The sequence below is a fragment of the Hyalella azteca genome, unplaced genomic scaffold, assembly GCF_000764305.2.
Source record: "Hyalella azteca isolate HAZT.00-mixed unplaced genomic scaffold, Hazt_2.0.2 contig63, whole genome shotgun sequence".
Taxonomy (NCBI): domain Eukaryota; kingdom Metazoa; phylum Arthropoda; class Malacostraca; order Amphipoda; family Hyalellidae; genus Hyalella; species Hyalella azteca.
Genome location: NW_025930424.1, coordinates 1 through 54627, shown reverse-complemented (window position 1 = coordinate 54627; position 54627 = coordinate 1). Strand labels below are relative to the sequence as shown.

The 54627-nt window shown below is 38.3% G+C and overlaps 4 protein-coding genes across 9 annotated transcripts; 2 read left to right on the top strand and 2 right to left on the bottom strand.

Annotated features, from left to right (window-relative positions):
• Positions 1-505: 505 nt before the first annotated feature.
• LOC125177915 lies at positions 506-5290 on the bottom strand (the record flags this gene model as incomplete). The annotated part of the gene is made up of 4 exons (XM_047880589.1): positions 5185-5290; positions 4445-4474; positions 1375-1551; positions 506-607 (listed from the first exon to the last, which is right to left on the bottom strand). Coding segments are annotated over exons 1-4 (358 nt in total), but the record flags the coding sequence as incomplete, so codon positions are not given.
• Positions 5291-11376: 6086 nt separating this feature from the next.
• LOC108670172 (glucose-induced degradation protein 8 homolog) lies at positions 11377-25842 on the top strand. 6 transcript variants are annotated; one of them, XM_047880431.1, is made up of 6 exons: positions 11377-11525; positions 19374-19593; positions 20816-20997; positions 21504-21700; positions 22716-22913; positions 23954-25842. In XM_047880431.1, the coding sequence occupies exons 2-6, from the start codon at positions 19574-19576 to the stop codon at positions 24149-24151; spliced, it is 795 nt and encodes a 264-aa protein (XP_047736387.1). In that variant the 5' UTR covers positions 11377-11525; positions 19374-19573; the 3' UTR covers positions 24152-25842. The 6 variants fall into 6 exon arrangements, with proteins under 6 accessions (XP_047736387.1, XP_018013120.1, XP_018013118.1 ...); XM_018157629.2 differs by lacking the exon at positions 11377-11525 and adding an exon at positions 18707-18848; XM_047880454.1 differs by lacking the exon at positions 11377-11525 and adding an exon at positions 18856-18893.
• Positions 25843-27061: 1219 nt separating this feature from the next.
• On the top strand, positions 27062-35925 carry LOC108670170 (S-adenosylmethionine sensor upstream of mTORC1-like). Its single transcript, XM_047880551.1, has 6 exons — positions 27062-27447; positions 28358-28455; positions 30285-30430; positions 30844-30900; positions 34151-34265; positions 34706-35925. The coding sequence occupies exons 1-6, from the start codon at positions 27360-27362 to the stop codon at positions 35837-35839; spliced, it is 1638 nt and encodes a 545-aa protein (XP_047736507.1). The 5' UTR covers positions 27062-27359; the 3' UTR covers positions 35840-35925.
• A 2284-nt stretch (positions 35926-38209) lies between these two features.
• Positions 38210-40802, bottom strand: LOC108670171 (bcl-2-like protein 1). The gene is made up of 2 exons (XM_018157628.1): positions 39672-40802; positions 38210-39374 (listed from the first exon to the last, which is right to left on the bottom strand). The coding sequence occupies exons 1-2, from the start codon at positions 40575-40577 to the stop codon at positions 39249-39251; spliced, it is 1032 nt and encodes a 343-aa protein (XP_018013117.1). The 5' UTR covers positions 40578-40802; the 3' UTR covers positions 38210-39248.
• Positions 40803-54627: the final 13825 nt, after the last annotated feature.

The window sequence follows — 54627 nt, the reverse complement described above, 5'->3', positions numbered from 1 at the left end:
CAACCACATTCACAACCGGCCATCTGCAACCACATACGCAACGGGCCATCTGCAACCACATACACAACCGGCCATCTGCAACCACATACACAACCAGCCATCTGCAACCACATTCACAACCGGCCATCTGCAACCACATACATAACCGGCCATCTGCAACCACATACATAACCGGCCATCTGCAACCACATACATAACTGGCCATCTGCAACCACATACATAACCGGCCATCTGCAACCACATACATAACCGGCCATCTGCAACCACATACATAACCGGCCATCTGCAACCACATACACAACCGGCCATCTGCAACCACATACATAACCGGCCATCTGCAACCACATACATAACCGGCCATCTGCAACCACATACACAACGGGCCATCTGCAACCACATTCACAACCGGCCATCTGCAACCACATACACAACCGGCCATCTGCAACCACATTCACAACCGGCCATCTGCAACCACATACGCAACGGGCCATCTGCAACCACATACACAACCGGCCATCTGCAACCACATTGTTCAAGAACTCGTAGCTGCCTGAGAGTCCACCGCCCCTAATGCGAGGCTTAGTTTTGTATGCAGCTGTCACTGACACTGGAAAATTGTTATTAACTGTATCAATTATTTAAGATGCCACCTAATCCTTCATTTTAGGTTTCCTTTTGAACGCTAGCGTCTTAAACTTGTAAGAATTCAGTAAATATTCTTAAAAAATCCTCCTAGTCCTGCCTAAAAATTTCGCTCGCATTTATGATGGAAATAAGAAACCAATCAGAAAATTTTGCGCTGACTTAGTTTATTTTCAATCAAATTTCAATTTCCCATTTCGACATCGTTAATATTTCCCCCTATTATCATCATATTTAATAAAAAAAATTATGTAAGAAGCAGAGGAAATAAGAAATATATGGGCGCGATATGGAAGAAATAAAATATTAACCTGAAAATCTTTACTGTGAATCATAAAAAAATTCGAATAATTTCTTAACTGAAAGCATTCGTGAAAAAAGCAATGCCGAGTGTTAATTTAAGACAAGTTGGAAGGTCAACATCAAGGGAAATGAATTTGTAGTTTAAAGAATATTACCTATATCTGAAATTGAATTGAGCAATAATAGAGATGGTCGCTGTAAAATTAGTCAGAAGAAGGTATTAGCTATTCATACAAATGATTAATAAATTCGTTTGTTCTGCAAATGAAAAATTGACAAAATGGTCAAACGTCCATTATAAGTTTCTACTATACTAGACTTGAACTCTGTTTCGAGCTTGGATTCTTTGTTTCCTTCTTAATAAATGACTACAACTATAAATTTATATATTTACCACAGCTTAAAATTACCAACATTAAGTGTTCTCACGCGTGTGGTGGTTGTTAACTGCAGTCATGGATGTGGGTACCGTCAGGTAGTCTGTAAATTTGAAGGGCGTGAAGATGGTCCACCAGGCCATGGTGGTTTCCCGCGTAATGATGCTGATGGGCGATTGTTGTCGCCCAGCGCAGTGCAGGGGAAACTCCATCGGCCACGAGTCCTTAGCTATTGAGGGAAATTTCTTCACACATTGAAAATTTAACAAAATTTCCGATTGATTCTGCCCCTATCCAAGGCCGCAGCGCGACTTGCATGTTCTTCGCAATAATTAGATTGCGATAAAAATTTTCAACTGTCATATTCATCAAGTACTATCAATGAGACATAAGTCGAAACTCAGCACATACTTCACTTACCTCTCCGCTCATCACTAAATCCAAGAGTCACTAGAGTGTTTGCAAAAGACATGGTGACTAAAAAGTTGTTATGATCGCGTTAGAAAGATGTGGCTCAGTTTTGTTTTTAAAAAAGATCATTTCTATTGAAGTCTGGCGACTTAATTTCTGTTGCGACGTTATCAGCATTGACAGTCGATTTGTTCGAGACATACTTGTGCCAGATCATTAAGAGTTTTGATCTCTCAGCGACGATCTTCCCATGTGCCTTGTTTACAGGAGAGGTAACCTTCTTTGAGTGGTGCCATCTATCGGTTTGGCTCCGTTTGATTTTTTACTAGGTTATCTTGATTCAATTGTTTACAATGGCTGTCCAAGGACACTGCCTCATGTAAAGAACAACATTCGCCAAGCAACATACACCGCCAATATGCCTCAGCGAGTTGAACGGAACTTCAAAAATCGACTTGACTGAATGCGTTTACAATGCGGCAGTCATTTGTCGAATGTCATCTTTAAAACTAAGTGATAGAGAAATAAATTCGGTAATATGATTTTCAATAAAATTTATATTTTAATGATATAGTTACTAGCTCTTTTTTATTGAGCTGTCAAATCAGGAAGTGAATCACCCTGTATAATTGATCTAAGTAGCTCGTATGACCTATGACTGAAATCCGTCATTACTTGTTCATATCTTCAGCTAGACGTGACAGCTTCCAAAAGCTCGGTTATATAATAATTATTCGTTTATAATGGTATCTATGCAATTCAAATGAAGTCCTAGGTTCATATAGTTAGATCTGTTGTTTTTTATTAGAAATTAATAATTTCCCATGCAGTGTTCGATTTTAAGTGCGGATGCGTCTAAACCTCGTGAGATATTCTTTCCTTCTCACTTTAAATACTAAAATTCCGAAGACAATATAAATTAAAATCACATTTGATCAAACCAAGTTCGATAAACGGCACTAGAGATTTTTCGTCTTAGATTAGAATTATTTTCAAAGGCGATTCGAAATTTGAGTTGTTCCATGAATCAAGCAAACATCAGTATTTCTGATATCAGGCTTAAAGTATTTCTGATATCAGGCTTTAAGTATTTCTGATATCAGGCTTTAAGTATTTCTGATATCAGGCTTTAAGTATTTCTAATATCAGGCTTTAAGTATTTCTGATATTAGGCTTTAAGTAATCCTGATATCAGGCTTTAAGTAATCCTGATATCAGGCTTTAAGTAATCCTGATTTGTGCTATAAAGTGTTGTTTCTCCGTTAATTTGTCTGATTTGTCTTCCGTTTATAGTTTTTTATTGTGGTATTTACTTGCGCTATAGAGTTTTTCGTTTCATCCGAGAAAGGTGGACCTAAATTTGTAACAAATGATTCGATTCAGTTATGATCATCAATATGTAACAAAAATATTTAATTAAATATGTTGACGCGTTTCCAGTCTAAACTTGGTTTATTGATATTTTCGCTCCAATATTGCGGTATTCCTTTACCGTAACGTTATGGCGAAATATATAGGCTGATAATTCCTAAACCTAGACCATTTTATTTTGTTTTTAATTTAATTGTTATTATTTATTAATGCATTGGTGGATTCATGTTGCTTCTTGAATTATTCCACACATTCAAATTATTATTATTCTACACATTTCAAGCTATAAATTGGTTTGCTGCACAGTAATCACGTTCACATCCAATAATCATGTTCGTAAGACTGTCTGCATCTTATAATTCTATTAACTACGTGACTAATGCGATATATTACCGACCCAAGACCTTGGCAGTGAATCAATTTGTGGTTAAGCATTAATATGAACTGAACCTTCTAATTTAAATAAAATCTACATTTTAAGCTAAATGCAAAATAAATCGAACGTCTGTCAACAAAGAGGAATTTGAATGAAATTGAAAATTTAGCAATTAAATTCCGTGAAGTTCCAAAACGAAACTCAAGTTATTGTAACCCAACAACACTCAAATATCTTACAGTAACTGAATGTCCCATTTAACTTGTATTGATACACATAAAAATGCTTCTTCTTAGTCGGCAAATAATGTTCCTACTTTAATCACCCAGAAACATCGAGCGTTTCGATGACAATTTTAACGCCAAACAGTAACATATAAATCACAAGTTCATTTTCATCCGTGTCATTCTCATCTGGCGACATTGACATGGATTTGATCTCGTGTGTTGGAACGAAGAGTTTTTACCACAGTCTGTGCACCACGTCAACATATGTACACATAAAGCAGCAGGTACTTAGACCCATGGTTGAACTATAGTATATATAAGGTTGACCCAAGAGAAGCTCATTTTTGCGTATGTAGTTTGTTGTTCGCTTGTGACGTCACTGATCTCAATGACGTCACTGGCATTAACCAATCACCTAAATGGGTTCAAACCAGTCAACCAATCCGTTATGGGAATGACGGCATTGTTTACGTTTCTCGGCCTCAGTGACGTAACAAGAAAGCTGAACTGAAAGACGGAAATCCTCGTGGGTCAACCTTATATAGTTCAACCATGCTTGGACTGACATTACGTTGTAGGTTCAATAAGTCACGAGGTCATTCCAAATGCATGAGTTTTCAGGAAAGCACGATGACATGTGATCTAGTAAAGAAATAAATTTCCTTTACATGTTTAAATAGCACATTGAACAATAGCTATAATAATAAGACTTAACTCGACATTTTAGCCATACTCACTGTGATAGCTCCAATCCTTCGCTATCACTCCTGAGTGGAATAAAAATACGGACGAGTTAAATTACAATGAAAACGAGAACAAATGAGATTATATGATTTTACCATCAGGATAAAACTACTATTTTACAGTTTCAAATCATTAGCTTAGCAAAACTGTCTATATATGTATCAACGTATCACTTCGGAATTACAATCGAAAAAGTGTTGCCTACTGCGAAACGAAAAATTTAACATTTACACTAACGAAATAAAGAACAATAAAACAATAAAATTATTGCGTATGAAAGCCAATTCAATTAATTTATTTAACTTCATAAAGATATTATTAAACATTTTTCCCCACAATAGTAATTCAGAAAGGTTGGTAGTAGTTTTATCATTATTCGTTTTGTCTGTTACCTAGCAATCAAAGACTGCTTATAAAAATTTTCAAAATTGTTCAAATCTTGAAAGAAAAATTTTCACCATTCACCATTCAAATTATTTTATTAGGCGTTAACGAATTAGGTCGACACGGACACCAAGTGATAACTTCCACTGAGTGATGAAAATATTTACAGCTCGCCGATTAAAACAATTGTACTTCATTTATTGTATGCAAGAATTCATGTTTTGAAACTGTTTCCACCTACGTCAATTCTCAAGAACCGATAAACTATATCGTTCGAGATTAGCAACGATTTAATTACTATATAAAACATGCAATTCTGCTTTCTGTTGGCAGCTACAAAGCAACTTACCATTCAGAAAACATAATACAAAAACACATTGGAGAGCAAGAGCAGCCATCTCGGTGTCCTTATACAACACGACTGGCAGGCTTTGACTGAGCTGCCGCAGGCACCGCAGTTTCAGGGCAAGTGGAAACCGAGAGTTCAGGCGTCTTTTATTATTAGTTGCTTCAGAGGATGTGTTGGACCTAATCAAATAAATTTTTTTCTTTCAGTAGCGACTCAATAAAATCTTGCATTTGCCTCTACATATAAGAATTCCTTTAAACTGCTCCAACAGATCCCAGCTAGTGTATTTTCCTTTTTGATTGAAATTTACATTTTTAGGCTAAGAATCGGAAATCATATAGGTAATTCAACAATGCAACATTGTTTTTTGGAATATTTATATTCTATAGTAGTTGTAAATTATGCGAGATAAGTTGTTAATTAACCTGAACTAACAATAAAACTTTAATCATTCTGAATATCCAGAAAACAAAAAAAAAGGCCCTGAATGGTCAAAGAAGCTTTTCACTGTTAAGGCGAAAATCGATGGGATATAGGAATTAGATTTGAGCAAAGGTTATTATTTCTAAATGATAACAGACAAAGAATATATAGAAGAATTTTAACACTTTTTTATTACACTAGACTGTCTAACTAATAAATATGATAAGAATTTTTCGGATCTTAATGATACACAGAAGTTAGATTACTCGTATATTGTATTATATTGTGTCTAATTTCGAATGATTCATAAAATGCGATAAAAATCTGTACAGACAGATTATAAATAAAGTCCGTCAAACATGCTGATTAACCACGTTGAAGTTACTTATGTTGCTCTTCCTTACTTACTTACCAGATCATAAGGCGTGACGAGTATTGAAAATAAATCATTGACATGATCATTGACATTACTTCGTAGCTTCAATTTCATTGAATTTATTTTTCNAGAAGCGTAAAGCTCGTGCATGGCACTCAAGAAAAAAAACATTCGGGAAATGTTTTTTTTATCGAAACGGGCAATTTGCAATTCACCATTGTGAGAAAATCTGCGATGTATGCCAAATAAAAGAAGAAATCAAATATAAAAGTTAAATTTTCGTAGTCGGACAGGATGGATGAATTGCCTGGTGGATGCGTATATGAATCTTTTGAGTGTAAGTGATCATGACCAATCTCATGCAAGTTCATTCGTGACCATATTGCGCCCGTCCGAGACTAGTTTGTGGATACAAATCCTCATGCGTTTAGCAGCAAACCCAGTTAGCTTTGAGTCCACTGTGTCACTGAGAGCTTGCCTTATTAGACGCTGAATCGACAGCTCATACAGCAAATGTGTCAAGAGGACAAGAACCCGGTGAACGAAAATACGAATTCTATATATAAATGGGCAGAGAACCTTAGTAAAGCCCCCCAGTCAATTAGAAGCACGCCTTATTGTAACTCGAGTTAGAGCTACTGCGACCTAACGGTCGACGTCTTAGCCTTTGTATCATTAGCATAACTCTCACTTATAGCCACCCCGTATCAAGACAGATGGCGTCTTACTTATCCCTCACGCATTTAGCATAGCATAGTGAAGTCGGTGCTGAAGAATAGGCCTGATGTGGCCTGTCACCGATTCTTGTACTTTTAGTGACTTGTCCATGGGAGATCTAAAAACAGGTTCTTCTACCGGATCTTTTCCAAACTGTCCATAGTTTGAAATATTTACTTGACTTTCACCGGGTTCGATATGGTGCTATGCATTTCAAGTTAGAAGATATATTTATCCCTAGTTTTATCTAGTCAGTTCTTGAGCGCGTTTATGCTCGGAGCGTCAACGATGTAATCGGTGAGGCTGTTCCACATGACGTCAACGAATCCCTGTCTTCAGGTTCAAGTAGAAACATAATCAGTCAGGTTACGCTTAATATTGCTGCCTGACACGCTGAATTTTTCGAATTCAAGAAATGGCTTCCTTCTGCATGATTAGTTTTATTAGGCTCTCTAAGTTGATTTAGATAGAGGTTTTGAAACCACCGAATTTTAATTTTTTTGAAGCACGAAATATTTTCATTCTCATTCGTGAGCTATTGTAACTACATTTGAATTTTTTTTCAAACATCAATATATTTGATTTTCAAGATTCCTATGCATCATTTATAGTCATGACCTCTTGATGCAAACTCTCAATAAACAATAACTGTCATTAGTAAACGGAAATCGATTATTAATAAATATTATTTATGCTAGAGACTTGGAACTCGAAAATTCAGTAGTTAAACAAATTTAAAGAGAAAAGTTCATTTGGACTCTTGCTTACAGAAGAAATCCGAAATTGTCAGTGAAATATTTTCAATTTATGACGCTTTTGCATCATCTGCTCACACTTGATGCTGGGTGGCCCAGTGGTTAAAGTTCAGAGTATCACAATTGGCGCAGAGAGGCGCGGGTTCGATCCCAGCTCTGCGCGCCAGTTTCTGGTCAGAATCGGCGAGGAGGCCGGGCGGTTAAACAGCAGAATTGTAGCAGTGAGATGCGAGTTCGAAACCACAGCGAGCTGTGAATGTTCTGCGATGTTAAAAATCGGCGACAGGCCTACGGCCTGATAAACGCTGAAACAGCTAGTATTATTATATCATATATTGATCAATTATCTCGTTGATGATTTTTTGAAGTTGAAAGATATTTGATCGAGTCGTCTTGATACATCAGCGCCAGCCAACCGATCGTTATAAACCGATCGCTGTGAATATATGTGCGTATCATAATACGAAATGTGCGATCAGTTAAATTTTTGTTATTTATGCTGTCAAACGGCTCTGAATCAGATTTCAAGCTCACTCAGTCTCGAGGCATTATAAAATAGAATGAGGGGGATATGAATACAAATTTTTATTAATTTTGTCTGAATGAATAGTCTTCATTTTGTTTACTTATATAGATTCATATTGTTTACTCAGATTTCAGAAAATTATTAGCTAGTGGTAGCAGTCAGGATCGAAGAGCCGTGGTCGGTCCCTCAGAATTAATCAAGCCTGTTTTTGAAGGCGTTCAGAGATGGTGTAGTTAAGACATTGTCTGGAAGTCCATTTCATGTACACGAACCTATGTTAAAAAAAACTGATCTTAAGTTTCTTCTGAAAATGCAATGCTAGCTTAGTCGTGTCGTTCTCCTATTAACATTATTTTAGATACTAAATTAGCAACGGTATTCAAAATAACAGGATTCTGAACGCTACAAACTGAACACACACCGATACAAAGCTTTCAATAACCTCCCGGCTACATCAGAGTGAAAAAATTCGAAAACTCTCAATAATGAAGGCAAACATTGAGCCGGTAAGACAAGTTAAAGCGGGTGGTAGAACACTCAGCGTTCGCTATGCAGTAGCCTATGTAGCGAGCGGGATATACTGCATGCGCTGCTGGTAAAATATTAGAATGTCAGCCTCACAGTAGCCGTGGAGGCAAGAATATGCACAAAAATATCCTCTGATGCTTTAACAGAAAGGGAAACCAAATTACATTGCCTAGTTAGATCGCCAGTACACCGAAAGAATGAGAGTAAACACCCAGCGTCACACCATAAGAATCAGCTACAGGCAAACTCGGCCAATGCTATGCTATGCTATGCTATGCATATACCAGTTCAACTGCAAATAAGGCGTTGAGGAGGAAAAGTTCCAAGACTGAATATCCTCATGACTTCGAACTGCCACAGTGTGACTATGAGCTGGAAGTCACAGACATAAATTCCCTTCATGCTGGTGAAGCAGCTGACATAAGGGTCAACACAGCTGATATAAGGGTTGGCACAACGTCAACAAGCTATGTTGGCTCAACGTCAACAAGCAATGTTGACTCAACGTCAACAACAATAAGGTTATTCAATGTTGTAAAAAAATAAATAAATAAGAGAATGAAGGAATACGGGTTGAAGTTTAGAAGCACAACGGAATTAAAAGCAAAGATACTCTTAAACTACACTAAAAGGAAGCGATGACAGAGTGTGAATGCATGTATGATGACTTGTGGAGTTACGGTCTTGTGTGAGAGCTGATACACTAGTAGTTAGGACATACGTCCACCTGTATACTGTGTAACGTGCACAGGGGATGTGAGAGGAGATGAGTGATTTATAAATGACGGGGTAAAAAAGAAACTATATGACACGCTCCATGTATGTGTGACGCGCTATGATGAAGGTGATTCTGAAAGAGGTGTGAGAGTGAAAAAGTGAGGTATGAGAGAACAAGGTCACATTAGTCAGCCGCCTTATGAAGTGCAAATTTTTTCAGTGACGAAATGTTTGTTCGCCGATTTATAGGTTTGAACGAAGGTTGATGCACGGCCACACACCAATTCCTGTCCTCCAGAGCCCTTCAAACTTTTAGCTCGTAATATTTAAGATAAGCAGTCAAATTCCAAAAAGCCACCACTTCACAGCTTCTGATTAAACCTGACCAGGCGCTTTACGAACAATACGGTACTGCCTTCACGGGCCTATGCGATATTATGTGATAAAGTGAAGTGAACTAAAACATAAAAAATAACTTTTCCTCGCTCATCCTAACCACATGTTTTAAAAGAGTGATCATTGAACAGTTACAATAGCATAGCAGGAACTCAATATATGTATATTCTGTCTCCTGGCGTGTCAAAACCAACTGCCAACACTATTCCATGATATTTTTATGCGATATGTTGCTCTTAATTTAGAGCATTGAAATAAGTTATCTCTTGAGGCAGGGTTGCCCAGTGGTAGGGGCAAGGTGGCCGAGTAGTAGGGGCAGGGTGGCCGAGTAGTAGAGGCAGGGTGGCCGAGTAGTAGAGGCAGGGGGGCCGAGTAGTAGAGGCAGGGTGGCCGAGTAGTAGAGGCAGGGTGGCCTGCCGAGCAGTAGAGGCAGGGTGGCCGAGTAGTAGAGGCAGGGTGGCCCAGTGGTTATAGTTCACGAGACAGAGTACCAGGAGTGGAGCAGAGAGGTGCCGGTTCCATCCCAGCTCTGGGCGAGGATCGGCGAGGAGGCCGGGCGGTTAAGCACAACAGAATTAGAGCAGTGAAATGTGAGTTCCAGACCGCAACAAACTGTCGATGTTCTGTGATGTTAAGAATCGGCGACAGGCCAACAGCCTAATAAACGCTGAAACCGCTTTATTAGTATTAAATATTTGATGCATTTTATTAGTAAAAACAAAAGTAATTCCCGTACCCGAGATATTTGGCCGAATTTAAGTGTAATACCAGGGACGCCGCAATAATACTTCAGTGTATTTTTACTACATAGAATCCTCAAATTTAACAAGACTTTAGTATATGCATGTTCTTCTTCTACGCACGCACTATCGCACACAATTTTTCCTGTTCAAGCTTAATTTCTTCTCTGTTACCACTAAAAAAAGTGGTCTTTGCTCGCTAGCAGATGTGTACCTGGATATGCACTTGTGCATTAGTGAATATTTTCTGTCGGGCGTACATTCATCTACATGCGCGAAGCGTCAACTTTAGATATGAATACGTTGTACATGATTGCTGGCCGAACATCGAATTTTTCCTGGTCACTACGCTCAGTATATAATTTCGAAATGAACCGTGTTAAAATAAGAAAATATTGGCTAATTTTCAAATGGATTGTTGCATAGCGAAGATTTCAATGAAGCCTCAATCATTTTCCAACAAAAATTCTTTTGGAATGCCCAGTTTAATGAAATCACCTGATTTTACGCAGTCTCTAACATGGGCGAGGTAATTTGACAGTTGACCTAACTTTACATCTTCAATCGATGTTTTCCTTCTTTTTGCGCTCAAGTATTTCCGTATGGACCTGGAAATCTGGAATAACTACCGGCAATCAACGTAAGTTACATCATAACATAACATAGTGATGTCTGCGCTGAAGTGTAGGCCTAATGTGGCCTGTCGCCGATTCTTCTACTTTTCGTGCCTTGTCCACAGAAGATCTGAAATCGTGTCATTAGACCGGATCTTTTCAGGACTGACGATAGTTTGAAATAGCTACTAGACTTACACCGGGTTCGATATGGTGCTAGGCATTTCAAATCTGAACATATATTTTTCCATGGCTTGATCTAGTCTGTTCTTGAACGCGTTCATGACTGAACTAACACATGCATCAGTTCAAACATGAGTTACCTAACAAGGTTATGTCTGGGTATCCTTCATAATAGTTGCCGGACCTCCTCTAGCTGGTTCTGCCGTCTGAGGTGTTTTCGGCTATTCCGTTGTCTGAGAATCAGACTCATTCTAATCGACTCGTCCGACAATTTAAAGGACCCGACATTCGCTAGTTGCTTGTCTAACTTCTTTCAACCCAGGTTCGAGTTAGGACGATTGTTCGTCAAGACTCAACTCTCAAGAGGTGAGCTCCTATTTGCAGTGCAGTATAAATGTCTCCTTCAACTTTCAAGTCTCCTTCTGCTAACCCGGTTCTCTCCCTACACGAGCTCCTCCTTCCAATCTTCCATGCCGCCATCCCTCGGAGGCTCGGAATTACTCTCATCCTAATTCTCTCATGATCTCATCCATTTTCTGAATTACCTTATTCATTTTCTGAATCACCGCATTGTGTATATGTTTTTTTTATCACGTCCGATGACAGTTATTACAACAATTTACTTTATTGAACGAACTTTACATAATTACATTAGCCGTAGCCGGCGTAGCGGGCAGCGGCGAAATCATAAAATGAATAGAAGTCAGAACTAAGAAGACCCTTCATCACTTCATCATGTTCAGTGTTCACAGTTCATGTACCGTTATACTGTGTGACTTGGACAATATTCAGCAATCACTTTTTTTGTGATACAAATAGAAATACTAGTCACATAGCCTAGTACAGTTATGGCTGAAACTTTTGTGGCATATGGCATAATGCATAGTGGCAAAGCAGAGAGTTTTTTAGACTCTCTTTCAAGTTCATTTTTGAGTTCTATATACTATATGTAGACCAGTAAAGTATCCTCGATACCTGCATTATCATACATAAGAAATTGGTATAAATCTTGAGTTATTGAGGAAATTAAAAATGAACTGATTCTAAAAAAATCACTGGTTTGCCACTATGGCATAATGGCATTGTGTTTTTGGGTTTTGGCAAGTGATTTTTCAACATTACTGGCATTCAATAATGAAGTCTAAAAGAAAATTAGGAAACTTGAATTATTTAGGTATTTTTCTGGCAAAGACGGGGTGTGAGAGTGAGAAGATGAAAAGCAAGTGGCCGAGTGCTTTGAGCCAGAATGTCTTGCCACTGTGCAGAGAGTGAACGAAGATTTAAACTTTTAAAGACCTACAGCGACGCATTATCGGCAAAATTTTCGCCTTCAGAAGATCTTGCCAACACATTTAGATTGAAATTCTTGCATTTAATATATTTCTCAGTCTTCAGCCAACTATTTACAAAAAAAGTAAGGTTTCCGGCTGTCTCTTATACACATCTAGATGTGTATAAGAGACAGGTATAATCCTCGCTTTGCTTTTCATGTTGCATTCAGCGGTCTTAGTATATCTCAGTATTTGTGGAAATGGAAAATTAATATCAGTTTGAATATCAGGCTTCGCAAACATTTTGGTCCCGATTTCGTTAGTCGCAGAGCTTAGTTCCAAACTATATTTTAATGTTCTACAACGGAAATGAAGTTTTGCCCACTACCTAATTGATGTTACCCACAAACTTTACGTATGGTGTTAAAGAAACTGTGCTTCATAGTAGTATTTTCCATATCGTGGCTGTTTCGGATCTCTATTTATCGCCATAACACAGGTTTAAATATTCAAACCTAACTACTAGAGCGATTGCAGTCTAAGCAGGAACTCGCCTAATCATACGACTACCTAATCTTCGTAATGCAGTCATGTCGATGATTCTGTAAGTCTGTAACTATCGCAGCAAGTCCAGTGCCTGTCTCTTATACACATCTAGATGTGTATAAGAGACAGCATTAGAGCGGTCAGACTGCTTTATTACATGTTCAGTTGACACTTGCTGTACAATCGGACTGTTTTTAGGGTAAAATTAGTTATTTGGGGTAACACGTGCATGCAACCTTGTAAATAAGTTCGTGGCTTGTAAATAGTTTGTCATTACTCAGCGTAAATGGCTTTTTATTAAAAATTACCCGGCGACGCATCTTTAAAATGGCCGGCGACGCTTTGGGCTTATAAATTCATATATTGGCGACGCTGCATCCACCCTCTGCACAGTGGTGTGAATGGTCCAATAATAGATCCATTGTGATAGACATGGACGAAGTAGGCAGGAAGTGGGAACTGGGAAGTTCCAGGAAGCATAGTGGCACTGGCAAAGCAGAAAGTTTTTTAGACTCTCTTTCAAGTTCATTTTTGAGTTCTATATGTAGACCAGTAAAGTATTCTCGATACCTGCATTATCATACATAAGAAATTGGTATAAATCTTGAGTTATTGAGGAAATTAAAAATGAACTGATTCCCAAAAAGCTCTGGTTTGTCACTATGCCAGGAAGTGGGCAGTCATTTAGCTAGAACAGGATGACCAGAGCACTCCTCACAATCACATCACACATGACTGATGACTGACATGAGGATGGGGAGCCAAGGTGCACGGTGCAGAGCTTGCAACTTGCAAGCAGCATCGCCAAGATATGAATTTTCTGCCCTAAACGTTGCCAGCTGTCTTCTATAGTTGTTGCTTTTGCTGCCAGAACAGGCATGGATTCCATGGAATATATCTACTTGGCAAGCTGCGACTGAATTTTTGGAGCCTTAGTTTTATGGATTTGCCAGCCATGATTCCATTTCTTCGAGCCGTGATTCTAATTTTTTGAGCTGTGATTTCCATATCTCGGCCATGAAAAGCCATTTATGAGGCATAAATTGATTCACAAAGTCCATGCACGTGTTACCCCAAATCTATAATTTTACCCTAAAACAGTCAAACAGCAACAATAACATTTGTCTTAGCTGTACATGGTGGTTTTTGAGTAAACCCTTGGGCATTTAGCCCCAGCACTCCAGCAGGCACACTGTGGCACTCCGGAGCAAAAAAAACCTAGATTAGTAATGGATGAGTACACTCTGCATGCTTCAAACGTTTTTAAATCAAGTTTTATTGTAAGTGTCCCAGATTACCCCGTTCCCAGTGGTAATTCAGGATGCTTTTATTTTGTGTCTGGCGCCTCATGTATAGCATATGGATATTTTTTTGATACCGGTATGTCATTCGATAGCCCTTGCAAAGAGCTTTAAAATGAGCCTAAACTCGTTTCTGAAATGTTTCATGGGTAAGAAGTTATTAACAAAAAAAAAAAAACGCTCAAAACCGTCCCTTATTACCCCGTATGAAGGTAGTCAGTTAGATTTTAAATTCTTTTCAACAACAAATCCACTTGAATCAAATAGTTCTTAGAAAAGTCTGAATGCAATGCATCGTAACACAAAATATATAGAAGCTACTTTTTGTACTGCTAAATCCAGACAAGTTTAGTTCAATGGCCAAGTGTCTACAAGCACTTCAGTTATCAATCTATTTTGCAATGTAAATAAAAGCTTAACATTACAAATGAGGTGAAAAGTTGCCAAATCCTGAGTGAATCAAATCCAAAGCAAATCGAATTCTAATATAAAGTAAGTTTTAGCTCTCGGCCAGTCCATGATATATCTCCCAAACCAATGAAGAAGTACGAGAGGTGCAAGTCATAATAAAAATCCCAGCTGACTAATAAGTATAATTTGGATGACAATAATCAGTAGGATCACAAGCAATTATTGAGCTTCAAACTAAAGTAACACTCCTAGAGCATAAAACTGGCCACTATAAAATACTGGCTTCAACTTGGCATGCACAATTAATGTTACTCCAATAGATCAATGCATGTAAATTACTTTATTTAAACTAGGAACTACCTACACAAAGAAACGAATTGTAGTGGAGAAAAGTGTCATTACTAACCAAATATGTCTTTGAGTGTTAATTAAAATTGTCTAATTTCCTTGTATTCTTATTGTATCCAAAAACGGGAATTGTTACAAATCTTATATTTTATCCAGTTTAGCGATTAATTTTGGTTTAAAAAATTAACCTAGCAATTAATTATTAGCAAATACCAAACACTAAATACAGGATAATTTTCAGAATTTCCCGATGAATAGTGATAATTCTACGATGATAAATACGTACTTGAATGACTATTATTTAAGACTAGGGTCTACGGTATCTTAAGTATATAAAAAAGCTTAGCCATTTTCTGATCTCATTGTGTAGCTGTGAAATAATTGCATCTAACGAGGCAAACTGTATGTATGTGCATACATATGTACAAATTTTTCAATTCAATCAAATTACGGCAAGCCCATCTCCGCCAATGTGTGTCTATCTATAACTCTGCTGGCGATGTGTTTTTTAGACACATGTTCCAATTGATCATGGAAGATTGGTAATCAATGCTTAGAGATTTGGCTCGATGCTTTACCATTTGCATTTGCAGTCTTTCATATTTTCAATTATTTTCTAAATACCATACATCCTATACAATCAAAGCATTCTTTGAAACTTCTTAACGTAATACATCTTGAAAAAAATATTTACAAACTACTGCTATTATTCATACCTCACAATTGAGATAATAATTAATTATCTTGATTATAGTTTCTTGATTATAGTTTCTTGATTATAGTTTCTTGATTATTACACCATAAATCAGTATTTCATTCTAATTACCTAGTAACAAATATTTAAAACTTTTGTTTAATATTCTTACAAATTCTTACAAGCAGTGTGGAATTCTAGAGGGATAATAAATTTAATGTACACATTAGGCTTACAAGAAAATATACTCTTAACAACAAAGCCATGACATCATGCAGATGTATCTGTAAAATGTATATATTTTTATATCAAACAAACAGCATAGAAAGAAATTAATGCTGAAGGGACTGCAACGGCTGGGACAAAAATATGCACGTTATCGTAAGCAAGCAGCTGTCAAAATTTTGGAACAATTGAAGGTTTAGAATACCATCATAACATCATACCATCAGTGGTGTATACATACCATACCATATAAGAATACGACTGTGATATGCATACCATTGGCCTGGTGTGGTACGACTGACTGATGTGATTGGCTTGATCACAAAAGGGCAGGAAACAAGCAGAGGTCATGCAGTGCTATGTAACGTCTCCTGCATATGTCTGTATGTACATACACACATCACTGGTCATTTATATATGTATGTATTGTATGTATGTCTGTCTGTATCTATCTATATATAGGGTCATCAATATTTAGCGTTACATTGTTTTTTCAAAATCAATACACTCGCAGAACAGTCAAATGTGTTGTATGGAACCATGTGGACTGTTCTCTGGAAGGACCTAAAGTTGTCCCCATTCAAGCATGTCAAAAAACACCAACTGTCTGCTCAAGTTGTTGACAAATGCCTCCAACAATCCAAGATTCTTCTTTCCCGCATTCATGATGGCACGCTGCCAAACCTTGTTTTCAGTGATGAGAAGATATGCAATGTTGAACACCACTTCAACTCCCAAAATGATCAAATTTGGTCGAAGAATGGGACGAAGGATCCCGTGTGGTGATAGGAAGCAATGCCCGACCTCAGTGATGGTCTGGGCAGCCGTAACAGAGTCCTCAAGGAGTCGCTTCTTTTTTGTTGACAAAGGGGTGAAATTGAATCAGAAGAACTATTGAGATGCCATCCTTGTTGGTGCATTGTTGCCCTGGGCACAAAAGCACTTCAAAAAACGCCCCTGGTCATTCCAGCAGGACTCTGCACCATCCCATGGGGCCAAATCAACTCAGGAGTGGCTGTCCGAGAATGTTCCCCACTTTATTACCAAAGATGAATGGCCCCCATCATCACCCAATCTGAATCCTCTGGATTTTGGGATCTGGTCATACCTTGAGAGCAAGGTCTCGACCATTCACCATGGCAGTTTGGACGCCCTAGAGGTCAAACTGCTGAAGGAGNTTGGTTGCCACGCTCCTATTTTGGTTGCCACGCTCCTATTTTGGTTGCCACGCTCCTATTTTGGTTGCCACGCTCCTATTTTGGTTGCCACGCTCCTATTTTGGTTGCCACGCTCCTATTTTGGTTGCCACGCTCCTATTTTGGTTGCCACGCTCCTATTTTGGTTGCCACGCTCCTATTTTGGTTGCCACGCTCCTATTTTGGTAGCTGCGCTCCTATAGTATTTGGTCGCCGTGCTCCTAAATTACATAGATACCTACATGGTCATTTAGAAGGTATTAAGAATTAGAATGTCACTATGGTCACTGATGGAAAATTCAGTTTTGGTCAGGAAACTGATTGTCAATTGAGGGAATCAACTCATCAGTCAGAATTTTTTTGTGCCAAAAAGCATTCATTCATCATTGCTGTGTTTGTGGGAAGGAGATGAAGTGCTCTTGTAAGCTGAACTGAGAAAAGCAACCCAAAACATGATGAATGGAGCTCCTTAGCACAGAACCAATGCTATCAAAATGCTTCCTTTAGATTTTAGCATTGAAGAATTGACATCATGGCCTGGAAATTTGATTTCAGAATTTGATTTCTAGCATGCATAAGAGTAGAGAAGAGGTTCTTTGTAATAGGGGTGAGCAAGCATGAAATATATCTACTTGGTGTGCTGCAACTTTATTTTTTGGGCCATGGTTTATGGATTTGCCAGCCGTGATTCCATTTCTTCAAGCCTAAACTGATTGAAATATTGCAAACTAAAAATAGTTCTGTAAAGTTCAACATTTTTCCTATCTATGTAGAATGAAGCAAGGCAAGAAATCATACATTTACCACCTCTAAAAAATCCATGGAAAAAAGTGTAAAAAGTTAGATTTTGGAAAAGTACCTCTGCTAAGGTCTGTAGCAAAAAAATATTTGCCTTATTAAAAAATTTTACTTACATGAAAGTAGTAAACAGGTGTTGGCTTAAAAACTTGATTGACAGAATTTGTGTAGCTCATTCAAAAAAAAAAATTGGTGGCCATTTCCATGCGATGGGGTAATAAGAAACACCCCCCCAGGGTAATAAGGGACACCCCTAAAAATGCATTTACAGTATAACTTTGGTTAGCAAAGGCTCCAGTTAACAAAAAATCAATTAACAAAGAATTTTGATTACATTTACCTTGCTAAGCGAAAAAAATTTCACCTGACAAAATATTAATGCATCATCGGTCATCACGAAATTGTGCATAGAATGTCATAGATAGAATTGTGCTCTGGGCAACATAGAATGAAAAGTAATTAACCTAAACTATGATTTTTCCTCGAAAAAATATGATGGTTGTCACTAAAATATTCCTTTCTGTTTCAGGTATGTTTTTACAATTTTTTTGTTATAGTGAATTCACTTAATTCAATTAAAGTGGAGCAACATTACAAGCTGTCCTGTAAGCTTAGTTACAGAAGAAATGCTACATTGCTGCTGATAAGAAGCTTGCAGTGGACAATGTAGCCAGGTGGTTATTTCAGTATTTTTCATCGCAAACCAAATCTGTTATTCATTTGTTCACTCAATGTATACGTTCTAATTCAATACCAAACATTTTTCTTTATTTTTTCAGCCATGGGTAAAAATTCTAGTAATTATATTATTCATGCATGTGCTTGATCAGTGACATTGTAAAGTTCTAATAGAAGCAGGCAGATTGATGTCCAATGCTCTGACAACTGCAATTGCCTTGGTGAGTGCTTGTTAGAATCCATATTGTATAAAGTTTTAAAACCAGGTATGTTAGTGTTCATTCAGCTTAATAATCTACAGTATTTATTTCATTCTTGCTTATGTTTATACTTTGCACATACATTTATCCACTTCTTGCAATGCTTGCTTTTAATCTCAAGAACATAAATTGCACAATAGCGAGCTGTTTATATGATTCACTTCAATAACTTTACTGTTTAAATCCTTCAATTTCAATGCTTACTTTTTTATTAGTGAATACCAAACTGTTGTTCATTATGTGTTTCACCCAATAAGTCGCAGTTATTACCACAGTTACAATAGTGTCCATTTACCTTGGTTTACCTTTAATGTCTTGAAATACTCTTGTGTGTTGATCTTATCAATTATATTCTGATCTGAAACTACCGCTTGCTGCTTGATTGTTATGTCAATGCTAAAGGTTTTTGGTTTTGATTAACTGCTGTGAGTGAGGTTCTTTTTATTTGATTTCACTTTTATTGATTATATGTTTTATCTTTTACAGCTCAAATACCTCATTCATGCTCCCAATGTCTGGTTACATTTCATTCCATTTGTGACTGCATCTGTAATTGCGGCCCATACTCTAACAATACATCAATATCCAGAAGAAACTTTCATTCACCTAAATTGTTGCCAGAGACTAAAGAACCCAACATAAGCATTCCATAGTGCCGGCAACAACAAGATTGTTGTCAATGCTCAATGGCATCTGTTGCGATAAGGTAATATCACATCAATAATATGGTAATGTATGGATAAGTTAATATCATATCAATAGAAGAAAAACAAGTAAAAATCACAGAAAATGTCATTTATTCTACATCTACATTATCTGAACAGGAAGAGGAGAACTTCAGAGCACTGTTAGTAATGGATGAGTACACTCTGCATGCTTCAAACGTTTTAAATTAAGTTTTACTTCAAGTGTCCCTTTTTACCCCGTTCCCAGGGTTAGTTCAGGAGGCTATTAATTTGCGTCTGGCACCTTACGAATAGCATGGAATTTTTTCAGAGATGCCATATGATAGCCCTTGCAAATACCTTTAAAATGATACTAAACTTGTTTATGAAATGTTTCATGGTAAGAAGTTATTGAGGAAAAACGCTCAAAACCATCCCTTATTACCCTGTTTGACAGTAGTATAAGACAATATTCAAACTGTTATATGTAATGGGTTTGGCTCGAACTGACGATGGAGCTGGTCTCCGAAACGTTTTCTATAAAGATATGAATTTTTGTGGACTTTTCTTTGCTTTTAAATTCTTAGCATGGAATTTTTTCAGAGATGCCATATGATAGCCCTTGCAAATACCTTTAAAATGATACTAAACTGGTTTATGAAATGTTTCATGGTAAGAAATTATTGAGGAAAAACGCTCAAAACCATCCCTTATTACCCTGTTTGACAGTAATATAAGACAATATTCAAACTGTTATATGTAATGGGTTTGGCGTCATATCTCTAATTTTGCAAGATTATGAACGACTGAATTTTGCTGCACTGCAAACAAATTTCAACTTGTGTGAGTGTATTTGTTTTGTTTTATCAAATATTCATAATTTCATTGCTGTTTGTGATAGCTTGCTGTCTGACAACTAACATGACTGTAACTGTCAGACTTTTGAGTAATGCATTTTATGTTAGAAATACCTAGGAATTGGATTCTTCATAACATGAGAGGAGTATGAATTTCATGGGGCTTATTTACAGCATTATCTTTTGATATTAAATTAGAATAATCATTGAACTAGCACTATTTCATGGCATGCTCAGCGTTGTACATGTCCTGAAATTAAGCACCTGGTAACAAACCCTGGTTACTGAATTATATTCAATTAAGTCCTCATGCATTCAATTAACACTTATGCTGGCTGCTAGAGTTGTGAAGTTCAAAAATTCAAAATCATGACTTATGATTGACCTGATTAATTTTGTTCCCCAGGTATTTAAGAAGATTGTTAAACAACTACGACATGCGGGGCAATTCAGATTCATCAGAAGACATGAACGTCTCCTTGGATGGAGCTCAAGCTGCTGACATCAAACAATGGACGGAAGAGAATAGTCAGACCACACTTCAAAGAACATACATGAATAATTTGGTCATGAACTATCTAGTAACAGGTGATGAAACTAACCTTTATTTTTTTAATATCTTTAAATATTTTAATTAATTTTTTATTTTATTTTTTTAATATTTTCGTCTTCAACTGGTGATAGTTGTACCCTTGCCCTAGCTAGTTGATTTTCATAGTCCTAAACATGCCATTTTTTTAATCATCCAAAATATTGGATGATCTCACCACTTATAAAAGAAAGAATACTATTATACTAGGTATGACAATACTATATTGTCAGATATTTGTTTTATTTCTGCTTCAAAATTTTCACTTTGTCAGTGGAATTTGTTCATTGGCTTTGGCTGCTAAGCTAAGAAGGTTTCTAAATAGTTTTGTTTGATTTGACTATAAAGAAAAATGTTTGTTTTGGAAGCCTGAGACAAAGAGTTCATTCTATTTTACAGCTTCTTCTATGAGGCAGAAATGTTTTGAAGCATTTTGTTTAATTGGTTTTAAAATCATGATTTTTACAATACAACTTATTTGTCATCAAATTCTCTTTCGCTGCAGAGGGATTCAAAGAAGCGGCAGAGAAATTTGCAGTGGAAGCAGGAGTCACTGCGCCTATGGACCTCAGTCTCATGGATGAGCGTATCCGCATCCGCTCTGCCATCCAAGCTGGCAGCATACAAGAGGCCATGAGGATGGTCACTACCTTGCATCCAGAAATTCTGGACGATAATTCTGAGCTTTATTTCCATCTGCAGGTGAAAGTTTACTTATTTTCCTATCTCTTTAGAAGGCTGAGTGTTCAAGAATTAGAATGTTTTGGGCAATCCAAGCTTCATTCAACTGGGGTCCAGTCTCATGAAATTGAAGCAGGAGTGCTTGACACAAAAACTGCTAAGTAGGAGTGCTTGAATAGGAACTGATATATAAGGCTATTACAATATAAGCCTTGCATATACCGTAATGCTAAATAACGGAAGCTTATATATATTGATATGAAAATAACTGAGAGATGTAGTAGCTGTCCGTTATCTTTGCAACTGGATTTTTGCTACTTATACAGCTGGAAATAAGTAGCTATAACAAAGGGAATGAGAGGTAAAAATAGGTGTTTGTGAAAGAAATAGCTTGAAGGCTTTCCATTTTCAAATGTGTTCAAAGGAAGAATGTATTTTGGAGTTTGCTTGAATACAAAATAGTCGAGGTGGCACGAATCCTAATGAAACTAATTTCTCTTCTCCATTACAAAATAAATATTTCACAGGTAACAAATTCTCTGTTTTGGTGATTTTTTATTTGTACCAATGAAAATATTAGGATAAGACTGAAGAAGTCTTCAGCATTGCTGAATTATTACATCAGTAGGACTAAAATACATGGTTATGAATTATTCATGACAAATTTAGTTTGACAAAAAACCCCAAAAGGCTTTTTATTTGAATCTGAATTAGTTTTGCCATAGCAAAATTTTCTATTTATATTCATTAACCAGCAATAAAACACATACCACGATTGCAGTCCAATGAGATAAAAGTGGAAAGTAAAGCGCCTCCTTCTTATTTATTTTAATCACTCAGCAGCTAAAGTAAGATCAATAAACTCAATATTTGTGTACACAACAGCAACTGATGCTGCTGCAGCTGATCCTAAGAAAAGAATCGGCGACAGGCCACATCAGGCCTACACTTCAGCGCCGACATCACTATGTTATGTTATGCTATGTTATGCTATGTTATGTTATGTTAATAAACGGAATATTTGTGCATACAACAGCAACTGGTGCTGCTGGAGCTGATCCGTGAAGGGCGTGTGGAGGAAGCCGTTATATACGCGCAGGAGCACCTGGCTGAGAGAGGAGCGTCTGACCCCAACGTGCGGCAGCAGCTCGAGCGAACTCTTGCCTTGCTGGCCTTCCCGCAGCCTCTGTCTTCCCCTTTTGCTGACCTCCTTCATCCGTCGCACAGACAAAAAGTGAGACAAATTTGTGTTATATTCTTCTAATTGTAATTTCTATGAATTTGCTAACTTTTGCTGACATCCTTCATCCATCGCACAGACAGAAAGTGAGACAAATTTATTATACTCAACTAGTTTTTTTGTTAGTTTTTGCCATTTTTATTATTTCGCTAATAAATTTGAACCAGGATGTTGGTGAATAAATTTATTTATTATTATTGGACGAAAAGTGAGACCAATTTCTCATACTCTTCACATTTTTTGTTCAGTTTTTGCGATTTCTATGAATTTCCTAATAACTTATTCATATAAATTTGCTAATAATAGGTAACTAATTTAACTATTTGCTGAAGTTATTTATTATTATTGGCTTGTGACTGACTGCATGCAAAGTTATTCATGCAATGCTGCAAAAATGTTGTGAGCAATATAATACTGTGTCTCAAAGACCTACTCTCACGCAGATGGCAGGTGATCTGCGGTATTTCTTGATAATCTGTTCATTGCAGTGCCTTAGGAAACTTTTGTGTGATGGCCACGACATTGATAGATCCTATACCGGTACTTACTTATAAGGGTGGCCCAGTGGTTACAGTTCAGAGTACCAAGATTGGCGCAGAGAGGCGCGGGTTCGATCCCAGCTCTGTGTGCCAGTTTCTTGTTAGAATCGGCGAAGAGGCCGGGCGGTTAAGCACAGCTGAATTGTAGCAGTGAGTTGCGAGTTCGAGAACACATCAAGCTGTAAACGTTCTGTGATGTTACGAATCGGCGACAGGCCGCTATTATTATATATAATTCAACTCTGGCGAATTACCGTAATATAGTTGAACTATCCGGTATATTCCTTGTAGCATTACACAGTTGACATCAATAAATGTGTTAAGTCCTGGGTTGTGACTCTCATTAAGTGCTGGGTTGTGACTCTCATTAAGTGCTGGGTTGTGACTCTCATTAAGTGCTGGGTTGTGACTCTCATTAAGTGCTGGGTTGTGACTCTCGTTAAGTGCTGGGTTGGTACTCTCATTAAGTGCTGGGTTGTTGTATTATTGTAACAGGTCGCGTCTGAACTTAACGCCGCTATCCTAAAAGCTGAGAACTTCGAGGAGACGTCGCCGCTGCTGAGCGAGCTGCTGAAGCTGCTGCTGTGGGCGCAGCAGAAGCTCCTGGACGTCGACGTGACGTTCCCTGTCATGACGGACCTCGTCTCCGCGACGCTGGCCTTGCCTGCTCTGCCCTCGGCTAATAATAAATAAATCTCTCTTTGTCGCTTCTAAAATGTTAAGAGTTAGGGTACTTTGTATTGAGCGATTCTTAAATAAATTTGTCTTTGTCGCTTTTAAAATGTCAGGAGTTAAGTCCTTTGTATTGAGCGATTCCTAAATAAATCTGTCTTTTTCGCTTCTAAAATGTCAAGAATTAGGTACTTAGTTTAGGGTATTGAGCGATTCCTAAATAAATTTGTCTTTGTCCCATTTGAAATGTCAACAGTTAGGCCCTACATTTCAGGTACCTATTGAGCGATTTATTTGTATGAGATGTAAAGCAATTTCTAAAGCTCTATTTATTTAATGTGCAAAATTACTTTCAATGCTGAAAGGAAAATGCTCTGCCCTCTGCTAATCCTTAATAAATCTGTCTTTTTTTCTTTTTTGAATTGTCAAGCGTTAGGTATTTTGTCTAGGGTATTGAGCGATCCCTAAATAAATCTGTCTTTGTTGCATTTAAAATGTCGAGAGTTAGATACTTTGTTTAGGGTATTGAGCGATTCCTAAATAAATTTGCCTTTGCTCCATTTGAATTGTCAAGAGTTAAGTCCTTTGTATTGAGCGATTTTTTATGAGGTGCAAAGCAATTACCAAAGCTCTACCTACTGAAGCTCTACCGTATTTATTTTATGTGCAAAATTACTTTCAATGCTGAAAGGAAATATAACTTGCGAAAATATTTGTCGAAGATGGTGTTGCATGTTATTGACAGCCCTCAACATCGTACGTAAGATGTACGTCATTTTGATGGTCCCAATCTTCCTCCTATCAGTATATTTTCTACCATCATTTTGTATTTTTATCGATCAACCAGCAAATAATTGTGATATATTATTTCATTTCATATTATTTAGATAGAATTCGTTATTTAACGTATTTTAATAATAATCTCACAGGGATATTGTGCTCTTTTGAATGACCTCGAACTTCGTTTCTCTGCCGAGGTTTCAGGATTCTATTACAGCAACATTAAAGTTCCGAGATTTAAATCTTACTTCCAGAGGGAAATGTAATCGGGAGCTTTGAAGAAAGATTTAAATTAGATTTCGTCGCACCAACTTACATGCATTGATGCAAGAAGCCAGAGTAGAGCGTTGTTTCCATTGATGGATTAAAGTTTTCATTTGAGGCTATCGCGTTTAATATTCGTGTAATATTTGTAGCTATGATTACTTGTACGGTATTTATAATGCACTTTTGATATATAGCTCGTTATTCTCCATCAGTTATCTTTGTATCCGGCGTCGAGTGAAGGCGCTTTTAAGCGATAAACAATTATTTTTGAGTTGAAATGAAAGAAAAACAAAGAAAACACAAGTTAATGCACCATATCTTTATATTGATATACTGAACAACTTCGAGCGGATAGGAACTGTGAGCATTATTGAGAAAAGTTTTGAAATAATTTAGTAGGTTTTTACATCAATGCGCGCGTCTTTATGCTTTTTAGGTTTTTGCAATCTCTTGTCTGTAAAATTGATCATACAAATGATTAGACTTAAATTCGTAAATTTTTAGTTTGTAACTCATATTCGTACTAATTTTCGGGAAAAAAAATCAACGAAGATATGGGTAGTTACTTGGGGTTTTCTTTGCTTTTAAATTATGGTAAATCTGAAATTTGTCAACTAACGGTACAAATATTATTAAGGCGTTAAACGTGAGTAATCATCGTAATCTCTATTTGTTTATATCCATGATAATTGACGCGGGAAGAGCTACACGAGAAATATGTTTAATACAGCAGGACTCGACCTCAGGGAGACGCTACTGCGTCTAAGGGAATGACAGCTTTCCCTGGGCACCCCTGCGGCACGTTGCTGTCTGCTATATTTTAGTTATTATTTCTATCATTATTATTATTTTTATTATTATTATCAATATTATTATTATTTGCCCTCATATGTCGCTTAATTTGCCTAGGTGGTCGCAAAGTTATCTCAAACCTGGTCGGCTATTGTTTGAAGAAGAATACCTCACTAAATTCGGGTGAATGCAGAAATGGTTTCCCCCACAAATATTTTTCTATCCTATTTTTTTTACTAATATACACTTATTGCCAACTGAATCAGAATTTAGTTCATATAAAGTTTTCTGTACTTGATAATAGAGAATTTTGCAATGTTGAGAGCCTTATGCTGCCGTGGAATTAGCCAGTATTTTGGCACGGTCGTTCTTTGTTGTGGTGACGTGATACAGAACAGTCCACGCGCAGTTACTAGGTGACGAAGTGTTTATTTAAAGCCCATAGGATATATAAGGATCCCATATGGTCTATAAACCCTACAGGGTCTATAACGACCCCAGAGGGTCTATAAAAATCCCAGAATATCTATAGAGATCCTTTAAAGTGTGGTGTCGTTCATTTTATTGAACTTAATTCTTTCGTTGTTCACACCTAATGCGTTGTTATTGCATCTATTGGCCACATTCTCCAGGTAATCAGACCTGGGCATGCTGTATTGATGTCATTATTACGATACAGTCGTCTCACGATGATTAAAATCGTGTTGCCAAAAGTCAATTCGTATCTTCCAACGCAAAATTCACTATCAGTTCCGTTCTAATCAAACGAATGCTAAACTAACCCGATCACTTCAGTAGTTAGGGATGCATTACCAGTTAGTAATTGGAAGAGAATGAAGCATTTCAGATGTCTGAAACATCATTACAGGACATCTGAATCCTCTTCGACGAGCCGGGTGCGCAGCCGTAGACCAGCAAATTAACGCTCAAATCAGCCCTGGAGCCAATATCAACCATCTAAATGCTATAGGTATTGTCATCCTGGCACCTAAGCAGCTGTAGTCAATTGACCTATCTCACCACACTAACTTTAAACCAACACTGCTTCAGCACACAAGTTGCTACTCCACATAGTTAACGGTCAATACGTTGTTCTCCAATGCTTTATAACCCATACCATCACTTCTTGCACATGCTGTTTTCCTAAGGGCATCCCGACGAGCCCACTCTCCTCGTGACCAGTGACTTTTTATGTGAAAAAGACAGTCACTGAAATTAACCTCGCATTCATTCATTCTTGACGCGACAAAATGTAATGAACCTCGCGTCTTACGAACTTTCCTTCGCGTAAATTCGTTAATCAAAATCGAATTGTTCGTTCCCCAAATAGCGAATGTAACTGTTGCTTCAGAATTTTATTTATTTAAAAATATTTGATAGCTAAGCTGAAATGGAAGACTTGCAAAGCAAATCTGCTAAAGAACTTGCAGAGATCATCAAGACTACTCACCGGACACTGCGGCACAATTCCATACACGGTGAGTGAGAACACTTCTGTGTTGCTTGTGTACCAGCTTTTGTTTGACTGTGTTGAAGAATGAGTGCTCACAGCGTCATGCATTACTTACACGAGCTGTGAATTAATCGGACCTTTCATGATGTACGTCGGTTAAAGTATTTATAGTTTCGATTCTTGGTATTCTTGAAGGATATTTGTCAAATTTGTTAGTCTTAAGTTTGTGATCTCATGTTAGACTGTTAACTTTTAACGGAAAAAGTGTGTGTTATTTTAAATATATGTAATCTGAGGTTGATAATCCGCTTTTTGTCGTTATCTCGGGCGTAAAAATTCCTCATGACCACGATCATTGCATATTAAAAGTTGCGTTAACTTCAGAGATGCTGATATTTGCGCTGATATTCCGTTATTTTCGCTACCTCTTTCATCAAAAATTCCTCATGACCACGATCATTTCATATTACAAGTTGCGTTTAGCTCCAGGAACAAGACCAGGGGCCTTGCTCTCAAAACTCGCTACGTGAACGTAAGTACGTGCGCTCTATTTTCTTGTCTATGATTGATGGATTTTGCTTGAAAGGCCGTCAATGATTGGCTGATGAACTTACCATCTCTTGACTTTTTTGGGGGTATGGGCTGAAAAGTCTATGATTGGTGGATTTTGCTTGAAAGGTCGTCAATGATTGGCTGATGAACTTACGATCTCTTAACTTTTTAGCGCATTTTCTCTCATTTATGTTAAAAATGCACTATTGTGCTCGCCATGTCCGTCTGTCTGCCTGTCCGTCCGTCTGTCTGTCCGTCCGTCTGTCCGTGACCTCAAGTTTTCGTCGACGAGAAAATGCGCTCCCTGTCACTCACTGCAGTGAGTACTGAGTTATATATTTTTTGAAAGTATAGGCCCAGTCATTTAAAGGCGCGTGTTGCAGGAGACGCTGACGCGGTGTGGGCGACCCACACGCGCGACGCGGCGCTGCTGGGGCGCTACGCTGCCGCCATGCACGGCCTCGCTACGCGCCACTGGCAAGTAAGGCTTTTATTTGATGTAAGGAGAAGCTTTTTAAATAAGACTCGTGGTGACAGAAGCACCTAAAAGCATAGGGCCGTATTACTAAAACTAGCTTAAGTGTACGTAGTATAGCCGATTATTAAATTGTCTGTGTTTGGTTGGTTAAGCTTGGAAAGACATCAGTGATTAGCTGGCGGAGTTAAGAACTATTAAATATTTTTACTAGTAGAGATCAGGGGCTGTACTCTTGAATATGCGTTTAAAAAGTACATTTTAAAGACTACGTACACTTGTAAACAGGCCGGTGTCTCAGATGTTACACATGTACAATAAATCTATAATTTTATTTTTAACTTATTTTTTTAATATTAAAAAAGTATTATTTTTTATTCTGTCAATTGATTCATGCCTTGTCTCCGACTTAAGCGAGTGTGCTAAGTTTCAAATCGAATGAACAGGTAGAAGTGTATTAAATATATTAAAAGATTTGTACCGTAGCAGACAGACAAAAAATAAAGCTGATTGAGAAGTGTAGTAAAAAATAGTTAGCAGTTAGTTATTCCGTCAGCCAGTTACTGACGGGTTTTCAAAGTATATTGAACTAAATTCAATTGCGCCCCTGGTCAATTTTACATGGCGAAATCGAGATGTTGACATTCTTGAGTCGACTTACTCGTTGTGACTGCGAAATCGTGATGTTGGTGCTCTTACATTGATGTGTTGTTACATAGATTTTTAATAGTGTTGATGTGCTTACGCAATGTGTTATTGTCGAGAGCACTCCTGTTATTTCTCACATGAAGATGTTCTACTTGATCTTTACCTTTATTCTCTCATGCCGATATATCACGCATCATTTCCCGCCAAAAAAACGGTATTGTTATTTTTCTGCCTAATTTTTCTACATAGAGTTCTCTTCAAAGAGCAACGAAGTCTCATAAGCCCTTAGACCGACAGATTTTTTAAAAATGAGCTCTCTTTTTAGATCAATTAGCTGCACAATATTGCTCATTAATCACTTCAATTACCGTAACCGTATTTAATTACCGTATTCACCCTACGTTGTTCTAGAAGTAACGATGGGTATTCATTCATATGGCCATTTCTTTTCACTTGCACCTAGCTCAGTCTTGGAGGTGGGCGACTAGCACCGCAATGTTGTTAACTATTATCTATAAATTCCTAATACCAGTGCCATAATATAAACTTTTATTAACAAGAAATTTTATTTCAAATAGTTTGCATGCTCTACAATGTATTTCTGGCGCAGCTTTGGTGTTCAGTAATACCTACGCTTGTTCTCTTGACTGTCGATGTTGATGTGATGAAGAGCAATAAATCTTGTATATGTTGCCCGAGAGTTGCTTGTTAACCGCATTTCTTTACCGTTTCTACTAATATTATTTAAAAGAGGTAAATTTAAGATTGGCCTACGCTTGTTTCTGTTGTTTCCGTTAGAAGCACAAACTTTCAGAGGAATTTTAAGGAGTAAAAATCCAATTTAAATGCATATAAGTAACGTAAAAATCGGCATGTTTTTCATAAATGAATTGATGCATCGGCATGTTATTCATGTATGAATTAATGCACCGGCATGTTATTCATGTATGAATTAATGCACCGGCATGTTATTCATGTATGTATTAATGCACCGGCATGTTATTCATGTATGAATTAACACATCAGCATGTTATTCATGTATGAATTAACACATCAGCATGTTATTCATGTATGAATTAACACATCAGCATGTTATTCATGTATGAATTAACACATCGGCATGTTATTCATGTATGAATTAACGCATCGGCACGTTATTCATGTATGAATTAACACATAACGTGCAGGAAGACACAGCGAACTGTCGCATGAGGTGGACGTACGAGGCCGTGCAGGAGTACTTCAGCGGCGGCGGCCTGGCGAGGGCGCGGCAGAAGGAGGCGCGTAAACTCCTGTACCTACTGCCTGGGCACGTGATCCTGCCTTGTGAGGGGTGAGTGTCTTGTGAGGGGTGAGTGTCTTGTGAGGGGTGAGTGTTTCCTGCCTTGTGAGGGGTGAGTGTCTTGTGAGGGGTGAGTGTCTTGTGAGGGGTGAGCGTAAACTCCTGTACCTGCTGCCTGGGCACGTGGTCCTGCCTTGTGAGGGGTGAGTGTCTTGTGAGGGATGAGTGTCTTGTGAGGAGTGAGGGTCTTGTGAGGGGTGATGGTCTTGTGAGGGGTGTCTTGTGAGGGATGAGCATAAACTCCTGTACCTGCTGCCTGGGCACGTGGTCCTGCCTTGTGAGGGGTGAGTGTATTGTGAGGGCTGTACTGTCTTGTGAGGGATGAGTGTCTTGTGAGGGGCGAGTGTCTTGTGAGGGGTGAGTGTCTTGTGAGGGGTGAGGGTCTTGTGAGGGTGTCTTGTGAGGGGTGAGCGTAAACTCCTGTACCTGCTGCCTGGGCACGTGATCCTGCCTTGTGAGGGGTGGGTGTCTTGTGAGGGGTGAGTGTCTTGTGAGGGGTGAGCGTAAACTCCTGTACCTGATGCCTGGGCACGTGATCCTGCCTTGTTGCATGAGGGGTGAGTGTCTTGTGAGGGGTGTAGTGTGAGGGCTGTACTGTCTTGTGAGGGGTGAGGGCTGTACTGTCGGGTTACATCTCAAGTGAGAGTTGTAGTTTTTTTATGTGCACAGAACGCGTCTGGTAACTCTTTCGTTCTCAGACTATCGCATAGTTCTGTAGATTAAATTGATATTCTGTTACGAGGAATCCGCCCTTGTTGTCAATAACATCTTAAGTGTCACCTTTATTCCTATGTCAGACCTCTATAATAATAATATAGCGGGCGGTTTCAGTGTTTATTGGGCCGGAGGCCTGTCGCTGATTCTTAACATCTTAGCACATTCACAGCTTGCTGCGGTCTCGAACTCGCAACTCTGCTACAATTCTGCTGTGCTTAGCCGCCCGGCCTCCTCGCCGTTTCTGACCAGAAACTGGCGCACAGAGCTGGGATCGATCCTCTCTTCTTCAATTTTGGTACTCTGAACTGTAATCACTGGGCCACTTGCTCTTGCTTCCTCTGAAATACCGTCCAACGAGCCTTTGACCCGACCTCTCAAGTCGGCCTTCTTCTTTTATGATGTACGTTAAGTCACACGTTCAGCTGTGGTCCATCTTCTTGGTCCACTGGGCTCTCGAGACCATTAGGCTGGGCGAGTTGAGATTACCCTATCTTGAAGAATTAAGTTGGAAATAATGAGTCATTTATAGATTTGCTGGCGATTACCCTTAGTTCGAAGCCCTGTTGCCAGCTTGTGACGCGTTCAGCTGATCTTCCGGCATGTGTTTCCTTACCGCTCTACTGAACGAACTCTAGCTCTATATATCTGTGAGGTCCATGGAATGGCAGTTTGACGTAAAGAAATGATAGCCTGTGTGGTGGGCGAAGTTTTGGTAGTACCGCATTCTCTGGCAAGTGCATGTGCTGCTGACATTCATCAGCAAGTGTGTCAAGCATTGCTGCCCTAGAACTAGACATTGTTCCATCATCACCATTTTGTCTGATGTTCTATCGTGACCAACTTGCTGCCGTCAGATTTTGCATTCTTCTATGAAAAACTTGGATTCAAATGCTACAGACAGCCTGCAATAATAATGCTATGGGGATAAAGCAAGTTTTTCAGCGATTTTCATGCTTCAAAAATGGCAAAAATGTCAATTGATGACCAACGTCTCTCAGGTCGTCCTTTCACTCAACGCATTGAAGAAAATGTTGCAAAAATTAAATCACCGAATCCTTGAAGTCCGATGTAACTTGACGAACTTACGAAACTGTGCCAAGTGACTTGGAGTTCGCTCCAGCAAATTTCAAAGATTTTGGTTTAATGGATAAATAAAAAAAAACAGTTCAGTTTTTTCATCACATACTACTTCATGTGCTTGGGATGCACTTCTACGTAGGCAGGCATTTGTCTGTTTTCTTCACCGTAACCCAAATGTTGTTTTACAGCCTCTTTTCATCGTAATTTACTAAAATTTGAAGCAAGATAGCTCAGTACATCCAAGAGCTCTGAATCATTGAGTAACAGCATTATGATTCTGTATAGATCGGTCGACTTTTCTTCACTATAAGAATGGTCTCTGCCTTGTCAGTGATGAGATGCGCGGCTGATAATGTTGATGTTGAGCTCAACGTACAGCCTCCTAGTTTACGTATCAGGTTATGACGAGAGATAAACTGTATGGAACCATCATCGGAATTGTACGGAACTTGGTGGGCGTGAAGTATACGGAATCATTAATTGAGCAGCTAAAAGTGCGCTAACGGATCCCTATGCATATGTTCAGTCTTAAAATGCCTGGCAAATTACGGACCAGGCAATAAGTCCTGCAGCTATCACAATTAATCATCAGTTATGGAAAGATCGGGTTCCAAAGGCCGGATCCCTTGTGAATCAAGTCACGAAAAGTTCAAGAATCGGCAACAGGCCATATGCCTATTTCTTCAGTGCCGACACTTCTATTCTATTCTATATTCATTATTAATACGTCAAGTCGCTTAAATTTTTGCGCAAAAAATCATCAAATACTTTAATAGATTCACGTAACAATTTTTCGATTTTAAGGAACGAATTAATTTTAAGTTTAGCAGACATATCAACATGTGTTCTGTGCGCAGGCCATCACCGTGCAGTGAGCGGCTGCGCGTGCTGGACGTGGGCAGCTGCTACGACCCCTTCTCCCGCTACCCTGACCTCGACGTACGCTTCCAAAATGGGAAAACTGTCAATTAACTACCAACGTCTCTCAGGTCGTCCTTCCACTGACCACTGCACCGAAGAAAATGATGCAAAAATTGGATGACCAAATCCTTGAAGATCGCCGTATTTTAACGAACGTGCGGAACTGTGCCAAGTGACTTGAAGTTCGCTCGAGCAAATTTTAAAAGAAAATCATGGATAAATTAATAAAATAAAAATCATTCGGTTTTTTATAACATAGGTACCACTTTATATGCTTGGTATGCACTTTTTCGTAGGCAGGCACTTGTCTGTTTTCTTCACCCTAGCCGAAATGTTGTTTTATAGCCTCTTTTCATCGTAATTTACTAAAATTTGAAGCAAGATGGCTCAGTACATCCAAGAGCTCTGAATCATTGAGTTAGTTAGTTCAGTGGCCGTAGTTGCTAGCGCTTCAGGTCGAGCTATCTCGCGCCGAAAGTCACATTGGGCATTATTGGCTAGGGGTAGATTATATCACTGGTGTTTGGTGTTGTGCGGATCATATGTAGTCGAATGCATTGATTGCCCTCAAGTACTCCACGAGTCGGTCAACATTATAGTTCCCTCGCTCTGGTTCCGAATCATCGAGGAACAGCATTCTGCTTCTATATAGATCGGTCGACTTTTCTTCATTATAAGAATACATAGTCTTTGCCTTGTCAAAGATAAGATGCGCGGCTGCTAATGTTGCAGCTGAGCTCAACGTACAGCCACCGAGTTTACGTATCAGGTTGTGACGAAAGATGAACTGTACGGAATCATCAATTGAGCAGCTATGAAAAGTGCGCTAACGGATCCCTATAAATTGTCATTATTAATACGTCAAGTCGCTCGAATTTTCGCGCGATAAATCATCAAATATTTTAATAGATTCACGTAACAATTTCTTAATTTTCTGGAACGAATTAATGTTGAGTTTAGCAGACATATCAACATAATGTTTTCTGTGCGCAGGCCATCACCGTGCAGCGAGCGGCTACGCGTGCTGGACGTGGGCAGCTGCTACGACCCCTTCTCCCGCTACCCTGACCTCGACGTCACCGCCCTAGACCTGCACCCTGCCACCGAGGTTTGTACTATTTTATTGTTCACTCGTAATAACATCCAAATGTTTGGATTTATTCTATTGATATTATCGTGATTTATTCAATGAACGTTTATTGTACCCAAATCCTGCCATAGAGGCTTGTACTATTTTCTTATTCACTCGTAATAACAATCATATGTTTTGATTTATTCTATTGATATTATGGTGATTCATTCAATGAATATTTATTGTGCCCTTTCGATATATCCAACTGATATTATGGTGATTTATTCAATGAGCATTTATTGTACCCAAACACGAGATATTTTCGTAAAATGAGACCGTGTTTAAGTCACATTTCCAGGTTTCATGTTCTGCGAACTCGAGTTGAGCTCTCAAGTTTAGAAGGAATATTAATTTGGATAGTAAAATTACCAGAAAGGTAGACAAATGTAAATTTCTTCGTCACTTTTCATCCACAGACTGTGCATCAATGCGACTTCTTGAACCTCAAAGTGGAAACCAACGAGAGTTCATCCCAGCTGTCGGCCAGCAATACGGTGGCCATGACAAATGAGGCGTCTGATAATACCGTACTTCAGGACATCACACCTCAGACGCCGCAAATTGATCAAGATAGCTTGGATGAGCCTAATAAAGTTGAAAGACACGAAGCTCGCGTCGGAGCGATCACAAGTCTGCCAGCCATGAGCTTCAATGTCGTAATTTTCTGCTTATTCTTGGAATACATTCCAGTGGCGGAGCAAAGGCTGCGATGTTGCAAGATAGCAACGGAGCTCCTGAAGCCTGAAGGCATCCTCGTCATCATCACGCCAGACTCCAAGTACGAAGGCCATAACAATTTTCTGTACAAGGCCTGGCAGGTGGCGCTGGCCGAGCTTGGCTTAGCCCGGATCAAGTACCAGAAGAAGGAGCATTTCCATGGCATGGTCTTCAGAAAAGGTTTGTGCCGGCAAGTTTGGCAGCAAGACTCGCAAAGAATGCTAAACGAGATTCAAGAGAAAATGACAGCCGTGCGGCAAGAAAAAAGTCAAAATAGAAGTCGTCGCGCCAAGCAAATGATGTTTCTAGAAGCGGCGAGCATTTGTAATGGTTTGGTAATTCCCCAAGACTTGAAAATGAATTCGTCAGAACGTTCTCCAGCACACCGCATTGAACAGCATGAAATTTCAAGATCTTTTGAAGGCAAAAGAACAGAAATGACGACAATAGAGAATGAAAGCGAATCTGAATTGATTTCTGGACTGAACGGAAACAACGAAAAAATAATTACCGTCAATATTGAAGAGAATGAGGGTGAAATCCCACCCATATTGAAGAAAATCATCACGGACCATCAAGTAGCTGAACCTGAAATGACAACGAGCGCACCAGACACTGTAACTCGGGAGGCAACACTTACTTCAGGTGTTGCGGGAACAGAGAAAATAGAACTTTTCAACGTTAATATTTCTGAAGAAGCAGATAATTTAAGAAATGCTAGCGTGAAGCGCTGCGAGAATACATGTACTTCAATTAAAAACTCGAGCTTCTCCACTCCTGATAACGCCAAGAAAAGAAAGACTGATACTGACGATGGACTACAAAGACCGTGATCATTTGGTATCTATTAGCGGATTTATATACTCCAAATAACTGCATCAGCTCCTGAAAATTTTCGAATAAAATCTCCCTTTTACAATGAACTTTTTGTGCGGCAATCCATTGATGATAGTTGTAAATGCCGGGCAGCAAGGCAAACCAAGCATTACAAGCCATAAAGGAACAAAAATATTCGAAGGCGTTCTCAAATAACACAATAAAATTCCAGCTCGTCTTTCAAGTGTAGGAAATCAGATTAGTTAGAAGTTTGATCCAACTTTTCAACCCTGCCTCTATATATCTATTGAATTATCTCTATTTATTTGATCCAGTCGTAACACGAACTTGCTAATGATAATCAGGGGCAACAACCAACATCATGCTGTGTTAATAGATATTTTCTCGCATATTGAAATTGTTTCTTTGGATCTTGGCTAATTTCGGTTCTTTTGCTGCTTTTCTGCTTCTGTTGATGGTAAAGAGCTATGTTTTGTAGTCATCATTGAGGTGCAATTAAACTAAATAATCCAGTGAGAATACTTTAAGACATTTTCCGTATCCCTTACACTATGACATGCTACAAAAATAGAGCACCTAAGCGACATGGAGTAAGATGTTAAACTTTACTGACTAGATATGAATGTAACAAATAAGATGCATTTCACCTTCTTTATAACCCAACAATCTGGGTGCACTCAATTAGCAGGACAACGTGTATCAAATAGATAGGATTAGCAAAGCAGGATATACCTATATACCTACCGTAATATACAAGACTTATTAGAGCAGAGTTCGGTCACGACGTACATGTACAGTGCTGTTTCTTACTCTACTTTAGTGCTTATATCTGATATTATAGCTTATTGTGTAACTTAATGGAAAATACAGCTTTGCCTGACGAGCCAGCAAACGAAGTATTACCTTAAGTCAGGTAAGACGTATCATTATCAACAGCAGTGTTGCCTGAGGAGCTCTGAAATAAAAGCTTGGTTACTACATAACGCGAGTCGCTCGCCTCATGATGCAATGCCTTTTGTTCCGAGGCATCAGATATGATACGAGAATAATCATAAATTAAATAATTCCAAACTATAGGAACAAAGTGATATTGGCCATTTAAAGGTAGTATTCAAAATAATTCAATTAAATTCTCTTCTTTAGAATATTACAGAAGTCAATAAGGCCGCATTGAAAAACGTTGCCATGAGATCGAAAAGACCGAATAGGAAACGAAGTTCAAGGCTTAAACACAGAGTGCCTTAAAGAGATGGAGTTAAGGTGCAGGTTGTAATTACTGCTACATTTACCATACAAAAAGCTTATATATGTGAAGCCTGTTGCTTCGTACAGCCATGCTACATATGGGACATTAGCTGTCACATTTGAAAAAACAGTCTAAGGTATCTTTCAATACCTTCACATTATGACGTCAAAATGAAGGATGGCTTGGACGTTCCGCAGCTCATTGAACAACGAAACAAGAAAGCTTTCGGCAAAGAGGAAATTCTAGTAGCAATCAATGAATTCAATAATTCTACTATTATGAAACTTATAATGTTATAACTATCAGTAATAACTTGCAAAATAAAGCTCAAATGTATCTTAAGTGGAGTTAAATCATTGTAAAAATAGCCTTATTCTAGTAAATACAACATCTAATTCTCCCTATTTTTATGGAAGACGTCAGTAAGGGTTGAGGACATTCCCATCAACCCCACTCTTCAACTTTTGTAATTTACATTTTTCACTGATCACTTCATGATATCTTACGAAAGATCTGAAATCATTTCATAACCTTTTATGAAAGATCTGAAATTAGACACGGAAATGAAGCAATTTTTCGAGAAAATAACTGTCTTGGCAATTACGGGATCAATGGTGTGGGAATTTCTTGGCGGTAAACTAGGGTTTAAAAATACTGTGCAATAATAATAATAGCAAGAAACTAGTGCAATATTTTTTGCAATAACAATTGAAATGTACAATCATGAAGCTAAACACAGAATCAGTATGACGAGGGCTTGTGGACACAGAAAGCTATGAACGCAACACATTAGCTATGAACATTCATAGGTAAATCATACCAAAACAGATTCAATTACAATGCACAATGGCTTTGTCATGATAGCAAAATAAAAAATTTACCCGCAAAAAAATTGCTCAAATGAAAATTACTAACACTCAAACGATATTGAACTTGTGCACCAGAAAGAACTAAATTTGTTCAAACTTGGATTCAAATTTTGAAAGACCATCAAAAATAAAAAATGTAGAGTAGTCAGTCCTAGAGCTTATTTTCTTATTCGAGCCATAATGTTGAAAAAATAATATTGAACAGATATTGTAAGAGGAATAAAAATATTGGTTTATATTAATAACTCGATTGTATTCAAACTTGAATAAAAAAATAAATTTAATTGATAATGATAACTTGCAAAAAGCTGCCACTTAATATTTGTTCATTTAGAGCTTAAGCCATATAGGTAATAGGTACTCAACACTCATAAGAGGGTATCAAGTATATAAATGAGAAGTCATTATTAAATTTATCCGTATCATTTTACAACCTATAATACAGCAAACCACTTTATCAACATATAAAGTACTGGTAGGATTTCCTGGCAGATTGATCACAGCAAGAAAGAATTATGAAATTCCATTAGCTTCTTCCATACATGGGCTTTATGGTTTTGGAATAGCCTTGACAATAAAATTTGTTTTTTAATTAGTTTTTTTTCTGAACCACGTAGAAGCCTGCTTTCCACTGTCAAAATGTAACCTTTGCAAGCTTGAACTAGTATAACAATCTTAACACATGTAAGTGTACAATGGGCAAAAAACAATACCAACAACAGTATCATGTGATAAACTTATAATCTATTCTACTGTTCTAATCTAATCTAGGTACTTATCTATTATAAGTTGCAGAAATTTTGCTTTGACCTCAACAAAAAAAAAACTTCATCAGAGAAGCCAACAGATAATATTTGAACTTAAGGCTTTAATAAAGAATGGCATTCACTTCATCTGAGTTCATACACACTCAGATTTTAATTTATATACTTGCTTTTTGAAGCTTGAGTAACAACAAAATTTAATGTTTTGAGTAGTTTTCACATCAGGACATAAATAAGCTAAAAATATATACAGGGTTTGTTTTAATGTTGATAAATAACTGCTGATCAGTTCATTTTGTCACCTCAACAAGTAAAGCAAGTCAGGCGCCTCCTATCCAGCTTCTACTCTAATGAAAGTCACAACTATGAATGGAAATTCATTTTTGTAAGTTAGAGGCTGTAATCAAGGACTACTAATTCCATTTATAAAAAATATTTGTAAAGATTTTTAGATGTAAATTTCTCTGAGAAAAAAATCAATAAAGCAGCAGTACATGAAAATTATTTTCTTTAGTTTAAATTTTGCTCAGCGCTTAGAAGCAAAGATCATGGTGGCTGTAGCGAGGCCCAGCCCCATGGCAGACCAGGCGAAGAGCTTCCACATGGTGTCTCCCAGCTGGTCTTCACTAGGGAACTCTTCAATAAGTCTCTCCTGCAATCAATAGAAAATAAGAAGCTGTTCATTTCTGACAAAGATAGCATGAATCAAGAAGGCATTGCAAGAAAATAATATAACAAATTGATAGATGCAAATAAATGTACTTGCCATGGGAATATCTCAACAGTTAAGTAAGCTGCAGTGATTGTTTTTTCACATTACACAAAAGAATCATTAAATAAAATTCAATGCTCAATGCAACCATTTGGAAAGGTTCATTAGAGATATTGAGTATATAATACTAAAAGTCATATGTTCATTCTCAAACATAACAAGAATAAAGTAACTCACCCATCCACCTTGCTGCTTCACAAAAGGCCCCGCAGTATCAGCAACATATTTGCCCATGAAAGCTCCGATGTGAGAGGCGTACTCCACAAAGCCTTTTTCTTTACAGTGCAGCGCCAGCTGAGCTCCAAAAGCATAGAGGGCAATAATTCTACTCCATGTAATATTTTTCTTCTCATTCTCAAATAGTTCATTTGCAACAGTGACAAAAGTTATGTAGCCTGTGTCTTTATTTATGTCCAAACGCTTCATCATTCCTCGAAATGTTATAGAATGTTTAGCTATCAAATGATTCACATTTTTCAATAGAGTTTCTTCCACTTTTCCACACGATTTAACAGTTTGTGAATGAGTAATGCTATCAATAATGAAATTAGCGAGGGCATAAGCTTGTAACACCACTGGATCATCAGGACTTAATATTGTAATAGAACTCACAGGAATGCTACTGCAAACATCGGAACTTGACGAGGTGCCTTCTCTAGAGCAGCAAACAGTTGTGGTCTTATTGATACAACTAGCACTTTTACTAGTACTCTTTTTATCATCACTACTGCAATTGCTGGCAGTTGAGTTTCTATCACTAGTCAAAGTACAATCATTGGTTATTTGCTCTGGTTTAGAGATTTTCACATTGGTAAACAAAGTCTTACAGTCATGATGCTGGGAAGGACTTGGTCTGCTGGATTCTGATGTTTTTGTTACACTCGAACTCAATTGAATTGCATTCTCAATAGACACCACATCTTTTTTCAGGGTTCCATCCACTTCTGAGCTCCCCGGTTGTGTGCATGCTGGAGTTGAAACTGAATTAGCAAGTGAAGTAAGTGGCTCAACTGGTGAACATACACCATTGACTACAGTTTTGGTCACTTCTGTGATTTCTGGTACTTCCTTTGATGAACTCATATCAAATGACACACAAAATATAGTTCCACAAATTATTGATTTACAGAAAATATGTTCATGAGTCAAAATCTCATTATTTTAGAAGCCTATGAGGACTCAATGTGAGAGGCCAATTTTTCCAAATTTGCTCTTGATGAAAATAGCCAAGTAGTTCATGACTCATGAGAAAATCAAAACAACAAACTGACAATTGCATTCAAAGAGACTATACCATTTGATGAAGAGTTTATCTGGAAGAAAAATGAGGAATGAGAGCTTAAATAAAATTAACACCCCCAGCCAGACTGGGGGTGTTAACATTACTGCAACAATAGATGTAACCCTACACATTACATACAAATTAGAGTCAATGGTTGATGGAAACATATATAATTGACCTCTGCTAGAATTCGCTCTAAGTTAAAAGTTGCAAGTTAATGACATACTACCTACAGCAAATGGGTTTTAAATTTTTTCATTCTTTCAACATTCGCTTGGAGGGTGAATGTGAACAATATTGCCAACTACAGCACAGCTTTTTCTATTGCAATACATCAATTACAGTTAATGACTATGTTGCCTTGGGAAACATTTTTATAGCTTAAAAATCAAGTTTATTAAATCATCAAAATAATACTTTCATTAATCACCAAAATAATACTTTGATTTGAACTACCTACATGTCACATTGGTGACTAAGTCTTCTTAATCTTTCTCACAGGACTGAGGGCAAGATTTAAGAAACAAGGTATTAGCAAATACACAATTTTTTCAGCATAGAATTTGAAAGGCCTTCATCAGAACTTTTGGCATTTTAATTTAGTATTATTTAAATTTAATCTACAAAATAATAATAAATTTTAATTGAAGCCTATTTATCAATAACAGCTGTATTAAAGATTGATACAGCCTGGTCAATAGCCCAGTTCAAAAATATCATCTTATGAAAAAAGGAAGTTCTAATTTCAAATTTTATTTTTCAATTTACCATGACTTCTTGAGCATATATTCCCAGCAGGCATCTGACATTAAAACAATGTTGATTATTGGTTGATTTCAGGTTGAAATGTCCAACTACCAAAATAAATGTCATATCAAAATCAAAATCTGACTAACACTAGAAGGGACACAAAACAACCTTATTTCAATGTTGATGTAACGTTGATATTGGTAAGTTGCATTTTTACTAATTTTGAAATATTGAATCAATGTTGATTTCAGGTTGAACTGCTAAACAACCAAAATTAAATGTCAATATCAATATCGAAATCTGACCAACACTAGAAGGGACATAAAATAACCTATTTCAATGTTGAAATAATGTTGAAAATAACATCTATATGGGTACTTTGAATGCTTACTAATTTTAAAATGTTGAATCAATGTTGATTTCAGTTTGAAATGCTGAACAACCAAAATTAAACATCCAATCAACGTCGAAATCTGACCAAAACTAGAATGGACCTAAATCGTAAAACAACCTTATTTCAATGTTGAAACAATGTCGATAGGTATTGGTATGTTGGATATTTATTTATTTTTAAATGTTCAATCAATGTTGATTTCAGGTTGAAATACTGAACAAAAATTAAATGTCCGATCAACGTCAAAATTTGACCAAAACTAGGAAGGACATAAAACAACCTTATTTCAACGTAGAAAAATGGTCGATATTGATATGTTGAATGTTTAGCTATTTAACAGCATGGAACCAATGTCATCACACCAACATTGAATGAAATACATATATATATAAGTGTACAATTAATGACCAGAGATTGGATTGCATTTAAATTTTCAAGGAGTTGAACAATTCTTTAGCTTATTTCTATTGCTCATGCTTGCAAGCTACCATGGTCCAGGTTGCTAAGGCATCACGCGGTCTCCAGTGGTCCCGGGTTCGAATCCCGCTATGGACGAAAAACAGGTTGGTTCTTCAACATAGATTCAACCAGCAAATTTGAAGTTTCAGCAATGTTGTAGTAGCAACATTGATTCAATATTGCATTGTAACGTCAGTACAACATTTAATGAGAGACATTGCTTGAATTTTCAATATAAATCTCTTTCCACCGCAATCTCAACGTCGTAATAGGTAGTTGCTTCAACCAGAGAATTCAATGTTGCAGCAATGTCGTAGTAGCAACATTGATTCAATGTTGCATTGCAATGTCAGTACAACATTTCATGAAAGATGTTGCTTCAATTCTCATTCTAAACCTCCTTTCACCCCAATTGATTCAACCACCGAATGCCTACCAGGTTGCCAACCCTAAATTTCTCCATTAGATCATGATCATGAAAGACAGGAGATACCAATTACAATATACTGTAAGTGCAGGGCTGAAAGTGACTCTGAAATTGCTCTCTGAGGCAGTGTTTGCTACTGCAAACTGGGTTCAACCTCATTTCCTATTAACCAATATGATTTAATGCATGCCAAGGGCCCTAATTTGTTACATTAATGAATGCAGTCACCTCTTTGGTCTGGGCATCTGTGCCTCTCTTTTCATTTCAATGCTTCAATCTTATCTTATTCCTTCAAGTTGGGCCAACCATTGTATCATTTCTTTTGTACTTGCCCCCCATTAACATTTAACCCCTGAAAGGCATTCATGCCACTTCTGAATTCAGCTAGTACCGTCAACCGGGGCTACTCGGGACGGGCGGGGCTACTCGGGACAGTCCTCTGACATGGCGTAAACCTGTTATAGTAGCAAAACTAATTGGAATATTGCAAAGCTAAATATAGTGGCGTAAACGTCAACCTTTTTCCTTCTATGTAGTATAAAGGAAGCTCAAAAATACTACATTTACTAGCTTTGAAAAATTCCTGAAAAAATGGTGAAAAACGCTATTTTGAAAAGTTACTTCTGCTAAGGTCTGTAGCAAAAATAAGAAGTTATTAACAGTTATTAACAAAAAAATGCTCAAAACTGTCCTGAGTAGCCCCAGTTGACGGTATACTTTTTTTTTGCTACAGACCTTAGTAGAGGTATTTTCCCAAAATCTCACTTTTCACACTTTTTTTCAAGGATTTTTTAGAGGTAGTAAATGTACGATTTCTTGATTGCATCATGCTACATAGCCTACATTGATAGGAAAAATTACCTTTGCCCCTCTATTTTTAGTTTTGCAGTAGTCTAATTAGTTTAGTTGCAACAACATTTCTACAAAATGTTGGAGGACTGTCCAATTTACCCTGCCGGTCCCTTTTGTACTGTTTGATGATATTAACTACTGTACATACTTGGAATGCTGCTGCTTGCAACAGCTTCAGCTATGCAACAATGTGATATCATCTCGCAATGCTGCCACGTGTTCATGCTTGTAGCGTATTAATAACTGTTTATAGTTTGATCTCTACTGCTGCCAACAGCTGCAGATGTGTGATGACTGATGACAATCATATCCATGTGCCTGAGGTAGCCATATTAGTAACCAATGAGCTGCATTCAGGTAACCAATGCTGGCTACCACAATGCCAACACTCCCTCTGCATGGACATCTGTGCAAACTTATCAGATTGAGATTATCCTTTGCAAACTGCATAAACAATTGCTTTTAGGAAGCTCATTTTGTGCAAGAAAATTTCTCAACATCATACATCTTACTGAGAAATGTGTTTTAAACATAATTTTTATCAAAGTTATTACAAAACCAACTTTGATAAGTGTATCTTCAACACTCCAGGTATAGCAGTAGACAGTTGCATTGCAACCAAAATTACCAAATTGTTGATCGTGCTCTGTAGCCTCATCCAACCAGCCAGAAGCCGGAAATTTTGAAAATGATGCAGCCACTGGTGTACCTTCTGTTAAACGATTAGTGTTGCCAAGGAGTTGCATATATCTAAAATGCAATAATTTCAATCCTTGTGTGTTGACAAGATCTTAAGACATAGTGGCAAACCAGAGATTTTAGAATCAGTTAGTATTTAATTTTTTTATCTACTCAAATATTCTAATTAATTTCATATGTATGATGCTGGCATCCAAAATACTACCGTCAACCAGGGCTACTTGGGACAAATTTGAACGTTTTTCATTCATAACTTCTTACCATGAAACACTTCATTAATAAGTTTAGGCTCATTTCAAAGCTCTCTGCAAGGGCTATCACATGGCTTCTCCAAGAAAATTCCATATGCTATTCTTAAGGTGCCAAAGCAAAAAAAAGAGTGTCCCGAGTAGCCCCGTCAAACAGGGCTACTCGGGACACTTGAAATAAAACTTCATTTCAAAACATTTGAAGCATGCACAGTGTACTCATCCATTACTAACAGTACTCTGAAGTCCTCTTTCATTGTAGATGATGTAGAGGTAGAATAAATGACATTTTCTGTGATTTTTACTTGTTTTTCCTTTATTGATGCAATATTACCGTATTATTGATGCAATATTACCGTATCCATGAACATGCCATTGAGCATTTACAACAACCTTGTCCACTGCAAGCTTCATATCAGCAGCCTTATAGCATTTTTCTGTATCTGTAAGCTTACAGGATGGCTTGTAATTTCACACCATTTTAATTGGGTTAAGTGAATTTACTATAAGAAAAAGATCATGAAAAACGTACCTGAAACAGATAGCAATATTTTAGTGACAACCATCATATGTTTTGGAGAAATAAATCAAAGTTTAGGTCAATTACTTTTCATTCTATGATGCCTGGTGCACAATTCTATACATGACATTCTATGCACAATTTTGTGATGACCAATGATGCACTAATTTTTTGATAAGTGAATTTTTTTCCCTGATCAAGGTAAATGTAATCAATATTCTGTTTTTAATCAATTTCTTTCTTAACTAGAGCCTTTGCCAACTGAGGTTCTACTGTAAATGCGTTTTTGGGGGTGTCCCGAGTAGCCCCGCTGTGCGGAAATGGCCACCATTTTTTTTGGGTTGAGGTATGTAAATTCCGCAAATAAAGTTTTCATGCTGACACTTGTCTGCCACTTTTTTCTAAGCGAAATTTTTTAATACGGCAAATATTTTTTACTACAGACCTTAGCAGAAGTAACTTTTCAAAATGTTTTTTGCCATTTTNCTTGCTGCGCCATGCATTCCTTCCACTCACCTGTGTTCTCTCTTTCCAGACTCATGAATGTGAATCACTCTCAGATAGATCTTTTGAGTCAGTGCATGTATTTGTGCCAGCCTTAAGCTTATCCCTGTGCCGTGGTTGATGGAATTGATGCAAGTTTACCAGACATTTGATGCTGCGACGTGCCTTGCCTGATCCTGCTGCTTGCTTATTGCCTGCCTGCTTTTGCCCCTTTATGGGTGAGTAGTGGCATTTGCCTGAACCAGGTTTTAATGCTCCCACTCTTTTATATATTCACCATTTGTGTTACATTTATAATTGTGTCATGTGTGCCAATGCATTTATTGCATTATATTTTATTATGTTACATACTTGTATATCTGTCACTTGCTCTCCTGTCGTGCACTAAAGCCAATTCCCGCATTTCGTTCACATGTAGGGCATCAAGAGTTGAGTCTAGAAAAACCTGGGAATTAAACTGAATCCAAGGGCATCCTTCACAACTCCAGTGCAGCAAGTGAAATTGGATTGCTTCTTGTGGCGGGCTGTTGACAAACACTGAGAGAACAGTGATTCCTTTGAGTAACCTGCCTCAACCTTAGTGGAAAGTGACTTGCTGAACTAATTTTCACATTGTCCGGAATTATTGTGCCAGTGCAAATGTTTTATTGTGATGTTCTAGAAAAAAAAAAGAACCAATTAATTTAAGATGGTAATTAGAGACAGATTTTATTGCCTGACCATGCGTTTGCCATTGGTATCTTGTGTGATGTCAGCCCGTGTGGGTGACCTTGGTTAACTGGTTCTTTTGTTTTAGCGATTAGGACTTGCGATTTGCTAGTTGCAACAAGGAGCGAGTGCCTGGTGATTTCGCGAGATTTCGGCTGTGTTTTTATAGTGCAAGCTTCAACTGCTAGCATGCCTTGCTGCTTCCATACCATCATAACACTACTAACCCCATTTCACTCTACCCCAACTGGTGGTGTCTGCACACTTTGTTGGTTGTATACTGGTTTCAGTGTTTCATAATATATTTCTCTAAGTTGTGCCCAGGTGGTTTCAGTAGCCTTACATGCCAGTCTTGTCCACCGCTGTACCATCTACCTCTTTAATATAAATATTAAACTTACCGGGGCTGAAGGCCTCCCCTTACAATGGGGCGGTCAGAAACGATATGGAATGAGGTATGGGAGGGCTGGAGGGGAGGAACTGGGCACAAGCCAGATCCAGATGCGCGGCTAATGGGAGGACGCCAGTCTCCTGGTGAAGGTGGGAGATCGGGGCCATTTTGAGGCAGCTGGTGGCTAGTCTCAGTGCAGTGTTTTGAATTATCTGCAGGCTGGCAACTGCTGTGCATGAGGCAACAGGGTACCAGATGGGGGCTGCGTAGTTGAGGATTGGGCGCGTGATAGCTCGGTAGGTGGCAATAATGTCCTCCTTGGAGAAGCCCCAGTTGGTACCAGCTAGGGCTTTTAGGATGCGAAGAGAACCTGTCGCTTACGTGGTGATGGCTCTTGCATGAGGGGAGAATGTGAAGTGCGTATCCCAGGTGACGCCCAGGATTTGGGGGGTTTTATCCAGAGGGATGAAGCCGTTGCAGATAGTGGCAGCAGGGTGGAAACAGGGGGGTCGGGGCAACACTCAGTTTCTTGGCCGCTGACCAATCCGATACGTTCCGAAGGAGGGCAGCAAGCTCAGCCTCAGCAGCATCGAGCCTTGGGGACGACACAAATATGGTCAGATCGTCTGCACATGAGGCAATGTTGGGGGTTGGAACTGGGATATCGGAGATGAAATGGTTAGAGAGGGCCGGCAAGATGACCGAGAACTGGGGCACTCGGAAGTGAACAGCCCTGAAAGGCAACTGCGTTCTGAGATAGAGGCAGGACGCCAGCCTGCCTCTAAGGTAGCAGCACAGCCGTCGGACCCGGTTATGATGTAGGTCCAAGGCCGCGATCATGCTCAGAAGGAGGGGGTTGGTCAACGCTGGCAAAGGCCTTNACAGTGTGTATTGAAATATCTTCTGCATTGGCAACAGGAATTCCATTGACATACCGAAGAACAGTTTGCACACTTTTGCACATGATTTCATTACATAAGCAGCAATGTGAGTTTGCTCAACAAATTGCTTACGCAGTGTGAATCAGAGCTGGAAAAGTCCTACTTTCTTTCTGAAATATCGCAGCTCTAATATTATATAATTTCATTAGGTGTGAAATCTTGTGGCTCTAAATCGAAAAAAAAATGATCATGACCTAAACATCACCGTTTTTTAACATTTGCTAAGTTCATTAGTTTGGGAGATAATTTAGGCTTAATGAGGAAAATTGATTAATATGGGGAAGAAGTGAAAAAAATGATTATTTATCATGTTCATTCGCTCAAGGGCATTGCGAATGAATAGTTTCGTTTTTAATTTGGTAAAGATCGCTTTTAATTTCATAAAATAATGTGTGGAAAACGTGCATGAAAATTTGTCATGTAAGTTTATCTTGAAAATTTGTTCACAAAGTGTCGGATCAATTTATCATTTGCAAAAAACCCCTCAACACAGCGTTTGCTCTAAATCAGGAATTGAATCGAAAGCGGAATCCGGAAGGAAAATCCGGATAGGCAAGCACTTGAACGTCTCCTCCTATGAAAAATGCGCCTGTTATTTCTTTTCTGAATGAGAGAACGTAAGCTAAATATGAACCTAAAGTCCAAACGGCCAATCATAGCTTGATGCATGTTGTCAATATACGTGTTGCCAGCTGCAGCCAACCAGCAGTGCGTTTTGAACTGGCGCCACGTATGGTTGTCGATGCATGTGCTTCCAGTCAATTCATAGTGACAAACCAGACTCCAGTCCAGAGATTTTTCAGAATCAGTTCATTTTTAATTTTCTCATTTACTCAAGATTTAAACCAATTTCTTAAGTATGATAATGCTAGAAGTGGTATCCATGATACTTTACTGGTCTACTTATAGCCTGTCTCTTATACACATCTAGATGTGTATAAGAGACAGATCGCAGCTCTAATATTATATAATTTCATTAGGTGTGAAATCTCGTGGCTCTAAATTGAAAAAAAAATGATCATGACCTAAACATCACCGTTTTTTTAACATTTGCTAAGTTCATTAGTTTGGGAGATATTTTAGGCTTAATGAGGAAAATTGATTAATACGGGGAAGAAGTGAAAAAAATGATCATTTATCATGTTCATTTGCTCAAGGGCATTGCGAATAAATAGTTTCATTTGTAATTTGGTAAAGATTGCTTTTAATTTCATAAAATAATGTGTGGAAAACGTGCATGAAAATTTGTCATGTGAGTTTATCTCGAAAATTTGTTCACAAAGTGTTGGATCAATTTATCATTTGCAAAAAAACCCTCAACACAGTGTTTGCTCTAAATCAGGAATTGAATCAAAAGCGGAATCCGGAAGGAAAATCCGGATAGGCAAGCACTTGAACGTCTCCTCCTATGAAAAATGTGCCTGTTATTTCTTTTCTGAATGAGAGAACGTAAGCTAAATATGAACCTAAAGTCTAAACGGCCAATCATAGCTTGATGCGTGTTGTCAATATACGTGTTGCCAGCTGCAGCCAACCAGCAGTGCGTTTTGAACTGGCGCCACGTATGGTTGTCGACGCATGTGCTTCCAGTCAATTCATAGTGACAAACCAGACTCCAGTCCAGAGATTTTTCAGAATCAGTTCATTTTTAATTTTCTCATTTACTCAAGATTTAAACCAATTTCTTAAGTATGATAATGCTAGAAGTGGTATCCATGATACTTTACTGGTCTACTTATAGCCTATAAGTAGACCAGAGTCCTATAAGTTATAGGACTCAAAAATGAACTTGAAGGAGTGTCTAAAAACTCTCTGATTTACCACTACTCAAGCATTACATAAGATATAGCCTATATAGGCCAGGCTGCATAGGGTGGATGCAGCGTCGCCAATATATGGGTTTTTAAGCCCTAAGCATCGCCAGGTAATTTTAAGATGCGTCGCCGGGTAATTTTTAATGAAAAGCCATTTATGCTGAGTAATGAAAAACTATTTACAAGCCATGAATTTATTTACAAGGTTGCATGCCACACTCAGGATGATGTATGTTTTCAGTGAATTTTCCCGCGCATTTTCACTTTTTTTAAGCTATTCTGTGCACAGTTGGCGCAATGTAATGAAAATTGATAATCTTTGCGCAGGTGTTCGCGCAATCCCGGCCATCTTTATTTTAGAAGAAATTTTCTCCAAAGTCATATGGCAACACTGAACACCGTCTGTTTACATTTCGTATGTATAACAGCCGCAGTTTACGATTACCATACGTTACGTATCCGACAAGGCGGACAACCGGAAGAGTCAGAAGTAACCCGGACATGTTACATTTTATTATTGTCAGTTCGACTCGCGTAGTCAATATACTCACGTATATTGTCTACTAAAATAGTAAAACTATTTTAGCTTTCTAAAGTACGGCGCACAGCGTATTTTTTTACCAACGTAGTACGGCGCACCGCGCAGGTCGTTAAAATGACCAATTTAAATTCCCGCGCACCTGGCACATCTTCCTGATCATGGGTTGCATGCACGTGTTCTCCCAAATAACTAATTTTACCCTAAAAACAGTCCGATTGTACAGCAAGTGTCAACTGAACATGTGATAATGCAGTCTGACCGCTCTAATGTGACCGCAACTATGTAATCATAAACTTGAANGCGGAAGTTGAAAATTTTATGAAATGACATGTTTGCGAAGTGCAAACCGCGATTTTTTAATCAAACAAAAATTTATGACATTCGAGCCGCGAGATTTCATACCTACTGAAATTATATGATATTAGAGCCGCGATATTTCAGACAAAAATAGGACTTTTCCAGACTAGTCACCTATGAATGCCTTGGTTGCCTTTATCAGTTATGAGGAGTTTTTGACACTGTTGATGACTTGATGTTGTGGACGCTGAAGCAGGCAAAGCAGAAGAGCCGGTATCCTTATCTGAATTAGACATCAATGCACTGCTTTGGCGGCTTGGCCTCCCTTAGCTGAGGCCGCTTGTGACGATGCATCAGCATCCATGGCCATGGACCATGGGACAAGGAGCTATGAGTTGGGACTCGAATTTTGCTCCTCACACTTATCCTATCTATACTAACGATGTTGAATATCTAACTATATATACGAATAATACGATATATATTTGCAATTGAACAGTTAGACTCGGCTGGGCCCTGGGCAGCCTGGACACAGAGCAAAGTAACGTACGTCCGCGACGGTCCGACGTCGTCCGTAGCTTGAATCCATTCAACCCAAAACAGTTTTAACTTTCACTCGTGTTTTCTAAAGTGCGGAAGAATGAAGCAGAGAATTAGAGTTACTGAGCGGATGTAGTGTGATTAATAATGAATGTAGCATTAATAAACCAAATAAATTTTATCTTGAATTTCTTTTCACCTAGTTTTTTTAATCTCAAGCTTAATATGAACTTTCACACCCTCCTAGCCAAAGCTAGCCTCTCCTTTAATGTCGCTTCTACCTGCTTGGTATCCATCTCGGACAAATTTACGGCCTGACACGCGGCTTGTCTTGCGGCCGGTCTCACGGCCAATCTCCAAATTCAGTGACCAAAGAATATCTCCCAAACTAATGAACGTAGCTCGATGAAACATGGTACACGTGTCCAGCAGAACCTAACGGTGACGTTTAGCTCGCGAAGATTTTTCCATTTCACCTTCAATCGTGAATTATACGGCAATTCGTGCCGAAATTTGCAGTGACCAAGATATTCCTTTTAAACTACCGAATAGATTTGAACAAAACTTTGATTATATATTCCTAACCTTCCAACGATGATGTTTAGCCCGTGACAAATATTTTGGTTTTACCTTCGTTTGCGAGTTTGTTCCATTTCACCTTCATTCGTGAGTTATAGAGCAATTCGGGCTAAAATTTGCAGTGACCAAGAACTTCCTCCTAAACTACTTAACAGATGATGTTTAGCTCGTGACAATTTTTTCCGATTTTGCATTCGTTCGCTAGTTATATGGAAATACGGAGAAACGACAGGCATTACTGAAGCCGATTGTAAATTTGCATTGACATAGAGCTGTATACGTATATGGTATAGCCGCNGGTTAGATTTGTATGTTCAAAGTTTCGTTTAAATCTTTACAGTAGTTTAGATGAAATTTCTTGGTCACTCCATATTTTGGCCCGAATGGTTCTATAACTCACGAATGAAGGTGAAATGGAAAATTTTCACGAGCTAAACATCACCGCTAGGTCATAAAGAATACGTGTACCAAGTTTCATCGAGCTACGTTTATTACTTTGGGAGATATTTCTTGGTCATTGAATTTGGAGATTGACCTTGAGACCGGCCGCAAGACCGGCCGTAAATTTTTCCGAGACGTGCTTGTTATCCATTTTTGAGTTTTTTACTTCCTACTAACAAAATGAACATGTAATCTGTTGTAAAGGCCTGACTCCGGAATGTCCTTTTTCAGAGCCACTATGTCCCAAATACAAATGACCGTGCTCCGTATAATACAATGTAAAACACATGGTTGAACTAGTACAGGGTGGAGCGCGGTAATTTGCTTTTCTGCACTGCATGCTGTGACGGCACTGTCGGTCGAAGACAGGGGAGAGTGGGCGAGTACAGTGGCTGACGGGAGATTAGTTTTTCTCTGGCTTTCAGTTGCCATAATGCAGCGGACACGTGAGGAGAGGTAATTTTGTATAGAAGCGTATTTTTCAAATGGCCACTCGATCATTGCAGATCGTTTACGATTCGCTGTTCCTCCAGGCGGACGTGTTCCTGGAGAGCAATCAATTGTAAATTGGGTGAATGCATTATGAACATCAGGGAATGTGTCATGTCTACGAAGGGGACCTGAGAGAAGGATTACAACACCACAAAACATCGAGAGAGTTAGAGCAGCAGTACTGCAATCTCCGAAACGCTCTGCTCGGAAGCAATCATTCGCTCTTGGCATTTCAAGACGTTCTTTCCGCCGGATTCTTCATGATGAACTGAATTTTTACCCGTAAAAAATGTGCGTGGTCCAACAATTGTCAGCACGGGACTATTTTACACGGCGGACCTCTTGTGAATACATTTTAGCAACTATACCCCGTGACGCAAATGTGTTTTTTTTCTGATGAGGCACATTTTCACGTCAGTGGGTGTGTAAACAAACAAAATATGCGTTACTGGAGTGAAACAAACCTCAGAGAAGTTCACGAGAGACCTATGCATTCGGACCGCGTCACTGTGTGGTGCGCCATATCGCGAGTAGGCCTCATTGGTCCTCACTTTTTTCAGGATAACGGTCGTGCCATAACTGTGAACTCTTGACGGTACTTGAATATGATACATGATTATTTTCAGCCAGCTCTTGAGGCAATGGAATTAGAGGATACATGGTTCCAACATGATGGTGCCACTGCACACACACACAGCGAGGGTTACCATGAATGGTTTGAAGCAAATGTTTCCTGGACGGCTTATCTCTTTGAGGGGCGATGTGACCTGGCCAGCACGCTCACCAGATTTGGCCCCATGCGATTTCTTCCTTTGGGGTTACCTGAAGTCCAAGGTATAATATCGTATACATCAACCGCCCCAACACCTTGGAAGACCTAAGGAACAATATTGAAGCTGAAATTGGCAGAATACCAGCGGACATGCTTGTTAGAGTTCATGAAAACTTCAGAAAACGTATGCAGCAGTGTGTGGATAGCGAAGGTCGACATTTGCCAGATACACTATTAAAAACCATGTAATATATAAATTCCATTATTGTTCAGTATAATTCAAATATCAAATAAATTTTTCTAATGATCATAATTTTTTATTTCATTCCCAATTCAGAAAATTACCGCGCGCCACCCTGTATAAGGACACATCAGAAGCCCATTTATGCAGATGTAGTTCGTTGTTCGCATGTGACGTCACTGATCTCAGTGACGTCACAGGCATTAACCAATCACCGAAAAGAGTTCAAACCAGTCAACCAATCCGTCTTGGGAATGACGGGTTTGTTAACGTTTCTCGATCTCAGTGACTTAACATGAATGCTGAACTGAAAGACGGAATTTCTCGAGGGTCAACCTTTTATAGTTCAACCATAACATACAGTGGGGGGAAATAAATATTCGTACACTTGAAAAATCGTATTTTAATGTATGTAAGTACACAAACTTAACAGGAAAAGTGATTTAAATTATGTATAGAGACGCATAGTATTCAAAAATACTATCAAAAGAAATTAAATCTCAATGCAACANGACTTGTTCACAGAAGATCTAAAATCGTCATTTGACCGGATCTTTTCATGACTGACGATAGTTTGAAATAGCTACTAGACCCACCGGGTTCGATATAGTGCTAGGCATTTCAAGTCTGAACATATATTTTTCTAAAGCTTTATCTAGTCTGTTCTTGAAAGCGTTCATACTCGGAGCGCCAACGATGTCATCAGGGAGGCTGTTCCACATGTCGGTGATTCGAAGCGAGAAGAAATGTTGTCGCGTGGACAAGTTGCAGCGCAGTTTTTTTTAGTTTATAGGTGTGGCCCTGGTGTTGGTTCTTGTTCCGAATTCTAATAATCGTTCTGGGACCTCGTATAAACCATGAGTATACATGTATACTTCAATCAGGTCCCCACGCAGATGTCGATAACTGAGGCTTGAAAGCTTTATAATCTTAAATGTTTCTTCATAGGACTTGCCCTTCAAGCCTGGAATTGCCCTTGTTGCACGACTTTGAACATTCGCTATTGAATTTCCTCTATTGACCATGGTAAAACCAATAGAATAGAATAGAAGTGTCGGCGTTGAAGAAATAGGCCCATGGCCTGTTGCCGATTCATGAACTTTTCGTGACTTGATTCACAAGGGATCTGGCCTTTGGAACCCGATCTTTCTATAGCTGACAATTGATTGAGATGGCTGCTGGACTTATTGCCTGATCCGTAATTTGCTAGGCATTTTAAGACTGAACATATGCTCCTGCAT

Excerpts from the sequence above, each read along its gene's own strand:
- LOC108670171 (XM_018157628.1), bottom strand. The coding sequence starts at position 40,577 with ATGAGTTCATCAAAGGAAGTACCAGAAATCACAGAAGTGACCAAAACT. Across the intron at positions 39,375-39,671 it reads TGAAGCAGCAAGGTGGATGG|GAGAGACTTATTGAAGAGTT; the intron begins GTGAGTTACTTT and ends TATTGATTGCAG.
- LOC108670172 (XM_047880431.1), top strand. The coding sequence starts at position 19,574 with ATGGCATCTGTTGCGATAAG. Across the intron at positions 19,594-20,815 it reads ATGGCATCTGTTGCGATAAG|GTATTTAAGAAGATTGTTAA; the intron begins GTAATATCACAT and ends TTTGTTCCCCAG. Across the intron at positions 21,701-22,715 it reads AGCTTTATTTCCATCTGCAG|CAACTGGTGCTGCTGGAGCT; the intron begins GTGAAAGTTTAC and ends TGCATACAACAG.
- LOC108670170 (XM_047880551.1), top strand. The coding sequence starts at position 27,360 with ATGGAAGACTTGCAAAGCAAATCTGCTAAAGAACTTGCAGAGATCATC. Across the intron at positions 30,901-34,150 it reads GTGATCCTGCCTTGTGAGGG|GCCATCACCGTGCAGCGAGC; the intron begins GTGGGTGTCTTG and ends TTCTGTGCGCAG. Across the intron at positions 34,266-34,705 it reads ACCTGCACCCTGCCACCGAG|ACTGTGCATCAATGCGACTT; the intron begins GTTTGTACTATT and ends TTTCATCCACAG.